Genomic DNA, 70,455 nt, shown 5'->3' on the forward strand with positions numbered 1-70,455 from the left:
TGGTTTTCACTTTAACTCTTTCATCTAACAAGAGGTGATGAAGACAGGCAGGTGTCTGGCTGTCATTGGCACTGCTGCGTCAGGTCTTCTCCCAACCGCCTACTCTACGAGGCCTCCTGTGCCCCTGGACTGCAAAGCGTTCCCAGCTGGTGAGCGCTGTCCTCCTCCACCTGGTTCTCCCTGAGATGCTTGCACTCGTGTTGTCAGAGGACAGAACTGCAGGAGACTGGGATAAGGAAAAGGAAAAGAAGACGCGTATCAGGAAAGAATTCCTTTTGTGAAACTACAAGTGCTCCACTCAAGGAATTGATGAGATAAAACAAGGTATTATGAAAAGCACGCCTTAGACAGAGGGGAAGACAAATGGCAAGCATTTCGGGAACAATGCAGAAGGTGCAGGATGAGTTTTATAACACTCCGAAGCCACCATGGTGCCCTAATTATAATGATAGCATGTGGAAGAGCATCTGCATGGGGACGTGGGGGTCGTGTCAGGGATCCCATTTCTCTCTCAGACACACTGTGTCTTCTGGGATCTTCGGGTTTCAACCTAGGAGAATTCTTCGTTCGTTTTTCGCCTTCCTAGGGTGCCGATGCTGCCCTGTGCGCCCCAGGAAGCCTGAAGTCATCTCCTACATACCAATACGGGCATCCAGCCCAACGTCATGTTCAAGAGCATGAGCTTAGAATCCAGAGGTCTATGATGTCATTCTGATGATTCCTGGCTGTCACCGTTAGTAGGGATTTTTGCAGGCACTGGTCATTGGCAGCGACCTGCACCTCTATACTGTGCAAAACTCTTGTCTCCCAACCCCAAAGCTGTGATGCTCGTTATGAAGACACTTGTGTGTAGAGTGAGGTGCAAAGGTGATTGCACCCCAAAATGTCAACATGAGATGGCTGCAAGTGAATGGGGACGTCTTACCAACGTCACGTGGATGGAGGCAGGTCCGGTTCTGTGGGCTGGATCTGTTGATTCTCACACTGCAACTGCTTGTCCGCACACCCTCTACCCCGCTGCGTGCCTCTGAAGGGCACTGTTCTTCAGGGATCAGATGGCACCTCGTGTAGATACCCAGGACCTACGGACCTCTCATGATAATCTGGAAAATTCATAAGAGGGAGCAACATAAGTCAATTAAGTGGGGATCCAATGATCGCGATCCCTTCCCCAACTCTAGGATGCACGCCTTTTTGAAACAGAGCTGATACCTGAATCACATCTATGATGAAGATGTCATGTTTATTTTCCTCCTTTCGCATTCTGCAATGTTTCCACGGTATGCTGCTTGGCATATGCTAGTGTCTTCCCACTTCAGAACAGGGGGAGCTACTGCTTTTGGGATCACGTCTGCCTTGGACACATGGATTTAACATTAGTCGTGTGTTTGTGATCGTCTGTGTGTGTGTAACAAAAATGGGGTTTTTCGTGTGATTGTGTTTTTCTGATTCGCAAAGCACACTGAATGAGCTTGCAGAGAACATGACATGCGTAGAAGGCTGTGCGGAGGGGGCAGCACCTTAAAGATGCTCAATCTGAAGACGGTGGTGCACGTGCTTCCAGCGCATTCCCTATGCATCCCTGTGCACGTGCGAGCACTACTGTGTTACACTGCAGTTGCTAACATGAGAGCATAATTGCACACATTTCCTAGTGAATGCCCATTTTCCTACGTCATTTTCATGAATCTCTTTATGCCAAACTTTTCCTGATATTTCCAAACTCTCATGGAATTTCCGACAGTATAGAAATGTGTTCTGCCGAAGATGCAACCGTTCTATCCGTCCTACTCTTCCTACCTTTCCACCCCAAGTGCTTTGTTCATATGTCCTAGTTTTCTCTATACTTCATCCAAATAAGTGTCACGACTCCTTTGTACACTTTAGCTCGTTCAGTATTGACTTCAAATTCTGTTTTCTGATGCAAAACTTCTTTCCTTCATAAATGCATATATGTGTGTCTTTGTTCATGCACACTGGTCGATGTAACAGGAAATGTGTCACGATGACGAAATACACGTACCTTGGGGACAGTCTGCACACGGTCTTCCTTGGACGAGGGTGCGTGGTCACACAGGTTGGTGCCCTCTGCTTTAGAGGACTCAAGGGTGCTGGGCTCTTAAGCCCAAGGGTCACCTGAGGACACACAACTACAGGGCGAAGGAATAACAGGTGACTCGGCCTCTTCAGTCTTCCCTCAGCTGGGCCTGCCAGCCCTTCTCAGGAAACAGGCGTGATCGACCGCCCTGCAGCGTGACCACCCACGCCCCAAAACCCGAGCACGCACTCTCTGTCACACACACTCACGCCCGCTCACAGCCACGTACACGCCGATGTTACAAACCCACGATGCCTGGTGTGGACGCCCACAATCCAGCTCACTGTCTGTACAGCTCCCCCTGTACTTGCTTCCAGGATGAACGCTATTTTGAGCTCCATCTAGTTCCTTGTTTCGAAAGTATACACGGAAAAATCTGAAATGATCTTCAAGATGACAAAAGAATGAGCGTAGTGAGCCTCAGTGATGCAATCACCCAGGAATTCTTGGTGCAGTCACGTGAGTCCGTGGGCTCCAGGAGTTTTATATATACAAATGTGTCTTTATAGATATAGTTCTGTGAATCTCTTTACAACGTATGCAGTAAATATATCTGGATACGATAATTAAAACACCTTAAGAGTTGCACAGCCTACTTGGATATTATTCATGACTCACATTTGGCTGCTCTTTTCCAGTGTGAAACCTTTTCAGAGAATACTTTCGACAGATACAAAACAGCAATCCCAGTGATTTTTCTGATGACAAAAGCCTTAACAGACCCAATCAGAAGGGAAGTGCGTTAAATCAAAACAGTAAAGGCTCCTCTCACCACATGCTTTGGCCCGTGGCCCAAACAGCTTCTATCAAGGGTCTGCATAGAGTCTTCCAGATAATTTACGTTCCTATCTTGTCCTAATGGGAAAGGAGCTCACTTCTCTCCTCTGGAGAGGCAGGCAGGTAGGTAAGTAGGCAGATGGATAAGTGGGTGGGTGGTAGACAGACGGACGGTGTATCGTCAGATGCACAGACACACAGAGGCAGAGATGCGCAGAAATGGACGCATAGGTCGGTAGAGACAGATAAAGGTAGGTGCGTATAGAGACAGAGACGGATCACATAGAGTAGAGAGAAGGCGGCTAGTTAGATGGACAGAATGATGAGGAATGGTGAGCAGGGGACAGGCAGATGACAGGTAGGGACAAACATACGTGGATACAGAGGCGGACATTTATAAATATACTTGTATAGAAAACTGAGGATTGAGAGATACACAGAAGGATAGAATGGACCGACCATGAATAGCTAGACAGACGCAGCTGAAAACAGAGATAGAGAAAGATAAAGACGGGGATGGCACTCGGGGTTAGATAAATAGATCGATGCATAGAGATGCATAAACATACATAGGCGATGATATGTAAATAGTAATCTTCTCTTGCCCACAGGAGCCTGCGGGAAAACTAGAACATGGACAACGGCAGGATAAGTTTGTAAACTGATGCCGGGTTCTCAGAGGGCGAGACAGGAACACGCATCCAGTATTTGAGTCCAACATCAAAGCAAACGCTGCCTGCAGAGTGAGCATATGCGGATGAAAAGCAGAGACATACTCTGCATAGAGACGCCACAATCTGCAACGTCAGAGTGAGTTTCAGGTCACCAGGAAATGACATTCGCAAGCAGAGTAGTGCCAGCCTTTGGACTGTCACTTTTCTTCTGTTGCATTTGTTCCTTAGCTGAGGAGTAAAAGAGCGAGGTGACAGTGAGCACTGACTTCTCCAGTCGACAACGTGATTTGGGGAGGATGACCTGGAAGCCCTGTCACTTGGGAGCTTCTGTGAACTCCTTTCCCCAGTGAGGCTTCATTTACCTCTTAGGAGAAAACGAAAGAGCACGATCCTCAGCAGGTCGTCTCAAAGTGGGGCCCCTTTCTGGACATGAGCCCCACACCGTTCTGTCATCGTCACCCGATGCCCCCTCTACCGTGACTAGAGGTGTGTCGGAGCTTCTGTGCGGCTACTGGGTTGGGTTTCAAACCTTCCTCAAGACGTGGGTTTCCATAAAAGGATGAGCTGGCAGATCCCTTTACTGTAAGAAAGGCACCGTTTACAAGACTGCTTTGTAAATAAGGAAAACACCTTCTTGCCTCTTCTCGCACCTTTCCTTTGCCAGAGTCACTCCCCAGCAACGTTCCCACGTTTTTCTCTGAAAGTGTGCAGGTTTCATAGGGTCGCAGGGCCTGTGTGGAATAACTGGGTGGGAGTGAATGAATGCCTTTGCATTTTTCTACTATTTTGTTCATTCATTTTACAAATAGAGGTCACGCCTACGCGGCTAGTGGGGTCGTTTTGTACTTCAGGTGTAACCGTCACCATTACAGACTGAAGAATCGTGATTTGCCTCAGTTTTTTTCACAGGAATAGAAGAAATTAGACTTGTCGCCTTCCATACGATGAGCCATGATCCTCGACAAAGTACCCACATTCAAATGACCAAAGTCAGCCACATCGCTAATGGTACAGGTGACAACCGTGGGGAAACCGAGGGGTAAGTTTGGAACTAGGGGGGACCTCTGCTTTGAAGCACTCATATGGCAGTGCCCTCACACAGCGGGTGTCACCTCAGAACCATGGCGGGAGGGCGCTGAGGCCTGATGCTTGCTCAGTCTCCTCAGGCCCCCTTTCCCCAGGAGCTGCCAGCCTCTCTGACAAGCAGGGGGCTTGAGCCCCGAAGTCCAGCCGAGGAGCTCTCACGCACACACGCCAGCACGCCGTGCACACACTCACGCACACGCGCAGGCTGACAGCAGACACCTACTAGTCTTGCTGTCTGTACGCTGCTCCCACGTCTCCGGTCCGGCAATGTCCTGTGAAGCGTTTCTGCCTCCAGGAAAGAATGCCGTGCCCCAGTTGCCATAGCAACCAGCAGGTCATCACAATGTCCTCCTCGCCCTTCCCACCAGGAAGTACTCACTCGTCCTCAGGGGCAGAGCGTTGGTCTCGAGCTCCCTCGGTCACACGCGCCCGAAGCGGGGACTCAATGAATGAGCTGTGGAGCCGGGATGGACATTCTCCGGGAGGGGGCACTCGGGGCAGGGAGGAAGGGGAGGGAAGGGACATCGGGTCCTCTTCTCCCTTCGGACACACAGACTCAGCATCCAGGTCCCCTGAAACACCCCCTTTCCCTGCCACAACACGCGAGGTCGAGGACCGTCGATCCCTTTCAGGGGACGTGTGGACGAGGAAGCACGTGGGCAAAAGGCACCTGCGCGCCAGTGGGCGGCTGGGCAGGACCGCAGCACCCTGGGTCCACACAGGGACCGGGACGCGTCAGTAGAGTCGTCAGCACACAATGGCCCTGTGACCTCGGATGACAGGCAGGCGGGGAGGAGCCTGTCCCATCTGGAACCCGCGTTCAGCTCAGCGTGTCCCGCTGAGACCGCACTGCCCATGCACACTATGCTCGGACGCAGGTCTCTTATCACCTGGCTACCGGGCACGCGCTTCCTCTCTCACCGTCGTCCTTCCAGCCAGAGGGACAGAGCTGTCCTCTGATGCAGCCCTTCCTCCTGATCATGAGCTGGCTGCAGGCGAACCTGCTGCGGCCAAGGCCGGGCAGCGATGCGCTGGAAACGGGCACTCGGGAGGGACCGCGCAGGCCTGATGCTTCCGTGCTGGACATACGCTCTGCGTGGCTGATGTCGAGCCACCAGCAGGAGGTCCCCGACCGCTGAGTTGGCAAGGGACACCCAGCGTGCTTTCAGTCTTCGGCACCGCAGATCCTCCTCAGATGTATGATTGGCAATAGTTCCTACCATGCGTTAGGGTATCTTTTCACCCTCTTCATAACGTCTTTTGATCCATAGACCACAGTGTGTGTTTGGGAACAACGTGTCGTGTCAGGTGTTTTGCGTAGAACGGTCGCTGCATGGGCATCGGGTGACTGTTCTTAAAGCACCTTACTAGGCAGGCAAACATGATTGCAAACTCAGGACCCCACATCTTGCTCAGCTGCTTCTGCAAAAGGCCTTTTGTGCCCACGTTCATCAGTTGCTGCATCCTGTCCTGCATGAAAATAAAGAGGGAAAACAGTTTTAGCAGGCGTGACAGATTTTGGTCATTTGTCATGGAGAAATACCCTCGCTGTGGAGTTTCGAAGGCCTTTGGACTGCAGAGGCGTTTGGAGCAGACCTATACAGTCCATGGAACCAGCAAGTGCAGGTCAGAGGAAGTCAGGCCAAGGCCCAGGGCGGTTTTCTGCAGACGTTTCTGCAGGCCTTTCGGGCTTCGGGTCACCGTAAACCAGGTCCTACTGGTGACACATGTGGGAGGAAGGACTGCCCACGCCCAGAAGGGCTGCTGCAGGAGCGTCAGGAACTCTGTGACTGCTGCGGGGCGGGAACATGACAGGGGGACCTGCAGGCCAAGAGCACGCTTTAGAGCCACGGGATGCTTAGCGGCTGCCACAGGTGGAATCCCAAGAGGTGAGCCCGGGGAGCGGTGGCGGCTCTGTCCCCGCGCTTCCTTCCCGCCGGCGCCAGGGCGCGCTGTGTTCCCGCGCTGCAGACCGCTCCTGGCCCTCCGGAGCGCGGAGCCACGCTGCAGGGATGGGCGAGCGACACGACCGCCAGCGGGCACTTCCTGGGCCCCACAGGCGTGGGGCTGGCGTGCCCTCCGGTCTGCGCTGGCAGCAGGAGGCGACAAGGACAGGACGCTAACCCCGCTGCCGAGGGCCCCGTGCACGGTCCCCTCCCCGCCCTACCGCACGCACGCGGCCCCGCGGCCACCCTCCCAGCGCCCACGCCCGCCGGGCACGGGTCCCAGACCCCGGGCGACGCCCACGACAGGACATCTCCTCAGAGGTCCGCAAGGCCCTCCTCGTGCACACACCCTCGTGTCTCCGGACTTCAGGGCCGGGTAGGCGCCTCACGGGAGGGACCCTGACCTGGCGCCTCATGGGACTCCGCGACCCCCCGCTGGCCACGCGGCTCTGAGGGCCCGGGGCCGCGTGGGAGCAGTTGGCCTCGCTGATTGGTGGGCGCTTGCAGGAGGCGGGCTGCGTGGAGCCACGCCCCCGAAGGCACGCCCCCTAGCGGACGGTCGCGAAGGCATGCCCCCTAGCAGACAGACCGTCCAGTGCCGCCCTGCCCTGGCATTTTGTGTGTGGTGTGTGGGGTGTGTGGAGTGTGTGGTGTGCATGGTGTATGTGGTGTGTGTGTGCGTTATGGGTGTGGTATGTGGGGTGTGTGGAATGTGGTGTGCATGGTGTATGTGGTGTGTGTGTGCGTTATGTGTGTGGTGTGTAGGGTGTGTGGAGTGTGTGGTGTGTTTGGAGTGTGTGGTGTGCATGGTGTATGTGGTGTGTGTGTGCGTTATGGGTGTGGTGTGTGGGGTGTGTGGAGTGTGCAGTGTGTGTGGAGTGTGTGGTGTGCATGGTGTATGTGGGGTGTGTGTTATGTGTGTGTGTGTTGGGTGTGTGGAGTGTGTGGTTTGTTTGGAGTGTGTGGTGTGCATGGTGTATGTGGTGTGTGTGTGTGTGTGTGCATTGTGTGTGTGTTGTGTGTGGTGTGTGGGGTGTCTGGTGTGTGTTTCTATGTGTGTGTGTGTCTATGTATGTGGTGTGTGTGTGGCACACGAGGAGACGTGCGCACAGTGTAGATAAGGAGGATGTCTGGGGATGTGGTGACATTTCGCGGGTGTCGTGGAGGCCGCGTGCGTCTCTCTGGAGCCCTGATTCTTGTGGGCACGTCCTGCACTGAGCGCAGACGGGAGGACAGGGCGTCTGGGCGGGCTCTGGTGTCGTCAGGCTGGGGACAGGAGGGGGAGGCTGACAAAGTAGCTGCGGCCTGAGCTGGTTGCTTTGGCCCGGAGTGCTGCCAGCACCACGACTCACTGGACTAATCTTTTCACTCTTACCTGGTTTGAAATTTTTCACAAGACCAGGTTAAAATGTACGTTGCTTGAGCCAAGTCATCACATGTCCCTCTAATCCTGCCTCAGCACGTGTGGACGGATCGACTCGTGCTTCCAAGGACTGTGTAGGTGGGTTGGGTGCAGCTGTGATGAAGGGATTCGAGGACCCTGGCAGAAAGGAGGTGCGGAGCAGTGTTCTCTGGGGACAGGGGAGTGATGACTGCAGAGTAGAAGACCTCTTCAGTCTCTGTCCCCAACAAAACCAACAACCCGAATACCAATCTCCTCCTCATCCCCCTAACATGGCGCGCCAGGGAAACCACGGCCCTCACAGTGATCCTGAGCGCTGAACACACTGCACGACCCCGACTGAGATCCTCTGTGGGCAGGACCGCGGGGCAGACCGACTCTAATGCAGAGAGCCGGGTTCGGCTCATGACAAGCCCACCCGGCACGTCACGATCGCGAGGCCGTTCTGACCATGCCACGCTTCCTGACTGACGCACACACACGCACGACAGGTGGGCGGGTTCTTCCATGCGACGAGAGAGACCAGGTCCCGCCCTGACGCCCGAGACTAGAACTGAGTGATGCCTGTGACTGACAGGCATGGTTCTGCCCTACTCCCCGCCCCTTTATCCCCTCCTGATCGCTCATTGGTTGCAGCTCCGATTGCCGGTTTCTGCCCTACCAGCTGGTACAGACCGCTGCTTCGCCAACTTCGATGTCTCACCTCCCGAGAGGATCCGAGCAGGCACCGGGGCCAGGATGGGCAGGGCGGCAGGAGAAAGCTGGAGAGACTGACAAGAACTCGGGAAGTCGTTGTCGTGCTGTAAGAAACCCTTATAAACCTTCAGCCCGAGACCTTCAGATTTCAGCCCGGGAAACCCCAGATCCCTTATCTCCAAGAGGCCTGGAATCTGCTAACCTGGAGGGACCTCACATCCCTTCACCCACAGGAACGCCAAGTCCCCTAATACGTAGAGCCCAAATACCCTAAGCCTGAGGAATCACAACTCCCCTCAGCCTAAGGTACCCCAAACCCCTCAGCCTGGGAAACCCTAAATACCACAGCCACAGAGAGACCAAATTTCCCCAACCTCAGAGATCCTACTCAGCCTGGAAACGTCCTTCAGCTACAAAGACCCCCAAATATCGTCAGTGTCAGAGAACCTAAAGCCCCCTAATGAGAGACCTCAAATTTCCTTAGCCTGAGAGACCCCGAGTTTCCTCATCCTCAAAAATGCCCAATCCTTTCATCCTGAGGGTTCCAAAATTCCCTTTACCTGATGAATCCCAAAGCCTCTCAACCTGAGCATCCCAAATCTCTTCGGCATGAAAGACCCAAAACCTTGTCCTGAAAAACCCCAAATACTATCAGCCTGAGAGACCCCAAATCCCCTCGACCTCAGAAACCCCCAGAACCTCAGCCTGAGAGACCCCAAATCTCACTGGCCTTGGAGACACCAAATCTCCTCAGCCTGAGGGATTGCTGCTCCTTAGAGATCCAGACTGCTTTACTCCCAGAGTTTTCCAGAATCTCCAGGTGGAGATCCCAGAATCCTTCCTATGAGAAATGTTCATTTCTTCTCTCTGGAGCAGAACTCTGCTGGTCAGTGTAACCCGAGTCCCACCAGTCAGGGGACCTCAAGGTCTCCATGGGACTCCCCTGGCCCTCACCTCTCAGGACTCCCCTCGAAGACACCTAAGCCTTGACCCTCAGGCACCTTTGCCACCCTTCCTCAGATGCGTCAAGCTGCAGGGGAACCGAAACAAAACAGCTTACATTAGGTGGTCTGTCGTGGAGACCCCCCCCATCCCGTCAATAGCCCCCAGACCTCCCCAGCACCCTCCAGTCCTTGCAGGGTCCTCACATCTTCCTGGTCTGGACACCCCGGCCAAGTGGAGAAGACAGAGCCTGGTTGTGGGCAATGGTCTGGGCTGTGGCCCCCTCTCAGCACCCTCTCTTTCCACAGGAGCCTTGGCCTTGCAGCCGGGAGACTCAGGGGCCCTTCCCAGCCTTGGAGGTGGAGCAGGGCCTGCCGGCTTGTCCCAGCACCATGAGCTCCAACAGGTCCCCAGAGGAGAACCCTGAGGGAGATGCAGGGAGAACAGGGCGGAAGCCCACAGTGCGAGGTAGGAAAAGTCAAGCTGGGCTCCAAGCAGGATTGGTAGGAAGGATGCAGAGAGGGGGACCTAGTGACAAGGAGCTGGTGTCTGGTGGGCTGCAGACTAGTGGCCTGCACCTCTGTGCAACCCTGGCTGTGAATGTGCATGCAATGGGGACAATTGGTCCTGTCTGGGACATGGGGGAGAAAAGGTCACTAGAATCGAACTCTCTGTGTCAGGGGAGAGCAAGGCAGATGCTGTGTTCTTTCAAACAGGACACAATCTGGGGAGGGAGGTAACGAACGTCTTTATCCTTGTTTCACAGAGACCACCCCAAGACCCCAGGCTGTGTTCTGCTTGTTACGATTACAGGGCAGAAAAAAGGCCCCACTCGATGTTGTGACGTGTGCAGTAAATCACTGATGAACTATGTTATTTTCTCTAGGCTAAGATGCTTTCAAAGACATTTCCATATAATTCTCCAAGGAAGAATGGGTAGAGATGGGAAAATGGGAGAAAATTCGCTATAGGAATGTGAAAAGGAACTATAATGCGCTGATTCATTTAGGTAACTGCAAGTGCTGGTTGCGGACCGGCCTGGGAAATATAAAACAGGTCTGTCCCCGTATTATTTTGGCTCTCTCTTAGGCAGCTGCATCTGTCTACAGTTCCCTTCTGCACGGAGACAAATCTGGAGGGGAAATTTTGTTCTTCTTCTCTTTCTTTTTTTTTTTTTCTTTTTTTTTTTTTTTTCAGTGCACGGCTGAGTGTCGGCACTAGTCATGCAGAGCTCACATCTTGACCTTGTTCAAGACTCTCCCAGCACGCGCTGAGCCACAACGGCTTTGTGGTGCTTTCCATTGCCACACCCTTTGTTCCTCCTCCCACCTCTTCCCTTTTTGGACAAAGATTTGGCTTCTTTCCAGGTCGCAGAGCCCCTCGACCAGCTTCCATATGTCACCGAAGGCAGGCCAAACTCCATGTGGATGACCCTGCGGATTCCGATGAAGAATGGACACCTAGGCAGAAAGGTGAGAGGCCAGGAGGAATTAGAGGTGACCTCCTGAAACCAGCCTGGGTTGATGTCTCAGCTTTATCTCAGGAGTTAACAAAGGAGACCATGTTCTCTCAAAAACATAAATGTTCAACCGTCAAGCAAGGTGCAAAACAGTATATACAGTAAGAGGCTGTTCATATAAAGGTTTTAAACCTGTAAAATATTTACATATTTTATTTACAGATACAGTAATAAGTGCTAAAAGTATAAAAATCTGAATGTGAGTAAGAAATACCAAACTCAGAAGTATTATCACAAGAGAAGGAGGAAGGGCTGGCGGGTGGCTTCACTGCGTCATAGTTAGCTTTTTTGTTTGTTGTATTTTTATGTTTGAATTTTGAAATAAAAAGTAGAGATAAAAACATCTGAAGCAGCTGTGGCAGAATGTTCAAATGGGACTGCATGGTGATGGATTTGTAGGTTTTCCCAGCATTATTCCCCACACTTTTCTATATGTTTAAAGTCTATCATTCTTTCAAGTAATAATAAAAAAAAAGACTGTTTTTGCTAAACATTTTTAATTAATCAGCGGACAATTAACTAAACCTGAATTGAAGTGTAAATCCACCAAAAAGCTTTCTAACCCTAATCTCCTAATAGTTCAGTTATTGGATCAAGTGTCTTGGAAGAAGACATGACTAACCCCATGGTTTGTCACACATCAATTTATTGTTTCTTACTGTGGTAAGAAATCACATAACAGAAACTTACCCTCCTAACAATTTTTGAGTGTGTGATATCGTTAACTATATACACAGTGATGTGCAAGAAACTGCTAGAACGTTTTCATCTTGCATGACTAAAACTATACCCATTGAGCAACAACACCCAATTACCTCCTGCCCCAGTTCTTGGCAACAATTCTACTTTGTTCCTAGGAATTCGATTACTTTAGATACCTCATGTAAGTGAACCATGCCATATTTGTCTTATAGTGACTGGCCTATTTAACTTAGCAAAATGTCTTCAAGATTTATCCGTGTGGTAGCATGTGACAGGGTTTCTTTATTTTATAAGGCTAAATAGTATTCCATTGTATTTATATACCACATTTTCTTTATCCGTTCATTTGTCGATGGATATTTAGGGTGCTTCCACCTCTTGGGGGGAATCTCTCTCTTCCTCTCCTTATAAAAGCACTAATCCCGTCATGAGGGCCGCACCCTCATGAACTCATCTAACCCTAATTACTTCCCTAAAGCTCCATCTCCAAATATTATCACACCAGGAATTAGGGTTTCAACATACGAATTTTGGAGGAAAAAAGTCCAGTCACAGCACCCAGTTTTTAACTGGGTTGTGTTTTTGTTGTTGAGTTGTAGGAGCTCCTTATGTATTCTAGGTATTAACTCCTTATCAGATATATGGATTGTAACTACTTTCTCTCATACTGTAGGTGGCCTTTTCACTCCATTGATTGTCTCCTTGGGTCCTCAGAAGATTTTAAGTTTTATGTAGTCCTCTGTCTACTTTTGCTTTTGTCACTTATGCTTTTGGTGTCATTTCCAAGAAATCACGGCCAAATTCAATTTCTTGAAGCTTTCCCCCATGTCTTCTTCTTGGGAGTTTTATACTTTTGGGTGTTACATTAAGGTCTTTAATCTATTTTGACGTGATTTTTTATGTAGTGGAAGATAAGGGTTCATCTCCATTCTTTTGCATGTGGCGATCCAGTTTTCCCAATACCATCTCTTGAAGAGACTGACCTGTCCTCCACTGTGTGGTTTCGTTCAGGGTTTTTATTTCATGAAAGTTAAGCTAATTCATTTTTTAAATATAAATGTAATAGATACTTTGTGAACACAAGATGAAGGGGAGATAAGGATTGGTTTGGTTTGGTTTCATTTGTCCCTCTCTGGTTCAGAATTCTCTGTCCCCAATGAGAATCTTCTGAGCTTAAAAATATTTACCAACTAAAACACTGATTTCTCATGACCTTTTAGTCAAACCTCATCGGGTGGCCTTCAGAGTGGAAAAGCGTAAACAACGGACGGTGAGTACCTGAAAAATCCTATTGTTAAGACAATCTTCCTCATGGAAGATCCAAACACACATGTGAGAAGGAGAGCGGGCCGAGTATCCTGGGACTGCTGCCTCCCTTGTCTGATCACTTTAGCACAGTGTCTGATATCATCATTTTAAGAGTTAATAAGAGCAACAATAACCACCACCACTTGTTTATTTTTGCAATATATCAGACGTTATTTTGAGCATTTTGTATGAATAAACTCACTCAAACACTCACAACAATCCTATGAAGTTGGTACTATAAGCATAAGCATTTTGTGGATGAGAAAACTGAGGTACAGAAATGTTTGCTTATATGCCTGAGATCACAGTGAGTAGTGGTTCAGTCTAATCCAGTACTCCTTCCTTCTCTAAAGTACTTACAAGCTCATTCGAACTTTCATGTTCTATAAAGTTCATGCTGCCTTATCCGGACACCTCTACATTATTCATCTGACTGGTTATTTCAACCTAATTCTTCTCTGCTGTGCTAAGTGAGAGATATGCTAAGACCCTCTAAGGGAAGCTTGCAAATACACAGTCAATTTCTTCTGTGCACGGTCCCAGATGAAGACGGAGATAGTTCCTACTCTCTCATAAGGGACCCATTCAGATGTGAGAAAGCTGCTCCTAGCCCTGAGAAGTTTGAGGTTTGACTGAGAATCAACAGATAGGAAAATGACTTAGCACTTCATGTATGCTACACTGTCCAGAAGAAATGTATCCTGGTACTGATTTTAAACGCTCCTCCCTGTAGGAAGAAGTAACTGCTCGTTCCTCCGGGCCCGAATTAAGCAGATCTCATGCTGATTCAAATCATTTATTGAGCCTGCTGCCTCTGTCTTGGGAGCTCTTTGAGAGCGCGGTCCAGACCTGATTTTTCTCAGGAGTCCCAGGCCCAGCTGAGAGCCCCTGACGGCCCCTGAATGTTTTCTAAACGATTCCAAATTTTACAAATTAGAATAGATGTAACAGGGTCAAGAAGTGCTGAAGATAATATCTTTGAATCAGATTTCAACTGTAGAGATGGTTGAGGAGGTAAATCGATGTCAGGACTATAAGAGAAATTACTCATCTCATGTTTGTACTGTGTTTAAGGCCTCACAAAACACTTGGTGAACATTATTACATTTCATGTTCACTATACCATTAAGAATTAGAATGGATGCCAATTTATGGATTGGGAAACTGAATAGAATTAGCTAATGGTACACCCTTACTTAAGCAGAATTGGTACAGGAATCAGTTAATTCAATCCCAAAGTTAAATATTCCTTCCAGGATATGGCAGTTTGCAACTCTTAGCATCACTTTCTTAGTTGTCTAGATACACTTATGCCAACTGTTTCTTCTCTTCCCAAACTCACTGTTCATTTTCCAGAGGTGTTTTGTACCCTCTGTGCTTTTCTACATTTCTCCTTCCATCATATGTCTACTAGTTCATAGAAGATCCCCTCTTTTTCTCTATAAGCCCCTACCTCCTTCCTTCACAGACCTTGTTGAGTCTCCAGCTTGTCTTCCAAAGTATTCTCCCTCCCTCACTCTCACTTATATTTAGAAAGTTGAAGGAAAAGAGCCTTCAGACATGAGTTCTAGTCCTGGGTTGACTACCCCCTCAGGCCTTTCCCTTTCTCTCTGGTATTCAGACACTCCAGGATTTTCCAGGGATTGTTGAACCATTAACTAAAGTCATATATGTGAAAACAGGTTGCAAGCCCTAAGGAACTCAAGAAATCTATGTTGTCTTTTAATATGTGACTCTCACATTAAAGGAAATGTCCAGGGCACCTTCAAGTATTGAATCTAGAGTGAAGAAATTGTCAGAAACAACAGATTTACTAAACACAAGTGACTCAGAGAAGGCCCAGAACCGAGTGTCCCCTCCTGCAGAAGCAAGTACCTCTGGACTGCCCTCTGGACAAAAATTGGGTAAGAGAAAATAATTTGGGGACTTTAGTTCCTCTAGGTCCTTTAGAAAGGTCGATGAGTATGGTCTAGATATGTGGGGTAGCCTTTCGATAGGCCTGGGCTTAACCTGGACTAAGCTGAGACCAGAAGTTAGATGTAGTATTGAATAACATGTAAGAACAAACACCAACTCTGAAGTCACACACTTGGGTTATAACCCATGCAGAATCATTAGCGCCTTGGGCAGACATTATAAATTCTCTGAGCTCCTTAATGCTAATCTGTATAATGAAGATAAACACATATAGCTCATATATGGCTTAAAAGCATTAAATTAAATATAAAAGACCTGATACATGCAAGGTGTCCAATAAATCCATCTGTGATAAGAGAGACCACGTTTTCTTATTGTATATCCACGCCTTTGTTCAAAGCCTAATATGTAATGCAGCCTCAACACATATTTTGTGAATAAATAAATGCATGAATTAACTGTCTTGTGAGTAGAAAGTTTGGGAGGTTAAACCTGATCCTGGGAATCCAGAAACGAAAATTGAATTATGCACCTGTAGTCAGTGTGGGTGTGGAGTCTTAGTCTCTCTGAAATAATAGGTAAGAGGTAGTGAAGGGGTGGGGAGCCAGAGTATGTAGAAGGATAGACGATAATTTGATGGTAGGAGATTTCACATTTTCTGATGAAACGGGTACAAACACTCCAGACTCCTAAGTTCACTCACCTACTCTTCTCCAACTTAGAACTCAGGAGTGAGGAAACTGAAGCGAAGACGTATAGCCTGCGAGAAAGAAAGGGTCGTACATACGAGGAGGTCGAAGAGCCTGAAGATGATGACTACTTATGTAAGTGACCCTTTTGGCCCACTCATGGAGAAGGCTATGTCCTGGTACAATAATGTCATCTTGTCGTTTGACCCCAAATCATTCGTTTACTCTGGTGGCTTGGAGTACAGGATTGAGGCTAAATTATGTAAGTGCTGGGCTCTTTCTGAAGCTCTTCATATCCAGGTACATGCACTATACTTTTCCTAATCCCTGCTGCTCTCGCCTCCAGTTTGTGAGCATTGCCAGAACATCTTCATCGACAGCTGTCCGGCTCATGGACCCCCTACATTTGTAAAAGACAGTGAAGTAGCCATGGGGCATCCCAACCGCTCAGACCTCACTTTGCCCCCTGGGCTGAGAATTGGACCGTCGGGCATCCCCGAGGCCGGGCTTGGAGTATGGAATGAGGCATCCGATCTGCCGTTGGGTCTGCACTTTGGCCCCTATGAGGGCCAGATCAAAGAAGATGTACAGTCAGCCAACACTGGCTACTCCTGGGAGGTGAGAAGGGCCTATCTTACCCCGTCTTCTGGCTTCCTACATCCCTTCTGTGCCTTTGGTGGCATCCCCTTCTACATGCTGGACATCCCCTTCTACATGCTAGCACATGGATAGTGACAACATGGTTAGCTCTGTGTACTTAGTGGTCTTTGCATGAACCTGGAACTACTATTTAAAGGTCAGACGGTGAGCGGGAGAAAAGTGGCACAGAGACAAAAAAGTGCATTCTCCCTATGGGGCCTCAGCTCTGACTGGACAAACCAACTCTGACGTGTAGATGAGGCCGAGGAGCGCAGCATGTGTCGCCATTGGCGGCTGAATCCATGCAGGCTCAAAATGCGTTGATGACAGTAGAATAAAATCATTCTTCTGATTATTACCCGCCCCTCAACCCCCAGAAAGACTAACTTATTTTTCTGAAACTCAGATCAGCAAGGGGAGAAACCGCTGTGAGTATGTGGATGGAAAGGACAAATCTCGGGCCAACTGGATGAGGTAAGGCCAATAGGTTTCGGGTTCCAGCAAGGACACTCATCTCTCTCAAGCTCGGCTTCTTTCCTCCTCAGCATGCCTCCCTCAATGCTTTTCACACTCTCTGCTCCCCTTACAATGTTCTTTCATATTATGAACATCTAGGAAGAAAGAGATAAAATATAAATATTAACATTTTTTTAATGAAAAAACTAAATCTCTATGATAGCCAAAATTGGGGCACCAGGGTAAACCCGGAGGAGCCTAGATTCATTGGGGACGCTGGATTCGTACTTTAATTTATCTAATCAGCATTTATTAAGCACTTACTATATTCTAGTTTAGAAAATGGAGTACATCACATGAACAGATCACACAACCCATGCCCTCGTGGAGGACTATCACGGGCAGATGTGAAACATTTGATTACAGGAGAAGTACACAAGGCCAAGACAAAATAAAACAAGGGACCTCTAATCAGTGAGGGCAGAAATCTTGGCAGCTTCAGTGAAATTAAACCTGAAGCCTGAGAAGTGAGCTGCAGGGTGGTCACGGGCCTCTGTGCTGCATGGACCAGCTCTTTCCATGAGGGGCTCTCATTTTATTAGAAGATAAGAATATGAAGATGCTGTTATTATTCTGTGTTATCATGCTAAGACAAAGGGACCTCTAAGTTTCTATGGGAACCCAGGGAGGCAGGTGAATGGCACCTAGGTAAACTATGGGAGATTAGAGAAAGGTCTCTCAAAAGAAGATAGACGTGGGCTGAGTATAGAATGACGTGTGCTAATGCAGAAGCAGAGTACGTGATTGATCACACACCAAATTCTGTGTTATATGTAGAAATTGATTTAGAGTTTAGAGAAGTGAGAAGTCAGTGTTTTATAGCCAAGCAAGGTGGAAGTAAGTCTGGAATGGGGCTTTGAAGAATGGTTAATTAGTCAAGGGGGGGGGGAAGCATTCCAGGCAGGATGAGCACCGTAAGCAGGACTTGGAGAAAGAGGCTTAGGTATGAACAGCAGGTTCCTGGAGGAGGGTAACGGCATGGGCCGTCACAGCATGGGGGCCCTGACCATCTGGTGACAAGCCCAACATGGCCCTGACGGGTAGTGGAGACTCGCTGCCTGTTATTTTCTGTCCCTTTGTCTGCCTCAACCCCAGGTACGTGAACTGCGCCCGGGACGATGAGGAGCAGAACCTGGTGGCCATTCAGTACCACGGGCAGATCTTCTATCAAACTTGTCAGGTCATCAAGCCGGGCTGTGAACTGCTGGTCTGGTATGGGGACGAATATGGCCAGGAGCTGGGTATCATCTGCGACAGGGAGCCGAAGGACGAGCTCACGGCAGAGAGAGGTGGGTACCACTATTATTCTTTAAAAGGACAGAAAAGAAAGAATTCTCCTTGGGAATTTTCATGGTTCAACTCGTAAGTAGAGTAAAATGCAGTCTAAAGTCAGAAAAATTCCAAATCAGGTGCTTCTGAAATTAAGGATTCATTTCATTTGCCTTTGACTCTTAGGGACGATTTATAATTTAACCTTTTTGCTTTGATTTTATTTGTTAACTACTTTATATGCGAAATATATAACAACATATAGTCCTGACAGGGTTAGAGAGAAAGAACAAGTCTCAAGCACCTACCAGCTCTTTCATCAAGGTAGTTTCTTCTGGCTCTTTTTAGTATTACTCAATTTCTTCCATATTTCTAAATAACATGCATATGTTGCTTTTCATTCAGTCATTCTTTCAATTAGTCGTCATGTGAATTCCTACTCTGTAACAGACAATGTCCCAGGAACAAGAAATACAGACAGAACAAGATGATCAGAATAAGTGCCCTTGAGCAGCTGACACGTGAATTAGGGAAACACGCAGACACACACAGGCATGTGCATATCAGACAGTGATTCGTGCTTTCAAGAAAACTAATCTGGAAAAGTGCCTAGAGATCATCATGAGGGGAAGGAGGGTGTGACAGGGGACGGTCATCAGGGAAGGGTCCTCTCAGGACATAACACTTGAGAGGTGCAGAGTTGTGGGCAAAAGACTCCAGGCAGGGGGAGCAGCTCGTGCAACAGCCCTGAGGCAGGAGAGAGTGAGGGTGTGGGTGGAATGGCTGAGACCACCAGGTGAAGGAAGCAGAGAAGGGAGCAGAGGTCAGAGAGACACAGAAGCCTGGACATGTAGTGCCCATGATTCCGGCCAAGACACCGGGGATTTTCCTGAGATGGAAAAGATGGGGATTTTTGGTTAATTTTCAGAAAAATATCTGCAGTGGGTAATCCCCTTAGAGGCAACATCAGTCTCCAGGTAAGAGAGGATGGTGCATTGGATAAAGGTGGGAGTCAGGAGGTAAGAAGTCTGATTAGGGATATATTTAAAAGAACTTCTTATTAAATTTGAAATGGGCTAAGACAGAATGAAATAACTCAAGTAGGAATATTTGGTGTGTCGCCCAAGGAAGGACATATTTTCATTTTATGATTCGTGGGCACTGAGAGAGAAGCAATCCGTAATCTAGTTTAGACAGCAGGAACCAGAGTCCTTTACTCAAGGGGGCCTGGACCACTCTGAATTCCACTTCCTGATGGAGACACAGGTACAGAAGAGTCCTCAATTAAATGTCTTTACAATGAGGAAACTCAAATTCAGATTTACTCACACATGCTCTTTAACCACTACTATACACTGCCTTCCACATTTGTGCATCTCCAGACGAAGTGGCTTCTGACTTAATAGATCCCTTTCCCCTCATAAGAAAAGTCATTAAGTATGAGTCCATCAGTATTAGTCCCTTTTCATGTTGCTATAACACAATACCTGAGACTGGGTAATTTATAAAGAACAGAGGTTTATTTGGCTTATGATTCTGGGACAGCTGCATCTGGCATGAACCTCAGGCTGCTTCTACACATGGTGGTAAGTGGCAGGCAGTTGGTGGGTACAAGCAGCAAGAGGAAGCAAGAGAGAGAGAGGGGAGGTGTCAGGGTCTTTTAAACAACCAGCTCTCGTGGAAAGTAGTAGAGTGGGAACTCAGTCACTACTGCCACCCCCCCAGGTACAGCATTAATCCATTCATGAGGGATCTGCCCCCATGACTCAAACAGCTCCCAACACTGCCATATTGGGGATCAGATTTTCACATGAGTTTTGGGGGGCAGCACGTCTGGACTCTATCACCATCTATGTAATCCAGAGTGTTATTATATCTCAGTAGAATAAAATAGCTGCAGATGCTCTATCAGGAAACGTGCCCAGGGATTAGGGGGGTAAGAGGATATGATATGACTCAGAAGACACTTGTAGTGTGTGGGGGAAAGTCACTGCTGTTCCTTCTGTATAAGGACTGAAGCTGCCTCTGATGGTACTGAACGTCCCAAGTTTGGCTGATACACAGACAAGGCCTTTGATGTGGGTTTTCGGGATTTCGGAGGAAGGTGTAGTGAACAAAAATGGAATGGAGAATAGACTGTAAAGGAGCACTCGGTGGGAGACAGCAGGCATTAACACATCAGGAATGATTAGTGGAGCAGGCCTTACCATACGACAGAGCAGATGGCCCAGACAGTGTTGTCTACACCTCCCCTGACTAAAAACTTCCTCTTTCAGCAGAACCGAAGCCAGAGATCCACCCATGTTCTTCAAGCCCTCTGGCCTTCTCCAATCAGAAAGGCATCAGGAAACATGTGAAACGCGATTACTCCTCTCAGACCTTCCCAGCGACATCTGCAAGAGAACATCTCCAGGCAGGCAATCTCTATCCAGTTGCTCAGAATCCGGAGCAGCAACGTTCTGATCCACACAGCTGGAAAGACGAGGGCGAAGGTCAAGAGGTCGAAGAAGGGTCCAACCCCTTATATAAAAGGGCAAAGCAGAGGAGGATTTCAAGCACATTTCGCAGCCTACCCAAAGGCCATGTGGGGAGTTCTAGAGAGAGTGAGATGGAACAAGAGTCTAGAACAGGCCAGAAAGTGAATCTAGAGGACACAGGCAAGTTATCTGTGGGGGTAAGAATCTCAAGAATTACAAAAGTCAAGGGTAGAGAGTGTGGGAGAAGCTTCAGTAAAAAGTCACCACACACAGAAACAAACACACACACCACACCACACATAAACACCCCACACACTACACACTCCAAACACACCACACACTCCACGCAACCCACACTCCACACACATAATGCACACACACACTCCCCATATACCATGCACACCACACACTCCACGCACACCACACACTCCACACACACCACACACATCACGCACACCACAGACACCACACATAAATACACGCACCACACACACTACACACCAAGCAGTCCATAACATACACAAACACACACATTTGAATTATTACAGCTTGGTTGGGCTGGAATCTGTCTTGAGTCATAAATTATAGCTGGTTATAGGTAGACACTTGTCTTGATTCTCACATCTTTCCATTGCCTCATAATTGAAAAAGTTATTGCACCTGTTTGGGCCAGTGTCCAGGTCGGCTCAGGAACTGCCACTGGCCACTGGGAGACTGAGGCTGGCTGAGCTGGGGCCCCAGCCTCAGTCCCAGGCATGCATGCTGCTGGCTGTGTAACTGGCTGTCATATCTCCATCCATCTTTTCCTCCTTGCAGTTTTTGGTTGAAGAAACTGGGCTGTTGACCTGCAGAGTGTCCTGAGGATGGATTAGCTGGGGGCGCCCTGGCGGTTAGGATTTAATTGTCCTGCCGCCTGGATTCCTATCAACGGTGAGATCTGCAGTTCGTAAGCTCCATGTTCTGTTATTTGAGAGTTAAAACACGCTGTGGTTATACATATGATTAAATAAAATTTTCATATGTAAAAAACCATGTTCTGTGTAAAGTATATGCTACAGTATAAGTATAGGTAATGTGCACAGTACAGATTTATATATCATGCATCACATAACAGTCATATATATTTACAAAACTTATAAAATTTATTGATATAATATATGATAAATAAAAGTTTATTTTAGTTTGATAAAAAACACAGAACATGAAATCTAGCATTAGTGGAATTGAGCATATTAGCAATGTGAAGCAATCACCACATCCACCCACGTAGGGACAATTGTTATCAGCCACAAAGAAGACCACAAACCCAGTAACAGCAGCTCCCCATTAACCCCTGCCCATGGACCCTCCTCCTGCAGCCCCTCTGCCCACGTCTCACCTGAGCACACAGAGACTCTGGCTCCTCCTCCTGCAGACCTCCTGGCCAAAGAGATCTTCCTCGTGTAATAATCCCCCCCGCACTGTCACAGTTCCCTTCCTCTATTGCAATCATCCCCTCCTCTGTTCCAATGGTCCCCCTCCCGAATGCCACAGTCCCCTCCGCCACTGCAGTCGTCCCCTCCCCTATTGGAAAGAGTCTCCCCCCCCTTGCAATAATCCTTTTAAATAAAGTCTCCCCTTACTAAGTCCAGATTTGCTTTTCAGTTGATCTCACCACCCCCACCTCATGCTGTTACCTGGCCCAGGTCCGGCTGTCTGCTCCCTTTCAAAAATAAACAACATGAAAGTCAAGGAGCCAGGTGTGAGGTCTCGCCAAGGCTCCACCTGGTTTGCACTCCCGTCCTTGCTGTCATCTCAGGGTCCTACTTCGGGGTGGAATCAGCACAGCTTGGTTGACGTCTTCCTTGGTTTCTCAGGGTCTGGATAGTACGTGCCTTGTGGCAAGTCTGTGGCTCCATGACATTAATTCTATGAAAACAACTTTACGTTCATGTAACTGATGTCATATTGCCTATAACCAAGGCTCCAAAGATTAACTAACCATGGGAAAAGAGGGAACTCAGAGAACTGCATGCCAAGAAAAAAAACCGGGTCCGTTTAAAATCTCTTAGAGCCCATGCACTTTTAGGCTCAAACATGGCTCCAGCCCTGCTCACCCAACAATAGGACCCGGGTCTTCTGAGGTCACAGACGAGGAAGTGGGTCCAACAAGACAACCCCACCCCCTCCCGAGCTTGCACCCCCCAATTCCACAGGCCGGCCCTGCACCGTCCTGGTCTCTCTCTGTTAGCAGCACCTGATCTACTGTTGACTTGCTCACTCCACTGCTCCTGCCAGAAAGCACTTTGGGTACATTTCCCACATCCACCCTACCGAGCAGGGAGGAACAGGAGTCCCGGCCCCCAGCTCTTCCACCTCCGCCTCACCAGCGCACACGGGGGCTCTACCCAGGGAGACGTGGACCCGGGTTGGTCGGCATGGAGGGTTTTCAAGGCTTTTGTGTTTGCTCACGTTCTCCTGGCAATGACTTTTTAAACTATGTGCCTTTTTGCATGTTTAAGAATTGGCATGCAATATTTTCACGGAGCAAGCAGCAAGGACACGATTTCTAGCATCTAAATGGACGTTGACATTGCAAACCAAACTGTCCCTTTCAAATTTGTCTGATGGAATCTGAACACAGTAAGGAATTTAAACCCAACACCATGCACTTAACAGTCCACAGAATCCCTGGTACACTGGTCGGCTGTTTCTGAGGGATGACAGGTGCACAGGCCACAGATCAGGGCCCCTGGATCATGACTCGGCCTATCCCTGGTGCATGCTGAGCTCTCTTATATGTTCTTTCATTTACTGTAATTGAATAAGCACCAGGAGCCCAACACCCACAAAAAAGCCACATGCCACCACCCCATCCACCGTGTCCCCCATCCAGGCAACCCCCATGCCCTCACTGGTGTTCCTTTCCTTTCCATGGGCTTTTTCTCATCTACATGCGTGGCTGCATCAGTCTCCTGGCACTGCTGTAACAAATGACTACAAACCGGTGCTTTAAAACAACAGGAATGTGTCCTCTCCCAGTTCCAGAGGCAGAAGTGTGAGATGCAGGTGTGGCAGGGCCGTGCTCCCTCCAGAGGCTCCAGGGAGGATCCTCCCTGCCTCTTCCACCTCCCGGTGGCTCCAGGCGTCCCTGGGCTTGTGGCCGCATCACTCCAGTCTCTGCCTCCGTCTTCACGTGGCTTCTCCTCTGTGTCTGTGTCTCCTCTTCTGTCTCTTGTGAGGACACCTGACATTGGAACAGAGCCCACCCTACTCCACTAGAACCTCATCTTAACTAATTCCATCTGTAGAGACCCTATGTCCAAATAAGGTTGCATTCTGAGGTTCTGGGGGGACGTGGGTTTTGGGGGACACTATCCATCCACCACGGTGGTGCTGCTGGGGGGCTTGGGGTTGGGAGTGAGAGAAGTTATCCAGACTCATGTTCTGAGCAGTGGGGAGAAGGAAGAGGGGGCGGAGGCAGAAAGGGGAGTCTGGGGCGTGCTCATTTCTCATGCCTGGTGACCTTCCCGACGGGGATGTTGGGTATGTGAGTCTGAGTTTGGAAGCAGCATCTGGGCTGCGACTGTGAAGCCGAGAGTCGTCAGCACATGGAGTGTGTAAAGTCATGAGACTGTGAGATCATCAGTCCCAGGTGCAGATGGAGGACACGGGGTGGGAGGATGGAGCCCGGAACTCCACGGGATAGTCTGAGAGGGGGACTTGTTGGACGGAGGCTGAGGAAGGCCTCAAGGTGGGAGAGACCCGAGCACGTGGGGCGCAGCTAAGAGCGGCTGTGGCAGGAGGGTGCTCGTGCCTGCGTGTGGCTGCCAGTCAGGCGGGAGTGGGGCGCGAGGGCCAAGGTCCAGCAGGGGAGACCACCGGGGCGCTGGAGGCACAAGGCCCACATGGATCGACGGGGGTTCACGTGTTTCCGAGTCCTCAGCCCACGGACGGCGATTAGCCCTGCTGCAGCTGAATGCGTCCTCCAGTTTCTGTCGAGGCCACCGTTCCGGCCTCCTCGGGCCCAGTGCAGTGGCCTCTTTCCTCCCTGTGTTCAAACTTCCTTTGGGGACTTAAAAGCACCTCTTTGCCCGCTGCTCTCCTTGCCCTCTTGGTTTGAGGATGGACAGAAAAGGGAGTGTTGGCCAAAAAATGTGGTAGACCACGGGACCTTCAGTGTGGCCTCTGTGACAGTGGTGTCCCACGCAGCCGTGTGCGTCCTTCCCCCTGAAACGCATTCTCTCAGCTTCAGGGAGTCAGACTGTGTCCGGTGGTCTGGGCAGGTGTTTGTGGCTCCATAAACGCACCCACGGGAGCGAGCGTGTAAGTGGCGTGTGTGTCCCGCACATATGTAACCAGGGAGTTTGTGAAAGTGTCCACACCCACAGTCAGCCCAAATAGGCCTCAGAGGCAGGCAGCTCCTGGCCCCAGTGACCACCTAGACACCAAGGTGCCCAGTTGGGATGACTAGACAGCATTTCCTAATGTGGGGTCCCAAGACAGAACTGTGAGGTACTGCAGAGCCAAACACACTTAGAAAGCTGCGCCATCCTGGGAAGAAACGCATGCCGGGTGGAGCTGGTCTTACTTGACCCAGAGGTTGCAAGACACGCCAAAGGCTGTTTCAGGGAGTGGGCCCTGAGTTCACTATGCCCGCTGCTCTGGGGTCCCCACCGCAAGCCTCAGGCCCTGCTTCCTTTCCTTTGAATCCCACCGCAACCCATGGGGGTGCAGGCTCCTCGTGGGCACATGCCTCCATGGGCCCTGTGGGTCGGGGCCACTGGCAGGGATGAGCCTGGCACAGTCTCAGACAGGAGCCACCAGGGTCACAGGCCCAGGGGAGCTGCAGGAAGACCCAGGGTTTGACACCATGAGGGTGCCGTGGGAGCCCAGGAGGCGAAACTCCACATATGACAGGCATGTCAGGGAAGACGCGGAATCTGTGGATTCGTGATCAGGTCCACAGAGAGGGCGCTTGGTCCGGGATGGTGTCCAGGGCCCTCGGTGAGCTGCGATTGGCCTTTCAGCGGAATCCGTGGGATACAGGGTGTGGGCTCCCATCTGGGAGGAGCCCGCATCACTAATCGGTGCAGGAGAATCGACCTCCAAGGAGCTGGCAGCCCATGTGGGGGGAGGATGGACTCGGCCACAGCCCGGTCCTGAGAAGAGCCCCAGGACAGGCTGGCAGGAGCAAGGGGCACTGGCTGGGTGCTCTAAGGGGCTCCTGCGGAAGGAGACCCCAGCACCTCTTCTTCCAGCCTAATGCACAGTGGACAGCAGCTCCTGGAGCTGCCACTCAGGGCTCCCCAGGAAAGAGCAGGGCGACCGCGCCCGCCCACTGGGGATCTCCTGGGGTTTGGCCAGGACACAGGAGGGAGGGACGGACGAGGGTCGGAGGGAGTTGCCTGCCAGGGGCGGCCCCGGCCGAGCTCAGCAGCTGAGGACAGCGCGTGTCCTGCCTGAGCTGGAGCAGAGGAGGGAGAGCTGAGACAGAGCAGCCGAGCCGGGCGAGCCCCTGAAGCCGCAGGTGACGTGTGACATTGGACCCGCTTCTGGCCGGTCCACTTCCCGAGTGTCTGGAATACCAGGAAGGTTTTGTAAAACAAATGCCATTGAGGGAAGGTTTTTGCAAAGTGAATCTGATTAGAAGGAAAGCGTTTGGAAAAGAAACCCCATTAAAAAGAGAGTTGTTGAAAACTGCGTCCAACTCAAAGAACGTGAATGGAGTCCTGTCGCGGGGCAAGGAAGGTGTAGTTAGAGGCAGGGGCCACCTGGGAGCCAGACCCCCAGGAGTGCAGCCCCCATCCCATGCTCCACGTCTGGCCACGTCCTCACTTAGCTTCTCAGAGGCACCGTGTCCCCGTGTGCTGTGTGGAGCGACGGCAGGGGCGACCGAGTTAACACGGGCGTGCTGAGAACAGGGACAGCGCGACTGCTCGAAGAGCCCCCTGGACGTCCCACGGGTGTCGTCTTTCCACTGACTGCGCGCGGTGTTGTCTGAGTCTCACGGTGGTCAGGCTCCAGCGGCAGACGTGGGTTTCGTCACAGTGCGTGCATCACACACCGGGAGTATCGGGGTCTCCCCTGTCCAGCGGCCCCAGCCCTGGGGTCGGGGAAGCAGGGGGAGGGGACACCAGGCTGCACTCAGGGGCTCTCCTTCTCCTCAGGCCATGGCGTCCCCCAGGTTCGAGGCATCGTGTCAGGCAGCGGCCCAGGATGGGGGAGGGTGCCCCGTGTGGGAAGAGGGGACAGGGCAGCTGCTGTTCGTGGACATCACCACCGGGCTCGGGCCGGTGCAGCCCACTCACGGGGGAGGTGCGGACCGTGGGCCTGAGTGAGTAGCGACTGGGGATCCCCGCAGGGAGGGGACTCGACCCCCTTTCCTGGTCATCAGGGTGGGGACCGTGTGTGAAGGCACGTCTGGTCCCCACACGCCTGGGGCCCTGGGTTGGGTGTGCCCTCCCATGTGGGTCACGGAGCTTCCCCTGACTTTGTCAGAAGAGAAAGCAGCCCACTAGTAGCCGCTGCAGCTGGTCACCGTGATGGCTGCAGGCAGGGCCGGCCGCCTCGGTAACGTCCTGGAGGAACGGTAGAGGCTGCTGTGGGGAGGGGATGCACAGGACGGCTGGCTCAGGAGGGGTCCCCTCTCAGTTGGGGAGCAGCTGACCCCCACCCAGGGAGAAGAGAAACACTTCCTCACCCCCCACGGCTCCTAACAGGCGCCACGGCAGGGTGGGGGTGGCACTGGCCAGTGGAGAGGCAGCCACGGGGGCCCCACCTGTCCCTCTGTGTTTCTCTAGGAAACCGCGTCGTCTGCGTGGCTCTGCGCCAGAAAGGGGCCTATGTGGGGGCAGCCGGCACCCGCCTCGGCTTCCTGGACTGGGAGACACAGTAGGTGCAGTGGGTGGCCTGGCTAGACAGGGACAAGCCCCACAACAGGTTCAACGACGGCAAGGTGGGCCCTGCCGGGAGGTGTGTGGCAGGTGGGCTTCTGGAAGGTCAGGTGTGGCCTTAGCCCACTGCGACCTGGGCCAGCTGGAGGCCAGTGGCAACCTGGGCAGTCCCACGCTCAGGGCAGGTGCCAGGGGCCAATCGGGCAGCTTTGGGCAACTGTTCCCCTTCATGGCAGGTGACCACTCGGACGTCCAGTGCATGCCGTGTGGTGCTGGGCGTCTCCAGACGAGAGTTGTCATTCCAGCGCGTTCTATCCAATTCCAAACCCCATCTTTTCACCCCATTATGCCTCCTGGGCTCCTGGCTATCTGCCCAGATGTGGCTTCGGCCAGCCCTGGAAATGTTAATCTCGTCGGCGTGTGGCATGGCCAAGGGCACCTTCCCTGAGGTGTCCACGTTCGTGAGAGTGCCCCGTGTGCCCTGGGTGTCCTGGGGTGGGATTCAGAGCCCCATGAGCACGGTCTGTGTCCTGGGGTGGGCTGCGGTGCTCGGGACTCCCAGGAGGGACCTCAGCCCCGAGGCGGAGGGGGCCGGGGAGGTCTCACACCTGGGGATGTGAGCGTGTGGGCACAGTTGAGCCGCCTGCAGACAATTTGCTGTAGAAAGCCTGGCTCTTTCCTGAGAAGACTGGGAGGAAACCTGCAGGTGGAGATGCTGGGCTGGGGCTGTGGCCGGGGGCACGGCTCAGCCTGCAAACAACCAGCAGTGACCAAACCGGCCAGGAGTGTGGTTCTCCCACCAGGTGGAAGGTGTGCGGAGTGTGCGCTGTGCACCACTGTGCGCCAGGTTCCCCAAGACCACCCAGGTCTGGGCACTCCCAGGCGGCTTGTGGAGTCAGCGTATTGTGGTGTGCTCGCAGCTAACATGGGGCTCAGGGCACCTGAGGACACGCAGCCGGGCCTCAGGGAGGACGGCAGGGTCAGGAGAAGCCACGTGCCACTGCCCTGTGCTCCCTGCCTCCCGCAAGGTCTGCAGAACACCCTCTTCCCAGCAATGAAGAGGCGGCCACACGCGTGTGGTGGTTCCTCCTGGGGAGCCCGTCAGGGACTCGGTGCCCAGGGTGTGTGTTGGGGACTGGTCACATGGGCGCCATCCACCCTGTATCTCCCAAACTTCAGGCGCCCAGAGAACGCCCGGGCACAAGATAAACCCATGGTTCGCACGGTGTGGGCACAGGGCCACTTACTGGTTAGGGAGACTTCATAGCAGTGTAAGAAGAGGCTCGGCAGCTGTAGGAGTGTCCCGGGCCACCGTGACAAGTGCTTATACACTGGGGGACTTAAAAAAACGGGAATGTATCCTCTGCCAGGTCTGGAGGCAGAAGTCTGAGATCCAGATATGGCAGGGCAGTGCTCCCTCCAGGGGCTCCAGGGGAGGATCCTTCCTGCCGCTTCAAGCTCCTGGTGGTTCCAGGTGTCCCTGGGCTTGTGGCTGCATCACTCCAGTCTCTGCCTCCGTCTTCATTTGGCTTTTCTTCTGTGTCTGTGTCTCTTCTGGTGTCTCTTAGGAGGACACTTGTCAGTGGATTTAGGGTCACCCTCCTCCAGGAAGACCTTGTCTTAATTACATCAGCACAGTCCCTATTTCCAAATAAGGTCCCATTCCCGGGTTCTGGGGTTCGGATGTGGATTTGTTTTTCAGGTCCCCCATTGTGCCACCGTAATGGTCCGGTTTTCTGACATTGGCAAAGGGTCCTTCCTGACCCCCTTCCTGAGGAGAGCAGTCCCAGGCCCATGATGTCCACCCTGCACAGAGCATCTTTCATTTCCTGGGGAGTGGCTGTAGTTTGGGGGTGGACAGGGCAGGGGGAAGGGTTCTGCTGGAGCCCTGGGGGCCACTCACTGACCTCCTGTCTTTCAGGCACCACGCCAGAGCCGTCCACCCCAAGACGGTGGGAGCGAGGGCAGGGCTCCGTGTACCTGCTCTGTGCTGACCACTCGGTGGTCAGACACCTGTGTGGGCTGGGCATCCCAAGTTGGCTGGACTGGTCCCTGGACCACAGCACCTTCTGCCACGTTGACAGCCTGGACTACTTCATGCCAGACCAGAGAGACAGAGATGGGCAGGCCCCGCAGAAGCTCAATGCCGGTGGCAGTGGGTGGGCCAAGGCTCAGTTGCTCCCCAAGGCCTGTCCTTGGGTCTGAGTGACCTGGGCTCAGAGCTTTAGGGCTGCACCTGCGTCTGCCTGCGAGGGTCACCTGGGGTCTAAATGTAGGGAAATCTTGTCCCTCAGGCATTCTCCAGTGTCCCATCCCCCACGCCCCAGGCCCACCTTAACATCAGAAGCAGCTTTTTCATGGTGTCTGTCTCACTTCTAAGTGCCCATGGGGAAGGATTATTTTATCGTTTTTTATCGAATTTTATAGGTTTTGTAAATATATATGACTGTTATGTGATGCATGATATATAAATCTGTACTGTGCACATTACCTATGCTTATACTGTAGCATATACTTTACAAAGAACATGGTTTTTTACATATGAGAATTTTATTTAATTATATGTATAACCACAGCGTGTTTTAACTCTCAAATAACAGAACATGGAGCTTACGAACTGCAGATCTCACCGTTGATAGGAATCCAGGCGGCAGGACAATTAAACCCTAACCACCAGGGCGCCCCCAGCTAATCCATCCTCAGGACACTCTGCAGGTCAACAGCCCAGTTTCTTCAACCAAAAACTGCAAGGAGGAAAAGATGGATGGAGACATAACAGAGAGTTACACAGCCAGCAGCATGCATGCCTGGGACTGAGGCCGGGGCCCCAGCTCAGCCAGCCTCAGTCTCCCAGTGGCCAGTGGCAGTTCCTGAGCCAACCTGGACACTGGCCCAAACAGGTGCAATAACTTTTTCAATTATGAGGCAATGGAGAGAAGTGAGAATCAAGACAAGTGTCTACTTATAACCAGCTATAATTTATGACTCAAGACAGAATCCAGCCCAACCAAGCTGTAATAATTAAAATGTGTGTGTTTGTGTATGTTAAGGGCTGCTTGGTGTGTAGTGTGTGTGGTGCGTGTGTTTCTGTGTGGTGTCTGTGGTGTGCGTGATGTGTGTGCTGTGTGTGGAGTGTGTGTTGTGCGTGGAGTGTGTGGTGTGCATGGTATATGTGGAGTGTGTGCGTGCGTTATGTGGGTGGTGTGTGGGTTGTGTGGAGTGTGTGGTGTGTTTGGAGTGTGTGGTGTGTGTGGAGTGTGTGTGTGCATTATGTGAGTCGTGTGTGGGGTGTGTGTAGTGTGTGGGGTGTGTGTTTATGTGTGGTGTGTGTGGAGTGTGTAGTGTGTGGTGTGTGTGTGTTTATTTATGGTGTGGTGTGTGTGTTTGTTTCTGTGTGTGGTGACGTTTTACTGAAGCCTCTCCCACACTCTCTACTCTTGACATTTGTAATTCTTGAGATTCTTACCCCCACAGATAACTTGCCTGTGTCCTCTGGATTCACTTTTTGGCCTGTTCTGGATTCTTGTTCCATCTCACTCTCTCTAGAACTCCCCACTTGGCCTTTGGGTGGGCTGGAAAATGTGCTTGAAATCCTCCTCTGCCTTGTTCTTTTATATAAGAGGTTGAAGCCTTCTTCGACCTCTTGACCTTCGCCCTCGTCTTTCCAGCTGTGTGGATCAGAACGTTGCTCCTCCGGATTCTGACCAACTGGATAGAGATTGCCTGGCTGGAGATGTTCTCTTGCAGATGTCGCTGGGAAGGTCTGAGAGGAGTAATCGCGTTTCACATGTTTCCTGATGCCTTTCTGATTGGAGAAGGCCAGAGGGCTTGAAGAACATGGGTGGATCTCTGGCTTCGGTTCTGCTGAAAGAGGAAGTTTTTGGTCAGGGGAGGTGTAGACAACACTGTCTGGGCCATCTGCTCTGTCGTATGGTAAGGCCTGCTCCACTAATCATTCCTCATGCGTTAATGCCTGCTGTCTCCCACTGAGTGCTCCTTTACAGTCTATTCTCCATTCCATTATTGTTCACTACACCTTCCTCCGAAATCCAGAAAACCCACATCAAAGGCCTTGTCTGTGTATCAGCCAAACTTGGGACGTTCAGTACCATCAGAGGCAGCTTCAGTCCTTATACAGAAGGAACAGCAGTGACTTTCCCCCACACACTACAAGTGTCTTCTGAGTCATATCATATCCTCTTCTCCCCCGATTCCCTGGGCACGTTTCCTGATAGAGCATCTGCAGCTATTTTATTCTACTGAGATATAATAACACTCTGGATTACTTAGATGGTGATAGAGTCCAGACGTGCTGTCCCCCCAAAACTCATGTGAAAATCTGATCCCCAATATGGCAGTGTTGGGAGCTGTTAGAGTCATGGGGGCAGATCCCCCATGAATGGATTAATGCTGTACCTGGGGGGTGGCAGTAGTGAGTGAGTTCTCACTCTACTAGTTTCCAGAAGAGCTGGTTGTTTAAAAGACCCTGACACCTCCCCTCTCTCTCTCTTGCTTCTTCTTGCTGCTTGTACCCGCCAACTGCCTGCCACTTTCCACCATGAGTAGAAGTAGCCTGAGGTTCATGCCAGATGCAGCTGTCCCAGAATCATAAGCCAAATAAACCTCTGTTCTTTATAAATTACCCAGTCTCAGGTATTGTGTTATAGCAACATGAAAAGGGACTAATACTGATGGACTCATACTTAGTGACTTTTCTTATGAGGGGAAAGGGATCTATTAAGTCAGGAGAGACTTCGTCTGGAGATGCACAAATGTGGAAGGCAGTGTAGAGTAGTGGTTAAAGAGCATGTGTGAACAAATCTGAATTTGAGTTTCCTCTTTGTAAAGACATTTAATTGAGGACTCTTCTGTACCTGTGTCTCCATCAGGAAGTGGAATTCAGAGTGGTCCAGGCCCCCTTGAGTAAAGGACTCTGGTTCCTGCTGTCTAAACTAGATTACGGATTGCTTCTCTCTCAGTGCCCACGAATCATAAAATGAAAATATGTCCTTCCTTGGGCGACACACCAAATATTCCTACTTGAGTTATTTCATTCTGTCTTAGCCCATTTCAAATTTAATAAGAAGTTCTTTTAAATATATCCCTAATCAGACTTCTTACCTCCTGACTCCCACCTTTATCCAATGCACCATCCTCTCTTACCTGGAGACTGATGTGGCCTCTAAGGGGATTACCCACTGCAGATATTTTTCTGAAAATTAACCAAAAATCCACAATCTTTTACATCTCAGGAAAATCCCCGGTGTCTTGGCCGGAATCATGGGCACTACATGTCCAGGCTTCTGTGTCTCTCTGACCTCTGCTCCCTTCTCTGCTTCCTTCACCTGGTGGTCTCAGCCATTCCACCCACACCCTCACTCTCTCCTGCCTCAGGGCTGTTGCACAAGCAGCTCCCTCTGCCTGGAGTCTTTTGCCCACAACTCTGCACCTCTCAAGTGTTATGTCCTGAGAGGACCCTTCCCTGATGACCGTCCCCTGTCACACCCTCCTTCCCCTCATGATGATCTCTAGGCACTTTTCCAGATTAGTTTTCTTGAAAGCACGAATCACTGTCTGATATGCACATGCCTGTGTGTGTCTGCGTGTTTCCCTAATTCACGTGTCAGCTGCTCAAGGGCACTTATTCTGATCATCTTGTTCTGTCTGTATTTCTTGTTCCTGGGACATTGTCTGTTACAGAGTAGGAATTCACATGACGACTAATTGAAAGAATGACTGAATGAAAAGCAACATATGCATGTTATTTAGAAATATGGAAGAAATTGAGTAATACTAAAAAGAGCCAGAAGAAACTACCTTGATGAAAGAGCTGGTAGGTGCTTGAGACTTGTTCTTTCTCTCTAACCCTGTCAGGACTATATGTTGTTATATATTTCGCATATAAAGTAGTTAACAAATAAAATCAAAGCAAAAAGGTTAAATTATAAATCGTCCCTAAGAGTCAAAGGCAAATGAAATGAATCCTTAATTTCAGAAGCACCTGATTTGGAATTTTTCTGACTTTAGACTGCATTTTACTCTACTTACGAGTTGAACCATGAAAATTCCCAAGGAGAATTCTTTCTTTTCTGTCCTTTTAAAGAATAATAGTGGTACCCACCTCTCTCTGCCGTGAGCTCGTCCTTCGGCTCCCTGTCGCAGATGATACCCAGCTCCTGGCCATATTCGTCCCCATACCAGACCAGCAGTTCACAGCCCGGCTTGATGACCTGACAAGTTTGATAGAAGATCTGCCCGTGGTACTGAATGGCCACCAGGTTCTGCTCCTCATCATCCCGGGCGCAGTTCACGTACCTGGGGTTGAGGCAGACAAAGGGACAGAAAATAACAGGCAGTGAGTCTCCACTACCCGACAGGGCCATGTTGGGCTTGTCACCAGATGGTCAGGGCCCCCATGCTGTGACGGCCCATGCCGTTACCCTCCTCCAGGAACCTGCTGTTCATACCTAAGCCTCTTTCTCCAAGTCCTGCTTACGGTCCTCATCCTGCCTGGAATGCTTTCCCCCCCTTGACTAATTAACCATTCTTCAAAGCCCCATTCCAGACTTACTTCCACCTTGCTTGGCTATAAAACACTGACTTCTCACTTCTCTAAACTCTAAATCAATTTCTACATATAACACAGAATTTGGTGTGTGATCAATCACGTACTCTGCTTCTGCATTAGCACACGTCATTCTATACTCAGCCCACGTCTATCTTCTTTTGAGAGACCTTTCTCTAATCTCCCATAGTTTACCTAGGTGCCATTCACCTGCCTCCCTGGGTTCCCATAGAAACTTAGAGGTCCCTTTATCTTAGCATGATAACACAGAATAATAACAGCATCTTCATATTCTTATCTTCTAATAAAATGAGAGCCCCTCATGGAAAGAGCTGGTCCATGCAGCACAGAGGCCCGTGACCACCCTGCAGCTCACTTCTCAGGCTTCAGGTTTAATTTCACTGAAGCTGCCAAGATTTCTGCCCTCACTGATTAGAGGTCCCTTGTTTTATTTTGTCTTGGCCTTGTGTACTTCTCCTGTAATCAAATGTTTCACATCTGCCCGTGATAGTCCTCCACGAGGGCATGGGTTGTGTGATCTGTTCATGTGATGTACTCCATTTTCTAAACTAGAATATAGTAAGTGCTTAATAAATGCTGATTAGATAAATTAAAGTACGAATCCAGCGTCCCCAATGAATCTAGGCTCCTCAGGGTTAACCCTGGTGCCCCAATTTTGGCTATCATAGAGATTTAGGTTTTTCATTAAAAAATGGTAATATTTATATTTTATCTCTTTCTTCCTAGATGTTCATAATATGAAAGAACATTGTAAGGGGAGCAGAGAGTGTGAAAAGCATTGAGGGAGGCATGCTGAGGAGGAAAGAAGCCGAGCTTGAGAGAGATGAGTGTCCTTGCTGGAACCCGAAACCTATTGGCCTTACCTCATCCAGTTGGCCCGAGATTTGTCCTTTCCATCCACATACTCATAGCGGTTTCTCCCCTTGCTGATCTGAGTTTCAGAAAAATAAGTTAGTCTTTCTGGGGGTTGAGGGGCGGGTAATAATCAGAAGAATGATTTTATTCTACTGTCATCAACGCATTTTGAGCCTGCATGGATTCAGCCGCCAATGGCGACACATGCTGCGCTCCTCGGCCTCATCTACACGTCAGAGTTGGTTTGTCCAGTCAGAGCTGAGGCCCCATAGGGAGAATGCACTTTTTTGTCTCTGTGCCACTTTTCTCCCGCTCACCGTCTGACCTTTAAATAGTAGTTCCAGGTTCATGCAAAGACCACTAAGTACACAGAGCTAACCATGTTGTCACTATCCATGTGCTAGCATGTAGAAGGGGATGTCCAGCATGTAGAAGGGGATGCCACCAAAGGCACAGAAGGGATGTAGGAAGCCAGAAGACGGGGTAAGATAGGCCCTTCTCACCTCCCAGGAGTAGCCAGTGTTGGCTGACTGTACATCTTCTTTGATCTGGCCCTCATAGGGGCCAAAGTGCAGACCCAACGGCAGATCGGATGCCTCATTCCATACTCCAAGCCCGGCCTCGGGGATGCCCGACGGTCCAATTCTCAGCCCAGGGGGCAAAGTGAGGTCTGAGCGGTTGGGATGCCCCATGGCTACTTCATTGTCTTTTACAAATGTAGGGGGTCCATGAGCCGGACAGCTATCGATGAAGATGTTCTGGCAATGCTCACAAACTGGAGGCGAGAGCAGCAGGGATTAGGAAAAGTATAGTGCATGTACCTGGATATGAAGAGCTTCAGAAAGAGCCCAGCACTTACATAATTTAGCCTCAATCCTGTACTCCAAGCCACCAGAGTAAACGAATGATTTGGGGTCAAACGACAAGATGACATTATTGTACCAGGACATAGCCTTCTCCATGAGTGGGCCAAAAGGGTCACTTACATAAGTAGTCATCATCTTCAGGCTCTTCGACCTCTTCGTATGTACGACCCTTTCTTTCTCGCAGGCTATACGTCTTCGCTTCAGTTTCCTCACTCCTGAGTTCTAAGTTGGAGAAGAGTAGGTGAGTGAACTTAGGAGTCTGGAGTGTTTGTACCCGTTTCATCAGAAAATGTGAAATCTCCTACCATCAAATTATCGTCTATCCTTCTACATACTCTGGCTCCCCACCCCTTCACTACCTCTTACCTATTATTTCAGAGAGACTAAGACTCCACACCCATACTGACTACAGGTGCATAATTCAATTTTCGTTTCTGGATTCCCAGGATCAGGTTTAACCTCCCAAACTTTCTACTCACAAGACAGTTAATTCATGCATTTATTTATTCACAAAATATGTGTTGAGGCTGCATTACATATTAGGCTTTGAACAAAGGCGTGGATATACAATAAGAAAACGTGGTCTCTCTTATCACAGATGGATTTATTGGACACCTTGCATGTATCAGGTCTTTTATATTTAATTTAATGCTTTTAAGCCATATATGAGCTATATGTGTTTATCTTCATTATACAGATTAGCATTAAGGAGCTCAGAGAATTTATAATGTCTGCCCAAGGCGCTAATGATTCTGCATGGGTTATAACCCAAGTGTGTGACTTCAGAGTTGGTGTTTGTTCTTACATGTTATTCAATACTACATCTAACTTCTGGTCTCAGCTTAGTCCAGGTTAAGCCCAGGCCTATCGAAAGGCTACCCCACATATCTAGACCATACTCATCGACCTTTCTAAAGGACCTAGAGGAACTAAAGTCCCCAAATTATTTTCTCTTACCCAATTTTTGTCCAGAGGGCAGTCCAGAGGTACTTGCTTCTGCAGGAGGGGACACTCGGTTCTGGGCCTTCTCTGAGTCACTTGTGTTTAGTAAATCTGTTGTTTCTGACAATTTCTTCACTCTAGATTCAATACTTGAAGGTGCCCTGGACATTTCCTTTAATGTGAGAGTCACATATTAAAAGACAACATAGATTTCTTGAGTTCCTTAGGGCTTGCAACCTGTTTTCACATATATGACTTTAGTTAATGGTTCAACAATCCCTGGAAAATCCTGGAGTGTCTGAATACCAGAGAGAAAGGGAAAGGCCTGAGGGGGTAGTCAACCCAGGACTAGAACTCATGTCTGAAGGCTCTTTTCCTTCAACTTTCTAAATATAAGTGAGAGTGAGGGAGGGAGAATACTTTGGAAGACAAGCTGGAGACTCAACAAGGTCTGTGAAGGAAGGAGGTAGGGGCTTATAGAGAAAAAGAGGGGATCTTCTATGAACTAGTAGACATATGATGGAAGGAGAAATGTAGAAAAGCACAGAGGGTACAAAACACATCTGGAAAATGAACAGTGAGTTTGGGAAGAGAAGAAACAGTTGGCATAAGTGTATCTAGACAACTAAGAAAGTGATGCTAAGAGTTGCAAACTGCCATATCCTGGAAGGAATATTTAACTTTGGGATTGAATTAACTGATTCCTGTACCAATTCTGCTTAAGTAAGGGTGTACCATTAGCTAATTCTATTCAGTTTCCCAATCTATAAATTGGCATCCATTCTAATTCTTAATGGTATAGTGAACATGAAATGTAATAATGTTCACCAAGTGTTTTGTGAGGCCTTAAACACAGTACAAACATGAGATGAGTAATTTCTCTTATAGTCCTGACATCGATTTACCTCCTCAACCATCTCTACAGTTGAAATCTGATTCAAAGATATTATCTTCAGCACTTCTTGACCCTGTTACATCTATTCTAATTTGTAAAATTTGGAATCGTTTAGAAAACATTCAGGGGCCGTCAGGGGCTCTCAGCTGGGCCTGGGACTCCTGAGAAAAATCAGGTCTGGACCGCGCTCTCAAAGAGCTCCCAAGACAGAGGCAGCAGGCTCAATAAATGATTTGAATCAGCATGAGATCTGCTTAATTCGGGCCCGGAGGAACGAGCAGTTACTTCTTCCTACAGGGAGGAGCGTTTAAAATCAGTACCAGGATACATTTCTTCTGGACAGTGTAGCATACATGAAGTGCTAAGTCATTTTCCTATCTGTTGATTCTCAGTCAAACCTCAAACTTCTCAGGGCTAGGAGCAGCTTTCTCACATCTGAATGGGTCCCTTATGAGAGAGTAGGAACTATCTCCGTCTTCATCTGGGACCGTGCACAGAAGAAATTGACTGTGTATTTGCAAGCTTCCCTTAGAGGGTCTTAGCATATCTCTCACTTAGCACAGCAGAGAAGAATTAGGTTGAAATAACCAGTCAGATGAATAATGTAGAGGTGTCCGGATAAGGCAGCATGAACTTGATAGAACATGAAAGTTCGAATGAGCTTGTAAGTACTTTAGAGAAGGAAGGAGTACTGGATTAGACTGAACCACTACTCACTGTGATCTCAGGCATATAAGCAAACATTTCTGTACCTCAGTTTTCTCATCCACAAAATGCTTATGCTTATAGTACCAACTTCATAGGATTGTTGTGAGTGTTTGAGTGAGTTTATTCATACAAAATGCTCAAAATAACGTCTGATATATTGCAAAAATAAACAAGTGGTGGTGGTTATTGTTGCTCTTATTAACTCTTAAAATGATGATATCAGACACTGTGCTAAAGTGATCAGACAAGGGAGGCAGCAGTCCCAGGATACTCTGCACGTTCTCCTTCTCGCATGTGTGTTTGGATCTTCCATGAGGAAGATTGTCTTAATAATAGGATTTTTCAGGTACTCACCGTCCGTTGTTTACGCTTTTCCACTCTGAAAGCCGCCCGATGAGGTTTGACTAAAAGGTCATGAGAAATCAGTGTTTTAGTTGGTAAATATTTTTAAGCTCAGAAGATTCTCATTAGGGACATAGAATTCTGAACCAGAGAGGGACAAATGAAACCAAACCAAACCAATCCTTATCTCCCCTTCATCTTGTGTTCACAAAGTATCTATTACATTTATTTTTAAAAAATGAATTAGCTTAACTTTCATGAAAAAAAAACCCTGAACGAAACCACACAGTGGAGGACAGGTCAGTCTCTTCAAGAGATGGTATTGGGAAAACTGGATCGCCACATGCAAAAGAATGGAGATGGACCCTTATCTTCCACTACATACAAATATCACGTCAAAATAGATTAAAGACCTTAATGTAACACCCAAAAGTATAAAACTCCCAAGAAGAAGACATGGGGGAAAGCTTCAAGAAATTGAATTTGGCCGTGATTTCTTGGAAATGACACCAAAAGCATAAGTGACAAAAGCAAAAGTAGACAGAGGACTACATAAAACTTAAAATCTTCTGAGGACCCAAGGAGACAATCAATGGAGTGAAAAGGCCACCTACAGTATGAGAGAAAGTAGTTACAATCCATATATCTGATAAGGAGTTAATACCTAGAATACATAATGAGCTCCTACAACTCAACAACAAAAACACAACCCAGTTAAAAACTGGGTGCTATGACTGGACTTTTTTCCTCCAAAATTCGTATGTTGAAACCCTAATTCCTGGTGTGATAATATTTGGAGATGGAGCTTTAGGGAAGTAATTAGGGTTAGATGAGTTCATGAGGGTGCGGCCCTCATGACGGGATTAGTGCTTTTATAAGGAGAGGAAGAGAGAGATTCCCCCCAAGAGGTGGAAGCACCCTAAATATCCATCGACAAATGAACGGATAAAGAAAATGTGGTATATAAATACAATGGAATACTATTTAGCCTTATAAAATAAAGAAACCCTGTCACATGCTACCACACGGATAAATCGTGAAGACATTTTGCTAAGTTAAATAAGCCAGTCACTTTAAGACAAATATGGCATGGTTCACTTACATGAGGTATCTAAAGTAATCGAATTCCTAGGAACAAAGTAGAATTGTTGCCAAGAACTGGGGCAGGAGGAAATGGGGTGTTGTTGCTCAATGGGTATAGTTTTAGTCATGCAAGATGAAAACGTTCTAGCAGTTTCTTGCACATCACTGTGTATATAGTTAACGATATCACACACTCAAAAATTGTTAGGAGGGTAAGTTTCTGTTATGTGATTTCTTACCACAATAAGAAACAATAAATTGATGTGTGACAAACCATGGGGTTAGTCATGTCTTCTTCCAAGACACTTGATCCAATAACTGAACTATTAGGAGATTAGGGTTAGAAAGCTTTTTGGTGGATTTACAGTTCAATTCAGGTTTAGTTAATTGTCCGCTGATTAATTAAAAATGTTTAGCAAAAACAGTCTTTTTTTTTTATTATTACTTGAAAGAATGATAGACTTTAAACATATAGAAAAGTATGGGGAATAGTGCTGGGAAAACCTACAAATCCATCACCATGCAGTCCCATTTGAACATTCTGCCACAGCTGCTTCAGATGTTTTTATCTCTACTTTTTATTTCAAAATTCAAACATAAAAATAAAACAAACAAAAAAGCTAACTATGACGCAGTGAAGCCACCCGCCAGCCCTTCCTCCTTCTCTTGTGATAATACTTCTGAGTTTGGTATTTCTTACTCACATTCAGATTTTTATACTTTTAGCACTTATTACTGTATCTGTAAATAAAATGTGTAAATATTTTACAGGTTTAAAACCTTTATATGAACAGCCTCTTACTGTATATACTGTTTTGCACCTTGCTTGACGGTTGAACATTTATGTTTTTGAGAGAACATGGTCTCCTTTGTTAACTCCTGAGATACAGCTGAGACATCAACCCAGGCTGGTTTCAGGAGGTCACCTCTAATTCCTCCTGGCCTCTCACCTTTCTGCCTAGGTGTCCATTCTTCATCGGAATCCGCAGGGTCATCCACATGGAGTTTGGCCTGCCTTCGGTGACACATGGAAGCTGGTCGAGGGGCTCTGCGACCTGGAAAGAAGCCAAATCTTTGTCCAAAAAGGGAAGAGGTGGGAGGAGGAACAAAGGGTGTGGCAATGGAAAGCACCACAAAGCCGTTGTGGCTCAGCGCGTGCTGGGAGAGTCTTGAACAAGGTCAAGATGTGAGCTCTGCATGACTAGTGCCGACACTCAGCCGTGCACTGAAAAAAAAAAAAAAAAGAAAAAAAAAAAAAGAAAGAGAAGAAGAACAAAATTTCCCCTCCAGATTTGTCTCCGTGCAGAAGGGAACTGTAGACAGATGCAGCTGCCTAAGAGAGAGCCAAAATAATACGGGGACAGACCTGTTTTATATTTCCCAGGCCGGTCCGCAACCAGCACTTGCAGTTACCTAAATGAATCAGCGCATTATAGTTCCTTTTCACATTCCTATAGCGAATTTTCTCCCATTTTCCCATCTCTACCCATTCTTCCTTGGAGAATTATATGGAAATGTCTTTGAAAGCATCTTAGCCTAGAGAAAATAACATAGTTCATCAGTGATTTACTGCACACGTCACAACATCGAGTGGGGCCTTTTTTCTGCCCTGTAATCGTAACAAGCAGAACACAGCCTGGGGTCTTGGGGTGGTCTCTGTGAAACAAGGATAAAGACGTTCGTTACCTCCCTCCCCAGATTGTGTCCTGTTTGAAAGAACACAGCATCTGCCTTGCTCTCCCCTGACACAGAGAGTTCGATTCTAGTGACCTTTTCTCCCCCATGTCCCAGACAGGACCAATTGTCCCCATTGCATGCACATTCACAGCCAGGGTTGCACAGAGGTGCAGGCCACTAGTCTGCAGCCCACCAGACACCAGCTCCTTGTCACTAGGTCCCCCTCTCTGCATCCTTCCTACCAATCCTGCTTGGAGCCCAGCTTGACTTTTCCTACCTCGCACTGTGGGCTTCCGCCCTGTTCTCCCTGCATCTCCCTCAGGGTTCTCCTCTGGGGACCTGTTGGAGCTCATGGTGCTGGGACAAGCCGGCAGGCCCTGCTCCACCTCCAAGGCTGGGAAGGGCCCCTGAGTCTCCCGGCTGCAAGGCCAAGGCTCCTGTGGAAAGAGAGGGTGCTGAGAGGGGGCCACAGCCCAGACCACTGCCCACAACCAGGCTCTGTCTTCTCCACTTGGCCGGGGTGTCCAGACCAGGAAGATGTGAGGACCCTGCAAGGACTGGAGGGTGCTGGGGAGGTCTGGGGGCTATTGACGGGATGGGGGGGGTCTCCACTGGCCACGACAGACCACCTAATGTAAGCTGTTTTGTTTCGGTTCCCCTGCAGCTTGACGCATCTGAGGAAGGGTGGCAAAGGTGCCTGAGGGTCAAGGCTTAGGTGTCTTCGAGGGGAGTCCTGAGATGTGAGGGCCAGGGGAGTCCCATGGAGACCTTGAGGTCCCCTGACTGGTGGGACTCGGGTTACACTGACCAGCAGAGTTCTGCTCCAGAGAGAAGAAATGAACATTTCTCATAGGAAGGATTCTGGGATCTCCACCTGGAGATTCTGGAAAACTCTGGGAGTAAAGCAGTCTGGATCTCTAAGGAGCAGCAATCCCTCAGGCTGAGGAGATTTGGTGTCTCCAAGGCCAGTGAGATTTGGGGTCTCTCAGGCTGAGGTTCTGGGGGTTTCTGAGGTCGAGGGGATTTGGGGTCTCTCAGGCTGATAGTATTTGGGGTTTTTCAGGACAAGGTTTTGGGTCTTTCATGCCGAAGAGATTTGGGATGCTCAGGTTGAGAGGCTTTGGGATTCATCAGGTAAAGGGAATTTTGGAACCCTCAGGATGAAAGGATTGGGCATTTTTGAGGATGAGGAAACTCGGGGTCTCTCAGGCTAAGGAAATTTGAGGTCTCTCATTAGGGGGCTTTAGGTTCTCTGACACTGACGATATTTGGGGGTCTTTGTAGCTGAAGGACGTTTCCAGGCTGAGTAGGATCTCTGAGGTTGGGGAAATTTGGTCTCTCTGTGGCTGTGGTATTTAGGGTTTCCCAGGCTGAGGGGTTTGGGGTACCTTAGGCTGAGGGGAGTTGTGATTCCTCAGGCTTAGGGTATTTGGGCTCTACGTATTAGGGGACTTGGCGTTCCTGTGGGTGAAGGGATGTGAGGTCCCTCCAGGTTAGCAGATTCCAGGCCTCTTGGAGATAAGGGATCTGGGGTTTCCCGGGCTGAAACCTGAAGGTCTCGGGCTGAAGGTTTATAAGGGTTTCTTACAGCACGACAACGACTTCCCGAGTTCTTGTCAGTCTCTCCAGCTTTCTCCTGCCGCCCTGCCCATCCTGGCCCCGGTGCCTGCTCGGATCCTCTCGGGAGGTGAGACATCGAAGTTGGCGAAGCAGCCGTCTGTGCCAGCTGGTAGGGCAGAAACCGGCAATCGGAGCTGCAACCAATGAGCGATCAGGAAGGTATAAAGGGGCGGGGAGTAGGGCAGAACCATGCCTGTCAGTCACAGGCATCACTCAGTTCTAGTCTCGGGCGTCAGGGCGGGACCTGGTCTTTCTCGTCGCATGGAAGAACCCGCCCACCTGTCGTGCGTGTGTGTGCGTCAGTCAGGAAGCGTGGCATGGTCAGAACGGCCTCGCGATCGTGACGTGCCGGGTGGGCTTGTCATGAGCCGAACCCGGCTCTCTGCACTAGAGTCGGTCTGCCCCGCGGTCCTGCCCACAGAGGATCTCAGTCGGGGTCGTGCAGTGTGTTCAGCACTCAGGATCACTGTGAGGGCCGTGGTTTCCCTGGCGCGCCATGTTAGGGGGATGGGGAGGAGATTGGTATTCGGGTTGTTGGTTTTGTTGGGGACAGAGACTGAAGAGGTCTTCTACTCTGCAGTCATCACTCCCCTGTCCCCAGAGAACACTGCTCCGCACCTCCTTTCTGCCAGGGTCCTCGAATCCCTTCATCACAGCTGCACCCAACCCACCTACACAGTCCTTGGAAGCACGAGTCAATCCGTCTACACGTGCTGAGGCAGGATTAGAGGGACATGTGATGACTTGGCTCAAGCAACGTACATTTTAACCTGGTCTTGTGAAAAATTTCAAAACAGGTAAGAGTGAAAAGATTAGTCCAGTGAGTCGTGGTGCTGGCAGCACTCCGGGCCAAAGCAACCAGCTCAGGCCGCAGCTACTTTGTCAGCCTCCCCCTCCTGTTCCCAGCCTGACGACGCCAGAGCCCGCCCAGACGCCCTGTCCTCCCGTCTGCGCTCAGTGCAGGACGTGCCCACAAGAATCAGGGCTCCAGAGAGACGCACGCGGCCTCCACGACACCCGCGAAATGTCACCACATCCCCAGACATCCTCCTTATCTACACTGTGCGCACGTCTCCTCGTGTGCCACACACACACCACATACATAGACACACACACACATAGAAACACACACCAGACACCCCACACACCACACACAACACACACACAATGCACACACACACACACACCACATACACCACGCACACCACACACTAGAAACAAACCACACACTCCACACACCCAACACACACACACATATAACACACACACACACACCACATACACCATGCACACCACACACTCCAAACACACCACACACTCCACACACCCCACACACCACACACATAATGCCAGGGCAGGACGGCACTGGATGGTCTGTCCGCTAGGGGGCATGCCTTCGCGACCGTCCGCTAGGGGGCGTGCCTTCGGCTCCACACGGCCCGCCTCCCGCAAGCGCCCACCAATCAGCGAGGCCAACTGCTCCCAGGCGGCCCCGGGCTCAGAGCCGCGTGGCCAGTGGGGGGTCGCAGAGTCCCATGAGGCGCCAGGTCGGGGTCCCTCCCGTGAGGCGCCTGCCCGGCCCTGAAGCCCGGAGACACGAGGGTGTGTGCACGGGGAGGGCCTTGCGGACCTCTGAGGAGATGTCCTGTCGTGGGCGTCGCCCGGGGTCTGGGACCGGTGCCCGGCGGGCGTGGGCGCTGGGAGGGTGGTGGCGGGGCCGCGTGCGTGCGGTCGGGCGTGGCGTGGAGGGGACCGTGCACGGGGGCCCTCGGCCACGGGGTCAGCGTCCTGTCCTGGTCGCCTCCTGCTGCCAGCGCAGACCGGAGGGCACGCCAGCCCCACGCCTGTGGGGCCCAGGAAGTGCCCGCTGGCGGTCGTGTCGCTCGCCCATCCCTGCAGCGTGGCTCCACGCTCCCGAGGGCCAGGAGCGGTCTGCAGCGCGGGAACACAGCGCGCCCTGGCGCCGGCGGGAAGGAAGCGCGGGGACAGAGCCACCACCGCTCCCCGGGCTCACCTCTTGGGATTCCACCTGTGGCAGCCGCTAAGCATCCCGTGGCTCTAAAGCGTGCTCTTGGCCTGCAGGTCCCCCTGTCATGTTCCCGCCCCGCAGCAGTCACAGAGTTCCGGACGCTCCTGCAGCAGCCCTTCTGGGCGTGGGCAGTCCTTCCTCCCACATGTGTCACCAGTAGGACCTGGTTTACGGTGACCCGAAGCCCGAAAGGCCTGCAGAAACGTCTGCAGAAAACCGCCCTGGGCCTTGGCCTGACTTCCTCTGACCTGCACTTGCTGGTTCCATGGACTGTATAGGTCTGCTCCAAACGCCTCTGCAGTCCAAAGGCCTTCGAAACTCCACAGCGAGGGTATTTCTCCATGACAAATGACCAAAATCTGTCACGCCTGCTAAAACTGTTTTCCCTCTTTATTTTCATGCAGGACAGGATGCAGCAACTGATGAACGTGGGCACAAAAGGCCTTTTGCAGAAGCAGCTGAGCAAGATGTGGGGTCCTGAGTTTGCAATCATGTTTGCCTGCCTAGTAAGGTGCTTTAAGAACAGTCACCCGATGCCCATGCAGCGACCGTTCTACGCAAAACACCTGACACGACACGTTGTTCCCAAACACACACTGTGGTCTATGGATCAAAAGACGTTATGAAGAGGGTGAAAAGATACCCTAACGCATGGTAGGAACTATTGCCAATCATACATCTGAGGAGGATCTGCGGTGCCGAAGACTGAAAGCACGCTGGGTGTCCCTTGCCAACTCAGCGGTCGGGGACCTCCTGCTGGTGGCTCGACATCAGCCACGCAGAGCGTATGTCCAGCACGGAAGCATCAGGCCTGCGCGGTCCCTCCCGAGTGCCCGTTTCCAGCGCATCGCTGCCCGGCCTTGGCCGCAGCAGGTTCGCCTGCAGCCAGCTCATGATCAGGAGGAAGGGCTGCATCAGAGGACAGCTCTGTCCCTCTGGCTGGAAGGACGACGGTGAGAGAGGAAGCGCGTGCCCGGTAGCCAGGTGATAAGAGACCTGCGTCCGAGCATAGTGTGCATGGGCAGTGCGGTCTCAGCGGGACACGCTGAGCTGAACGCGGGTTCCAGATGGGACAGGCTCCTCCCCGCCTGCCTGTCATCCGAGGTCACAGGGCCATTGTGTGCTGACGACTCTACTGACGCGTCCCGGTCCCTGTGTGGACCCAGGGTGCTGCGGTCCTGCCCAGCCGCCCACTGGCGCGCAGGTGCCTTTTGCCCACGTGCTTCCTCGTCCACACGTCCCCTGAAAGGGATCGACGGTCCTCGACCTCGCGTGTTGTGGCAGGGAAAGGGGGTGTTTCAGGGGACCTGGATGCTGAGTCTGTGTGTCCGAAGGGAGAAGAGGACCCGATGTCCCTTCCCTCCCCTTCCTCCCTGCCCCGAGTGCCCCCTCCCGGAGAATGTCCATCCCGGCTCCACAGCTCATTCATTGAGTCCCCGCTTCGGGCGCGTGTGACCGAGGGAGCTCGAGACCAACGCTCTGCCCCTGAGGACGAGTGAGTACTTCCTGGTGGGAAGGGCGAGGAGGACATTGTGATGACCTGCTGGTTGCTATGGCAACTGGGGCACGGCATTCTTTCCTGGAGGCAGAAACGCTTCACAGGACATTGCCGGACCGGAGACGTGGGAGCAGCGTACAGACAGCAAGACTAGTAGGTGTCTGCTGTCAGCCTGCGCGTGTGCGTGAGTGTGTGCACGGCGTGCTGGCGTGTGTGCGTGAGAGCTCCTCGGCTGGACTTCGGGGCTCAAGCCCCCTGCTTGTCAGAGAGGCTGGCAGCTCCTGGGGAAAGGGGGCCTGAGGAGACTGAGCAAGCATCAGGCCTCAGCGCCCTCCCGCCATGGTTCTGAGGTGACACCCGCTGTGTGAGGGCACTGCCATATGAGTGCTTCAAAGCAGAGGTCCCCCCTAGTTCCAAACTTACCCCTCGGTTTCCCCACGGTTGTCACCTGTACCATTAGCGATGTGGCTGACTTTGGTCATTTGAATGTGGGTACTTTGTCGAGGATCATGGCTCATCGTATGGAAGGCGACAAGTCTAATTTCTTCTATTCCTGTGAAAAAAACTGAGGCAAATCACGATTCTTCAGTCTGTAATGGTGACGGTTACACCTGAAGTACAAAACGACCCCACTCGCCGCGTAGGCGTGACCTCTATTTGTAAAATGAATGAACAAAATAGTAGAAAAATGCAAAGGCATTCATTCACTCCCACCCAGTTATTCCACACAGGCCCTGCGACCCTATGAAACCTGCACACTTTCAGAGAAAAACGTGGGAACGTTGCTGGGGAGTGACTCTGGCAAAGGAAAGGTGCGAGAAGAGGCAAGAAGGTGTTTTCCTTATTTACAAAGCAGTCTTGTAAACGGTGCCTTTCTTACAGTAAAGGGATCTGCCAGCTCATCCTTTTATGGAAACCCACGTCTTGAGGAAGGTTTGAAACCCAACCCAGTAGCCGCACAGAAGCTCCGACACACCTCTAGTCACGGTAGAGGGGGCATCGGGTGACGATGACAGAACGGTGTGGGGCTCATGTACAGAAAGGGGCCCCACTTTGAGACGACCTGCTGAGGATCGTGCTCTTTCGTTTTCTCCTAAGAGGTAAATGAAGCCTCACTGGGGAAAGGAGTTCACAGAAGCTCCCAAGTGACAGGGCTTCCAGGTCATCCTCCCCAAATCACGTTGTCGACTGGAGAAGTCAGTGCTCACTGTCACCTCGCTCTTTTACTCCTCAGCTAAGGAACAAATGCAACAGAAGAAAAGTGACAGTCCAAAGGCTGGCACTACTCTGCTTGCGAATGTCATTTCCTGGTGACCTGAAACTCACTCTGACGTTGCAGATTGTGGCGTCTCTATGCAGAGTATGTCTCTGCTTTTCATCCGCATATGCTCACTCTGCAGGCAGCGTTTGCTTTGATGTTGGACTCAAATACTGGATGCGTGTTCCTGTCTCGCCCTCTGAGAACCCGGCATCAGTTTACAAACTTATCCTGCCGTTGTCCATGTTCTAGTTTTCCCGCAGGCTCCTGTGGGCAAGAGAAGATTACTATTTACATATCATCGCCTATGTATGTTTATGCATCTCTATGCATCGATCTATTTATCTAACCCCGAGTGCCATCCCCGTCTTTATCTTTCTCTATCTCTGTTTTCAGCTGCGTCTGTCTAGCTATTCATGGTCGGTCCATTCTATCCTTCTGTGTATCTCTCAATCCTCAGTTTTCTATACAAGTATATTTATAAATGTCCGCCTCTGTATCCACGTATGTTTGTCCCTACCTGTCATCTGCCTGTCCCCTGCTCACCATTCCTCATCATTCTGTCCATCTAACTAGCCGCCTTCTCTCTACTCTATGTGATCCGTCTCTGTCTCTATACGCACCTACCTTTATCTGTCTCTACCGACCTATGCGTCCATTTCTGCGCATCTCTGCCTCTGTGTGTCTGTGCATCTGACGATACACCGTCCGTCTGTCTACCACCCACCCACTTATCCATCTGCCTACCTACCTACCTGCCTGCCTCTCCAGAGGAGAGAAGTGAGCTCCTTTCCCATTAGGACAAGATAGGAACGTAAATTATCTGGAAGACTCTATGCAGACCCTTGATAGAAGCTGTTTGGGCCACGGGCCAAAGCATGTGGTGAGAGGAGCCTTTACTGTTTTGATTTAACGCACTTCCCTTCTGATTGGGTCTGTTAAGGCTTTTGTCATCAGAAAAATCACCGGGATTGCTGTTTTGTATCTGTCGAAAGTATTCTCTGAAAAGGTTTCACACTGGAAAAGAGCAGCCAAATGTGAGTCATGAATAATATCCAAGTAGGCTGTGCAACTCTTAAGGTGTTTTAATTATCGTATCCAGATATATTTACTGCATACGTTGTAAAGAGATTCACAGAACTATATCTATAAAGACACATTTGTATATATAAAACTCCTGGAGCCCACGGACTCACGTGACTGCACCAAGAATTCCTGGGTGATTGCATCACTGAGGCTCACTACGCTCATTCTTTTGTCATCTTGAAGATCATTTCAGATTTTTCCGTGTATACTTTCGAAACAAGGAACTAGATGGAGCTCAAAATAGCGTTCATCCTGGAAGCAAGTACAGGGGGAGCTGTACAGACAGTGAGCTGGATTGTGGGCGTCCACACCAGGCATCGTGGGTTTGTAACATCGGCGTGTACGTGGCTGTGAGCGGGCGTGAGTGTGTGTGACAGAGAGTGCGTGCTCGGGTTTTGGGGCGTGGGTGGTCACGCTGCAGGGCGGTCGATCACGCCTGTTTCCTGAGAAGGGCTGGCAGGCCCAGCTGAGGGAAGACTGAAGAGGCCGAGTCACCTGTTATTCCTTCGCCCTGTAGTTGTGTGTCCTCAGGTGACCCTTGGGCTTAGGAGCCCAGCACCCTTGAGTCCTCTAAAGCAGAGGGCACCAACCTGTGTGACCACGCACCCTCGTCCAAGGAAGACCGTGTGCAGACTGTCCCCAAGGTACGTGTATTTCGTCATCGTGACACATTTCCTGTTACATCGACCAGTGTGCATGAACAAAGACACACATATATGCATTTATGAAGGAAAGAAGTTTTGCATCAGAAAACAGAATTTGAAGTCAATACTGAACGAGCTAAAGTGTACAAAGGAGTCGTGACACTTATTTGGATGAAGTATAGAGAAAACTAGGACATATGAACAAAGCACTTGGGGTGGAAAGGTAGGAAGAGTAGGACGGATAGAACGGTTGCATCTTCGGCAGAACACATTTCTATACTGTCGGAAATTCCATGAGAGTTTGGAAATATCAGGAAAAGTTTGGCATAAAGAGATTCATGAAAATGACGTAGGAAAATGGGCATTCACTAGGAAATGTGTGCAATTATGCTCTCATGTTAGCAACTGCAGTGTAACACAGTAGTGCTCGCACGTGCACAGGGATGCATAGGGAATGCGCTGGAAGCACGTGCACCACCGTCTTCAGATTGAGCATCTTTAAGGTGCTGCCCCCTCCGCACAGCCTTCTACGCATGTCATGTTCTCTGCAAGCTCATTCAGTGTGCTTTGCGAATCAGAAAAACACAATCACACGAAAAACCCCATTTTTGTTACACACACACAGACGATCACAAACACACGACTAATGTTAAATCCATGTGTCCAAGGCAGACGCGATCCCAAAAGCAGTAGCTCCCCCTGTTCTGAAGTGGGAAGACACTAGCATATGCCAAGCAGCATACCGTGGAAACATTGCAGAATGCAAAAGGAGGAAAATAAACATGACATCTTCATCATAGATGTGATTCAGGTATCAGCTCTGTTTCAAAAAGGCGTGCATCCTAGAGTTGGGGAAGGGATCGCGATCATTGGATCCCCACTTAATTGACTTATGTTGCTCCCTCTTATGAATTTTCCAGATTATCATGAGAGGTCCGTAGGTCCTGGGTATCTACACGAGGTGCCATCTGATCCCTGATGAACAGTGCCCTTCAGTGGCACACAGCGGGGTAGAGGGTGTGCAGACAAGCAGTTGCAGTGTGAGAATCAACAGATCCAGCCCACAGAACCGGACCTGCCTCCATCCACGTGACGTTGGTAAGACGTCCCCATTCACTTGCAGCCATCTCATGTTGACATTTTGGGGTGCAATCACCTTTGCACCTCACTCTACACACAAGTGTCTTCATAACGAGCATCACAGCTTTGGGGTTGGGAGACAAGAGTTTTGCACAGTATAGAGGTGCAGGTCGCTGCCAATGACCAGTGCCTGCAGCAATCCCTACTAACGGTGACAGCCAGGAATCATCAGGATGACCTCATAGACCTCTGGATTCTAAGCTCATGCTCTTGAGCATGACGTTGGGCTGGATGCCCGTATTGGTATGTAGGAGATGACTTCAGGCTTCCTGGGGCTCACAGGGCAGCATCGGCACCCTACGAAGGCGAAAAACGAACGAAGAATTCTCCTAGGTTGAAACCCGAAGATCCCAGAAGACACAGTGTGTCTGAGAGAGAAATGGGATCCCTGACACGACCCCCACGTCCCCATGCAGATGCTCTTCCACATGCTGTCATTATAATTAGGGCACCATGGTGGCTTCGGAGTGTTATAAAACTCATCCTGCACCTTCTGCATTGTTCCCGAAATGCTTGCCATTTGTCTTCCCCTCTGTCTAAGGCCTGCTTTTCATAATACCTTGTTTTATCTCATCAATTCCTTGAGTGGAGCACTTGTAGTTTCACAAAAGGAATTCTTTCCTGATACGCGTCTTCTTTTCCTTTTCCTTATCCCAGTCTCCTGCAGTTCTGTCCTCTGACAACACGAGTGCAAGCATCTCAGGGAGAACCAGGTGGAGGAGGACAGCGCTCACCAGCTGGGAATGCTTTGCAGTCCTGGGGCACAGGAGGCCTCGTAGAGTAGGGGGTTGGGAGAAGACCTGACGCAGCAGTGGCAATGACAGCCAGACACCTGCCTGTCTTCATCACCTCTTGTTAGATGAAAGAGTTAAAGTGTAACCACAGACATAACGGCCCTAATTACAGCTGAAATGGAAGCCATGGGCTCCTCGGCAGGGGCACAGTGCAAGGTCTGTGCCCAGTGCAAGGTCGGTGCCCAGTGCAAGGTCACTGCCCAGTGCAAGGTCAGTGCCCAGTGCAAAGTCAGTGCCCAGTACAAGGTCGATGCCCCAGCGGGAGAGGAATGGGGGTGCAGAAGTGTCCTGAAAGGGGTGCTGGAGAAGCTGGATGAGGGAACAAAACTGGGCCGAGGAAGAAAACCAGATGACCAGGAGACCAGTCCGCCCTCCCTGAAGGTAGTGCCACATCCGGCCAGTTCACCGCCTCGTAAAAAGTATGGCAAACGCAAAGGGGTCGCTCGGAGGAGTGCTGGGAAGAGAGAAGACCCAGGCTCACCGCCGGTTGGTGCAGAGAGTGAGGATGGCGTGTGCGGTGACAAGGCACGGGTGCACACGACCTGTGCCCCTGCTCCAGCAGAAACGCAAATAAAGGCATCACGGAGGTCCAGCGCGTGCCACGGTTTCTCCACACTGTCGGGACACGAGGGTGGGAAAGAGGGCAAGGCTAAGGCACAGGCCTGCACGGTTACATCCCGGTGTCCCACAGTCCTGGAAAGGGTGTATGTGCTAAACATGGACAGGGGGCCAAATCCTGGCCACCGGGTCTCATGCCAACTGTGCCCAAAGCTCTGAACGCAGAGGCACAGGACACCTGCCCAAATGCTCTGGCTAGTCGCTCCGCGTGCTCTGCCTTGTCAGGGAATACTGAGGACAGTGGAGAGGGGGCCTTGAAGCCAGGCGAGGAAGGGGCGGCAGCTCCCTCCGGGTCTTCTGTGCCCTCCGGGTCCCCTGCCGTGAGGATGCCTTACTCCCTCTGTCTGGCAGACCCAAGAAGGAAGCTGCAAGTGCTGGTTTCGTCGGAAGGGCTGCAAGAATGCCGACCTCCTGCTGACTCGACGGCCAGCAACCCCATCCTCACAGTTGAAATGGCTGGCGGTAAACGAGGGGGACAACGTGCCAGCATGGCTCTGGCACAGGAGCCGCCTCCAATTGAAAGAGGAATGATGGTGTGGTTTCAATTTCAAGACCACCCATTCTGGCCGGCCGTGGTGAAGAGTGTCAGCGCATCGGAGAAGACCGCACGGGTGCTCTTGATTGAGGCAGACCTGTGCCGGGAGAGCAGCGGCCTCCGAGTGCCCCTTCGAAGACTGTAGCACCTGGATTGCAGAGAGAAAGACAGACTCCTGCAGAGAGCCCGGAAAGTGCACGAGCAAGGGGTCAACTGGTGTTTCTCCCTCATCTCCCACTACACACGAGCCATTGGCCGGGATTCCTTCGTGAGCTCTTTCCTGGACTATTATGCCGCCGACGTCAGCTACCCACCCAGGAAAGCCATCCAAGAGGGCCCGCTGGAGACTGACTTTCCAAAGGTGAACTATGCCGACCTGGAGGACTCTGAGGACGAGAACCCCCTGGGCGGGAAGAGGCCCTGCAAGAGGATTCTCACCGACAGGATGAGGGCTGCTCGGCACCGGGACAACCGCGAGCTGGTAGACTTCATCTTGAAGAGAAGGGGGGCCGACCACCACCTCCTGGACATCTTGAAGGACAGGAAACAGTCCAGGTGGCTGACGTCATTTCTGAATGCACCTAGGCACGCGCTCTGCGCAGAAACGTACCTGGAGGATGAGGAACAGTTGGATGTGGTGACGAAACATCTACAAGAAATCTACACCCAAATGGACGACACCATGCGGACTCTCAGAGGGACGACAAAGTAAATTTTGTTCTGGAAGTTCTCCTGCCAGAAGCACTCATTTGTTCCATCGCAGCACTTGATGGGCTGGATTACCAGGGGGCAGAAGAGAAGGATCTACGAGGGTCGCCCGTGCACTACCTTGAGAAAGAACTGTTTGACAGAAACATCTTAAAGAAAAGGAGAAAGAGATCAGCAACCACGAGGACTGCTAACTAGGTCTCCTCCTGTGCCTCTATAGCGACAGACCCTTTTTCTTCTGTCTTATCGCCACATTCCCATACTCCTTCCAAAACGATTCTAAAAGGGAAGCAGAAAGTGAACGGGTCACCCGCACGTAGTCCACATGTGAGTGAATGAAATCCCCGTGTGCACTAAACCTTTGTCAGCCTTGTGCAAGGCACTCTTGACTCTGTTTCCCTGAAATTCCATCTACCACAGTAGCTCTCCCTCAACGGCCAAATGACTTCCTGAAACAGACAGACTTCCGGCTGTCTTCAAAAGTGAAGTCGACTGGATCCTCTCCCTAGAGCCATGTGCCCCATGCGCACGGCAGCTACCTCCCTGCATTCACAGTCCAGCCACTCTACACCTGTGAGCCAGGCTGACTGTGTAGGAGCCCAGCTACTCTCATATAAGTTAGAGGAAAGCAAGCACTTTGTTCTGGACCCTGGACCCCCAAAACGGAGTCATTTGTCTCAAACCAACCGAGCTTCATCTTTGCATTTATTCGTTGTCTAGCTCCAACAGGTTCCATCGGCACAAACGCAGACTGGCAAGTCATTCCAGGTAGCTGGAGCAGTAGATGGACCAAAACCAGGAATTTGAAAACAGGTTCTACAAACAGCCTCCATTTGGCTAAACATGACCCTCTCTGGAATATAATTAATTAGACACACTTAGTTGAAAGAGAACATGTGAAGCCCATGAATACTACCTTAAAACAAGGTGTGTTTTGAGAATAAATCTTGGGAATGCTAGCTTAGTTTTTAAACTTCATGTGAATATAAGCATTGAGGGCTTAACAGGAACCTGAGGACATTTCTAGTTTAGAGGAAGTCAGCTGCTCCCTTGAGACCATGCTGTGTGTTCACAGGCCCACGTGTTGCTGTCAAATTTGCAAATGACCTGTCTGGATTCACAATAAACCCATGGTGTCTATTACCTCAAACTTCTGCTTCATCACACTTGAGACTGTACCAGTTCGTACGGGGTGTGTGTACGAACATATATAAACACACTTCCAAAGAAACCATGTTTTGGATATTATGGTGGTTGCTGTTGTCAGGGTTTAGAGCCGATTGGAAATGTTCTTGTCATTCTAAATAAATATTCGCGTTCATGTTCAATTTGGTATAACTTTAGAACAACGTCTTTCAGGTCGTGTAATCGTCAGGCCCCACGGAACCCTCTCTAGACTCTGCCCGAGAGAGAGCAAGGCTACTGGGGCACACTGCCAAGCACAGTCCACATGACATCTTCCTGGTCCTGGGGACTAGTAGAAAACACAGCACTTCCATGCTCTGTGTGGACCTCATACACCGAGGCAGTACACATTGGTTACACTCTAACACTGAGACTCTCTCTGAGTCCAATCTGTGACCCAACCTCAGCTTTCTCGTGGACTCACGTTCCTCTCCACATTCTAACATTTTCTTTACGGCCTCATGCACCCACCACTCACCCATTCATTCACTCACAGTATCATAAGTCAGCAGAGCAAGTATGGTGTGGTTTCTGCCCTGAGGACAAACTTCAGATGCCCTAGAAGAGATGGAAATCTGGAGACCCAGGTGGCAATCTAATTCTTAAGATAACGAGATAGGCTGCCTCATCCTGTTAGTGAGAAATATTTATCAGCGTCATAGGCTGACGGCCTGAATTCGTCCCCAGAGTACCGGGTTAACCCATACTTGTGAGATCATGGATTTCTTTGATTTGGGTGAAGAGAAGTGGCCTGGTGTCTCTTGGATGTCGTTTATACCTGGGGCATCTATTCTGCTCCTTTTGAGTCAAGGTCACTGAAAGTTACCTGGGGCACGGGGTGGATTAGTGGGGACGTGGACTCTGAGATCCCTTCTAGCCTTGCTGGATCTCTAGCAGAGTTGTGTGTTTAATGGAAAAGCTCAACTTTCGCCTACCCTCACTGGCTAGGTGAAGGAGACCTCCTCTCCTCTACTCCTAAGGGCTGAACATCAGGCCCTGATGCTAAGTGTTGGTTGGCCCAGCTGCACAGAGATGCCATGCACAGCTTTCTCAGGTCTCTATATCCATGTACGGAACTGACAAAGAAACAGTGGAACCGTGAGACCTGAACAGGTAACAAGCATGAGCGTGTTGAATCCGTAAAATCCTCTTGCTGGCATTAGCAACGTCCCAGCCCTTTTTTACCGGGGAAGAATTTTTGTGTCCTTGGAGACCCTGCAAAGACCTCATGTAAGGAAATTACCTCGAAAGATGTTGCTGTCTTAATCCACATTCATCCTGGTAACTACATTGCAATGGGACTGATGACAAGTGTAGACTATGGCTAGGTGAGATCACAGCACATCACAACAAAGGAGGAAACGCAGTTTCTGTTTGGGTGGGAAATACCTTCTACTGAGATGGACTGCAGGACCTGGCTAATATATACTTGCAGGAACTGGGGTAATATGTGTGGGCATGGATTTTTGTGGATGTCGAGCCAGCAAGACAGGGGACAGCATATAAGTCAATATAGGGGAGGACTCATTCACATGGGAGCACAGAGCTGTGATTTAGTGTTCAGTGCTCCAGAGCTGGCCTCATATGCTGCTTGAGTGGCACCTTTATGCTTGGTCAAGAATACCCTACAGTAAATGACATGAAAATATGAGAACTGCTTGGCAGAGTTCTGACAAATTGGTGAGAAAGTCCAGGGGAATGGGGCATTATATATGAATTTTTATGTGACACCAAAGGTCTTACCTCTGAACTCTGTTTCCTGGGTGGGGGGAAGACACTATTAAAATAAGGAATGTGCTATTGAAGGAGGTGCTGGCATCTTTGAGAAGTTCAGTGTTGCTTTTCCTCTGAAAACAAATCTTGGAAAGAAGCGATGCTGCTGTGGAAGTTTCAATCGATGGAGATGATAGGATTCTCCAATAGCAGGGTCCAAATGTTGATGGAAAATCATCAGGGGTGGGGTGAGCACAACGACCGTACTGGGCAGCAATATTAGGATGTGGTCAGGCTTATGCGAGCAGCAGGGATCTGTGGCAATGTTATAGATAGTAGTGTTCCAGGGTCCAGATGCATGCACAGCTGAAGGGGTATGACTTGCCTTTATAAAATGACAAAAATGAGAGCTGGCAAGCAGAAGGCGGTTAGAAAGCTGCACTGGAAATCTGCAGTCTCCCATCAAATGCTCAGATATAAGTCAGTTCATAGGCCCAGAACCTGCTGGTGAAAGTAGCAGTCGGAAACACTCAGGCACGCATTCCCACAAAACCTGTGGCTATTTACCAGGGTAAATGTGCACTGTGGAAATGAGGATACCCACATTTTCACAACAAAAAAAATTGTTTAATATGAATTTCTCTGCTTAGAAAGAAGCTTATGAAGTCCAGGTAATAATGGAGTTCTGTCTCTGTTTTATCTCCACTCTCTTAGCAAGTCCCAACCCTCCCCTGGCTGAGGGGACATGAGTCAGAAAGCCAGGCTGTCTTGTTACAATGTCTTGTTACAATCTTTTTCTCATTTATCTCATTAACAGTGGCTGCACGTGGTGGCACATTTGTAGATGCTAATCGGATGGTTTTAACCTGTCTCCCGGGTAAGGCGGTCGTGTGGTCATCCTCTGAGATGCCCCTGCCCTCTCCCCCACCTGTCCCTGCCATTTGCCCTGCACCACAGTCCCGGGGGATGCCACCTGGGAGGCCCTGTTGACCAGGAACTATGTGATTCAGTCTCTTCTGGCCCAGCTCTATCTGAACCCTGTCATCTGCAAAGATACTGTTAAAAATAATTCATGTTTTCTTCTTCTTTATATGGAAATTATGCTACTCCTTACCTCCTAGGTTGGCTATCAGGACTAATAGAGAAAATGCCCTTAAATCTCTTTGCACAATGCTTGGTCCGAGTCCTCCAAGAAGGAGGCACCGGACGGATTCGACATCCAAGACATTTATTAGAGGAAATGCCTGGAAGGGAAAGAGGAGCGGGAACCCGAAGAGGGTGGAAGAGCTGGCAGGCTGTGATGCAGATGGGACCCCAGGTGCAGGAGAGAGGGAAAGAAGAGCGAGGGGGAAGCCCCTGAGACTACGGTGCAGTTCCCAGGCGAGCTCAGCAAGGCTGTCGGGGAGTCCTCAGGCCAGAGTCGGCTGTTGGAGGAGTCCTGTGTGTCCCAGGAAGCCGCCGGCCTTACTCCCCCATAAACGCATCAATAGACCTCACAGCGCAGCAGCCGGGGCCTTCAGTCAGGGGCCCCTGTAGTCAGGAATCAGAGAGGTGCTTCCCCACGCCTGCCAGCGAGGCTGTATGTTCTGCTCCTGGCAAATGATGTCTACTGTTGTTCTTTCTAAGCTCCCAAGGATATCCCACAAGGAAAGAGGGCTGCAGTCTAGGGAAGATGCTGCTGACTAGCTATTTGGCCCTACTGTTAGCCTCTTTGTACCTCCACGTGCTCATCTGTATGATGCGAGAGCACTAGGAAGCAGTATCTGCATATGTCACGACTGACAGCAAATGCCAGGGTCTAAAGGATGTGAAACATCATGTTATGGGTAAACAACCCACAAAAGCACAGAAAGAAAACAATCCAGAGCTACCTACACCAGCGGGACAACAACCCAGTTCACTGAGGGCTAAGGCTAGCAAGTGAACTGATGGCTCTGGGCTTGGCAGGTCCCCAAGGGACTCCTAGCTGGAAAGAGGGTCGAGGTGTGACGAGGAGAGACAGGCAACAAACTAAGGCCTGGAACACCCAGCAGGGCTTGCAGGTCAGAAAGAGCAAGTCCCACCTTCTTTGGACCGTTAAGCTCAGCTCATTATATGTCAGAGGCAAGTTGGTGGACTTCTGGTGGAAAAGGGCAAGGATATGGCCTGAGCTGGTCAGCTTTGTATACTCCAGGTAGTTACAAGAATGATACTCTAGACCTAGTGGAGGAAACAATAGGAAACGGAATCTATGAGGTACAAAAGGGGACTCTGAGCAATCAGCCGTTTCCAATAAGGTGGAAATGAACCAAATGCTGAGCACCCACCCCAGAAAGTTTTGGGACATGACACAGAAGAGCAAGAGAAGGAAGACAAACTGGATAACATAAGATCTGCAGAAGATGCCTGCATCATTTCACACAGAAGATGACTGGGGACCACACCTATTTGCTGCACAGAACTGGTACCGGAGCTGAGAAGAAACAAATGCAGAGTCATAAGGAACTGGGGAAGGGTGTGACATGTAGGGACTGAAGACACTCTATACTGCTACTGTCCGACAGCAGGAAGGGGACTTGACCAACAGAGAAACTAGACCAACAGCTACAGATTTAATTTATTTTTTTATTTTTATTTTATTTTTTTCTTAATTTTATTTTGCCGATATACAATTGGTTGATTATTGTGGCCCATTACCGAAACCTCCCTCCCTCCTCCCTCTTCCCCCTCCCACCCAACAATGTCCTTTCTGTTGGCTTGTCGAATCAACTTCAAGGAACTGTAGTTGTTATGTCTTCTTCCCCCCACCCCGTTTTTTTTGTGTGTGTGTGTGTGTGTGTGTGTGTGTGTCTTTGAATTTATTTATTTATTTTTAGCTCCCACCAATAAGTGAAAACTTGTGGTATTTCTCTTTCTGTGCCTGACTTGTTTCACTTAATACAATTCTCTCAAGGTCCATCCATGTTGTTGCAAATGGCAGTATTTCATTCGTTTTTATAGCTGAGTAGAATTCCATTGTGTAGATGTACCACATTTTCCATATCCACTCATCCGATTATGAACATTTGGGCTGGTTCCAACTCTTGGCTATTGTAAAAATTGCTGCAGTGAACATTGGGGAACAGGTAAACCTTCGACTTGATGATTTCCATTCCTCTGGGTATATTACCAGCAGTTTGATAGCTGGGTCATATGGCAAATCTATCTGCAATTGTTTGAGGAACCTCCATACCATTTTCCATAGAAGCTGCACCATTTTGCAGTCCCACCAACAATGTATGAGAGTTCCTTTTTCTCCGCAACCTCACCAGCATTTATCGTTCAGAGTCTTTTGGATTTTAGCCATCCTAACTGGGGTGAGATGGCATCTCAGGGTGGTTTTGATTTGCATTTCCCAGATGCTGAGTGATGTTGAGCATTTTTTCATATGTCTGTTGGCCATTTGTATATCTTCCTTAGAGAAATGCCTACTTAGCTCTTTTGCCCATTTTTTAATTGGGTTGCCTGTTTTTTTCTTGTAAAGTTGTTTGAGTTTCTTGTATATTCTGGATATTAACCCTTTGTCAGATGTATATTTTGCAAATATTTTCTCCCACTCTGTTGGTTGTCTTTTACCTCTGTTAATTGTTTCTTTTGCTGTGCAGAAGATCTTAAGTTTGATGTAATCCCATTTGTTTATTTTTCCTTTGGTTGCCCATACTTTTGGGGTTGTATTCATGAAGTCTGTGGCCAGTACTATTTCCTGAAGTCTCTCCTATTTTTTCTTTAAGAAGTTTTATTGTTTCAGGGTGTATATTTAATTCTTTAATCCATTTTGAGTTGACTTTAGTGTATGGTGAAAGGTATGGGTCTAGTTTCATTCTCCTGCATATTGATATCCAGTTCTCCCAGCACCATTTGCTAAAGAGGCAGCCTCTTCCCCAGTGTATAGGCTTGGTGCCTTTGTCAAAGATCAGATGGCTGTAGGTGTGTGGGTTGATTTCTGAATTCTCTATTCTATTCCATTGGTCAGTGTGTCTGTTTTATGCCAGTACCATGCTGTTTTGGTTATTATAGCTCTGTAGCATAGTTTAAAGTCAGGTAGTGTTATGCCTCCAGCTTTATCTATTTTGCTCAGCATTGCTTTGGATATGCATGGTCTTTTGTTATTCCATATAAATGTCTGGATAGTTCTTTCCATTTCTGATAAAAATGTCATTGGAATTTTGATGGGGATTGCATTGAATTTGTATATCACTTTGGGTAGTATGGACATTTTCACTATGTTGATTCTTCCAATCCAAGAGCATAGGATATCTTTCCATCTTCTTGTTTCCTCTCTAATTTCTCTCAGCAGTGCTTTGTAGTTCTCATTATAGAGATTTTTCACATCCTTGGTTAACTCAATTCCTAAGTTTTTGTTTTTGTTTTTGGTGGCTATTGTAATTGTGCAGGCTTTCTTGATTTCTCTTTCTGCATGTTCACTATTGGAGAATAGAGATGCTACTGATTTTTGTGTGTTGATTTTGTATCCTGCTACTGTGCTGAAATCATTTATCAACTCCAAGAGTTTTTTTGTAGAGGCTTTAGGCTGTTCAACATATAGGATCATGTCATCTGCAAAGAGGGATAGTTTGACTTCATCTTTTCCAATCTGGATTCCCTTTATTTCCTTCTCTTCTCTGATTGCTCTGGCTAGTACTTCCAACACTGTGTTGAATAGGAGTGGTGAGAGTGGGCATCCTCACCTAGTTCCTGTTCTTAAAGGGATAAATTGCAGCTTATCCCCATTCAGGTTGATATTGGCAGTGGGTTTATCATATATGGCTTTAATTATGTTGAGAGACTTTCCGTCTATACCTAACTTATAGAGGGTCTTTGTCATGAATGAGTGTTGAATTTTATCACGTGCTTTTTCAGCATCTATAGAGATGATCATATGGTCCTGGTGTTTGATTTTATTAATATGGTGTATCACATTGATTGATTTGCGTATGTTGAACCAACCTTGCATCCCTGGGATGAATCCTACTTGATCGTGGTGAATAATTTTACGTATGTGTTGCTGTATTCTGTTTGCTAGTATTTTAGTGAGGATTTTTCATCTATATTCATCAAGGATATCGGCCTGTAGTTTTCTTTTTTGGTTACATCTTTACCTGGTTTTGGTATCAAGATGATGTTTGCTTCATAGAATGAGTTTGGGTTCTTTGCGTCTGTTTCAATGTTTTGGAATAGTTTGTAAAGAATCAGTGTCAGAGGGCCGAGCCTGTGGTGCACTCGGGTGGGTGCGGCGCTGGGAGCGCGGCGATGCTCCCAGCGGCCGCAGGTTCGGATCCTATATAGGAATGGCCGGTGCACTCACTAGCTGAGTGCCGGTCTCGAAAAAGAAAAAAAAAAAAAAAAAAGAATCAGTGTCAGTTCGTCTTTGAATGTTTGGTAAAATTCTCCTGTGAATCCATCTGGTCATGGGCATTTCTTTGTTGGGATCCTTGTGATAACAGCTTCAATCTCCTTTATTGTTATTGGTGTGTTCAGATTTTCTACATCTTCTTGGCTCAGGTTTGGGAGCTTGTGTGTGTCCAGAAATTTATCCATTTCCTCCACATTTTCAAATTTGTTGGCAAATAGTTGTTTATAGATGTCTCGAATGATTCCTTGTATATCAGATGTATCAGTAGTAATATCACCTTTTTCATTTCTAATTTTTGTTATTTGAATCTTCTCTCTTCTTTTTTTTGTTAGCCATGCTAATGGTTTGTCAATTTTATTTATCTTTTCAAAAAACCAACCTTTTGATTCATTGATCTTTTGTATTGTGTTTTGGGTTTCAATTTCATTAAGTTCTGCTCTGATCTTAATGATTTCTTTCCGTCTGCTAAATTTAGGTTTGGATTGTTCTTGTTTTTCTAGATCTTTAAGGTGAAGTGTTAGGTTGTTCACTTGCCATCTTTCCATTCTTCTGAGGTGAGCATTTAACGCAATACATTTCCCCCTTAATACTGCTTTTGCAGTATCCCACAGGTTTTGGTATGATGTATCATTATTTTCATTAGTTTCAATAAATTTTTTGATTTCCTGCTTGATTTCTTCTTGGACCCATATGTCATTAAGTAGAATGCTGTTTAACTTCCATGTATTTTTATAGTTTCCAGAGTTTCGTTTGTTATTAATTTCTAGTTTTAATCCATTATTGTCTGAGAAAATACATGCGATAATTCCAATTTTTTTGAATTTGTTGAGACTTGATTTGTGACCTAATATGTGATCTATCCTGGAGAATCATAAATGTGCTGATGAGAAGAATGAATATTCTGAGGTTGTTGGATGGAATGCTCTGTAGATATCTGCCAAGTCTAATTGGTCTAGAGTATTGTTTAGATCTTTTTTTCTCTGCTGATTCTTTGCCTAGATGATCTGTCCAATATTGACAGTGGGGTGTTCAGGTCCCCTGCTATTATGGTATTAGTGTCTATTTCCTTCTTTGGTCTAATAGATTTTGTTTTATCAATCTGGCTGCTCCAACATTGGGTGCATACAGATTTATTATTGTTATGTCTTCTTGATTGATCAGTACTTTTATCATTATGTAGTGTCCCTCATTGTCTCTTTTTATGTCTTTTAGTTTAAAGTCTACTTTGTCAGATATAAGAATAGCTACTCCAGCTCGTTTTTCATTTCTGTGTGCATGGTAAATCTTTTTCCATCCTTTCACTCTTAGTCTATGTGAGTCTTTATGGGTGAGGTGGGTCTCTTGAAGGCAGCATATAGTTGGGTCCTCCTTTTTAGTCCAGTCAGCCAGTCTGTGTCTTTTGATTGAGGAATTTAAGCCTTTTACATTAAGAGTTGTTATTGAAAAGTGTTGATTTATTCCTAGCATTTTGTTGATTGTTGGTTGGTTGTCTTAGGTGTCTTTTTTTCCTAGCTTTCTGATTTCCTGTTTGTTTTCTGTGTTTGTTGGTTCCTTAGCTTGTAGATAGTGTTTTGGTTTCTTTGTTTCCTCTTCATGAATGCCATTTTTATTATTCTAGTGGGTTTTGATTTTTCTTGGGTTTTTATGGCAGTGGTAGTTATTTTTCAGGAACCAAACCCAGTACTCCCTCGAGAATTTCTTGTAAGGGTGGTCGTGTGGTGGTGAACTCCCGCCGTTTTTGATTATCTGAGAAATATACTCTTTGCCCTTCATTTCGGAAGTATAGCCTTGCAGGGCAGAGTTTTTTTGGCTGACAATCTCTGTCTTTTAGTATTTTGAATATATCATCCCATTCCTTTCTGGCTTTTAGGGTTTGTGATGAAAAGTCTGATGTTAGCCTGATTGGGGCTCCCTTATAGATGATTTGACGCTTCTCCCATGCAGCTTTTAAGATTCTCTCTTTGTCTTTGAGTTTTGCCAGTTTGACTGTAACATGACTTGGAGAAGACCTTTTTGGGTTGAATACGTTTGGAGATTGTTGAGCTTCCTGGATCTGAATATCTGTGATTTTTCCTATACCTGGGAAGTTTCTGCCACTATTTTGTTGAATATGTTGTCAATGCAATCTCCTTTTTCCTCCCCTTCTGGAATACCCACGACTTGGATATTTGAGCACTTAAGGTTGTCTGATATCCCTCTCAGATTTTCTTCAATGCCTTTGATTCTTTTTTCTTTTTTTTTCTGTCTGCTTGTGTTATTTCAAATAGCCCATCCTCATGTTCAGATATTCTCTCTTCAACTTCCACAATCCTGCTGGTTAAACTCTCCATTGTGTTTTTTTATTTTGCTGAATAACCTCTTCAGTTCGGCAAGTTCTGCTACATTTTTTTCAGGGCATTGATTTTCTTGTACATTTCTTCTTTCAGGTCCTGTATACTTTTCCTCATTTCATCATGAAGTCTAGCTGAGTTTTCTTGTATCTCATTCAGTTTCCTTAGAATTATCACTAGAAATTCCTTGTCAGTCATTTCAAGGGCTTCTTGTTCTATAGGATCTAATCTCCGTCTCTCCTCTCTTTTTGTCTCTCTCTCTCTCTGTCTCTCTCTCTTGCTCTCTGTCTATATCCCTCCTCTCTCTCTTTCTCTCTCTTTCTCTCTCTCTGTCTCTCCTCTCTGTCTCTCTGACTTACTCTGTCTGTCTCTCTCTGTCTCTCTTCTTTCTCTCTCTCTCTCTCTGTTTCTATTTCTCTCCCTGTCTATCTCTCACTCTGTCTCTCTTTCTCTATTTCTCCATATCTCTCTTTGTCGCTGTCTCTGCCTCTTCTCTCTATTTCTCTCTCTCTGTCTCTCCTCTCTGTCTCTCACCTCTTGCTCTGTGCCTCTCTTTCTGTGTCTCTATATCTGTCACTCTGTCTCTCTTTCTCTCTGTCTCTCTATGTTTTGCTTTCTCTCTCTCTCTTTCTCTCTTTCTGTCTCTCCTCTTCTCTGTCTTTTTCTGTCTCTCCTCTCTCTCTTTGTCTCTCTCTGTCTCTGTCTCTCAGTCTCTATCTCTGTCTCTCCTCTCTCTCTTTCTCTCTCAGTCTCTCCTCATTCTCTATGCCTTTCTCTGTCTCTCTCTCTGTCTCTTTTTCTCTGTCTCTCTCTCTGTCTCGCTGTTTCACTCTCTGTGTCCCTCTCTGTCACTCTGTCTCTCTCTCTGTTTCTCTCTCTCTCTGTCTCTCTGTAACTCTGTGTGTGTATCCCTCCTCCCGCTCTCTTTCTCTCTCTTTCTCTCTTTTGGTATGTCTCTCTGTCTTTCATTCTGTTTCAAACTCTGTATCTCTCAGAATCTCTATCTCTCTCTCTGTCGCTTCCATCACTTGTTCTCTGACTCTGTGTCTCTTTCTGTCTCTCTCTGTCTCTCTCTGTCTTTCTCTGTCTCTCTCTTGTTCTCTCTCCCTGTCTCACACTGTCTCTCTCTCACTCTGTCTCTCTGTCACTCTTTCTATCTCTCCTCTCTCTCACTCTTTCTCTCTCTCTCCCTCTGTCTTTCCCTGTCTCTACCAGTCTCTTTTTGTCTCTGTCTCTGTTCTCTCTTTGTCTCAATCTGTCTCTGTCTCTCGGTCTCTCTCTCTGTCTCTCTTCCCTATCTTTCTCTATCTCTCCTCACTCTCTCTGCATTTCACTCTCTCTATATATATATATCTCTCTTTCTCTCCTCTATCCTTGTCTCTCTCTCTGTCTCTTTCTCTCTGGCACTGTCTCTCAGTCTCCCTCTCTGTGTCTCTACCCTCTCTCTGTGTCATTCTCTCTCTCTCTCACTCTCTTTGTCTCTCTCTGTCTCTGTTTTGCTCTTTCTCTGTCTCTCCTCTCTCTTTCTATCTCTCTGTCTCTTTCTGTCTCTCTCTGTCTCTCTCTATCTGTCTCTCTCTCTTTCTTTCTCTCTCTCTCTTTCTATCTCTCCTCTCTCTGTCTTACTTTGTCTCTCTCAGTTTCTGTCTATCTGTCTCTCTTCTATTTTTCTCTCTGTCTCTCCTCTCTCTTTATCTCTCTCTCTGACTCTTCTCTGTCTCTCTCTGGCTCGCTGGCTCTGTCTCTCTCTCTCCCTCTGTGTGTCTCTCCTCTCTCTCTCTGTCTCCTTGTCTCTCCCTCTCCTCTTTTTGTCTGTCTCTGTCTCTTTCTCTGTCTATCTCTCTGACTCTCCTCTCTCTCTTTCTCTCTCTGTCCCTTCTCAGTCTCTCTGTCTTTTTCTGTCTCACTCTATGCCTCTATTCTGTCTCTCTATCACTATTTATCTATCTCTGTATCTCCCCATCTCTATGTCTTTCTCTGTCTCTCTCTCAGTCTCTCTTTGTCTCTCTGTCTCTCTCTCTGTCTCTCATTCCCTGTCTCTCTCTCACTCTGTCTCTCTGTCTCTCCTCTCTCTTTTTCTCTCTCTGTATTGCCTCTCTCTTTATCTCTCTCTCTCTGTCTCTTATGTCTCTCTCTGTCTCTCTGTCTCCATCTATCTGTCTCCCTCTGTGTGTCTCTCTTAGCTCTCTGTCTTTTTCTTTCTCTCCCTGTCTCTCTTTGTCTCTGTCTCTGTACCTCCTCTCTCTCTCTGTCTCTCCATCTGTCTCTCTCTGTCTCTCCTCTCTCTATTTCTTTTTTTGTCTCACCTCACTCTCTCTGTCTTTCCCTGTCTCTCTTTCTCAGTCTCCCTCTCTCACTCACTCTGTCTCACTCTCTATCTCTCTCAGTATCTCTGTCTCTCTCTGGTTCTTCCTTCTCTCTCTGTCTCAGTATGTCTCTCTTTCTGTCTCTCTGTCTCTCTCTGTCTCAGTCTCTCTGTCTCTTTATGTGTGGGTATCTCTTCTAGCCCTTTATCTCAATTTATGTCTCTCCTCTCTCTCTCTCTGTCTCCCTGTCTGTGTCTCTCTGTCTCTGTCTCTCTGTCTGTCTCTCTCTCTGTCTAACTCTATGTCTCTCTCAGGCTCTCAGTCTCTGTCTCTCTCTATGTTACTCTTTCTCTCTATGTCTCTCGGTCTCTCTGTCTCTCTGTCTCTCCATTCTCTCTATGTCTCTTTCTATCTCACTCTCTCTGTCTCTCTGTCTCTCTCTCTGTCACTGTCTCTCCTCTCTCTCTCTTTCTCTCTCTCTGTCTTTCCTCTCTATCTGGGTCTTAGACTGTCTCTCTGTCTCTCTCTTTGTCTCTGTCTCAGTCTCTGTCTCTCTCTGTATCTCCACTCTCTCTGTCTTTCTCTGTCTCTCTTTCTCTCTGTTTCTGTCTCTGCCCTCTCTCTATCTCATTCTCCATATCTCTTTATTTCTCTACTCTCTGCCTTTCTCTGTGTCTCTGTCTCTGTTTCTCTCTCACTGTGACTCTTTCTGTCTCACTCAGTCTCTCTCCGTCTCTGTCTCCCTGTCTCTCTCTGTTTCACTTTCTCTGTATCTCTCTCTTTCTTTCTCTCTCCTATCTCTTTGTCTATATCTGTCTCTCTTTCTCTCTGTCTATCCTCTTTCTTTCTCTCTCTCTCTTTCCCTTCTGTCTCTCTCTGTCCCTGTATCTCTCTGTGTCTCTCCTCTCTCTTTCTCTCTCTCTCTGTGTCTCCTCTCTCTCATTCTCACTTTGTCTCTCGCTCTGTCTCTGTCTCTTTGTCTCTCTTGCTCTCTGTCTCTATCTCTCCTCTCTCTCTCTGTCTTGCCTCTCTTTCTATGGCTCTCTGGATCTATCTCTGTCTCACTCTGTCTCTCTGTCCATCTCTGTGTCTCACTCTTTCTGTCTCTTTCTGTCATTCTCTGTTTCTCTGTCTCTGTCTGTTTCTCTTTCTCTCTCTCTCACTTTATCTCTCTTTCTGTCTCTCCTCTCTATCTCTACCTCTGTCTCTCTCTCTTTGTCTCTCTCTGTCTCTGTCTCTCTGTCTCTCCTCACTCTCTGTCTTTCTCCATCCATCTCTCTCTGTCTCTTGCTCTGTCTCTCTCTGTTTCTCTTCTCTATCTCTGCGTCTCTCTCTGTATGTGTATCTCTCGTCTCTCTCTTCTTCTCACTCTTTCTGTCTCTCCTCTCTCTCTCTGAGTCTCTCTTTCTGTCTCTGTCTCACACTCTGTCTCTCTCAGTCTCTCTGTCTGTCAGTATATCTCTGTCTCTCTCTCTGTTTCTCCTTCTCTCTCTGTCTCTCTCTCTGTCTCTCCTCACTCCCTCTGTCTTTTTCTATCACACTCTCTACCTCTCTTTCTCTCTCACTCTATCACTATTTATCTCTCTCTGACTCTCCTCTCTCTATCTTTCTTTCTCTGTCTCTCTCTTTGTCTCTCTCTGTCTCTCTGCCTCTCTCTCTCTGTCTCTCCTTCCCTGTCTCTCTCTCACTGTCTCTCTGTCTAACTTTTCTCTGTCTCTCTCTCTCCTCTCTCTTTTACTCTCTCTGTCTCTCCTCTCACTTTATCTCTCTCCCTGTCTCTTTTGTCTCTCTGTCTCTGTCTCTCTGTCTCCCTCTGTGTGTCTCTCCTCGCTCTGAGTTTTTCTCTTTCTCTCCCTGTCTCTCTTTGTCTCTGTCTCTGTCCCTCCTCTCTCTCTCTGTATCTGTCTCTCCTTCTCTCTGTCTCTCTCTCCTCTCTCTATTTCTCTTTTTGTCTAAACTCACTCTCTCTATCTTTCCCTGTCTCTCTTTCTCGGTCTCTCTCTCGATATCTGTTTTATTCTCTTTATCTCACGCTGTCTCCCTGTTTCCCTGTCTTTCTCTCTATTACTCTCTCTCTCTATCTCTCTGTCTCTCTGTGTGTGTATCTCTCCTCTCTCTCCTCTTTTTCTGACAGTTTCTCTCTCTGTATCTCACTCTGTCTGACTCTCTGTCTCTCTCAGTATCTCTGTCTCTCTCTCTCTGTCTCTTCCTTCTCTCTCTCTGTCTCACTATGTCCCTCTTTCAGTCTCTCTATCTCTCTGTCTCTGTCTCTCTGTCTCTCTCTGTGTGCATAGCTCTTCTCTCCCATTTTTGGTATTTCTGTCGCTCTGCTCTCTCTCTGTCTCCCTGTCTGTGTCTCTCTGTCTCTGTCTCTGTCTGTCTCTCTGTCTGTCTCACTCTCTGTCTCTCTCAGGCTCTCAGTCTCTGTCTCTCTCTCTGTTACTCTTTCTCTCTCTGTCTCTCTGTCTTTCTGACTCTCTGTCTCTCCCTTCTCTCTCTGTCTCTTTCTATCTCACACACTCTGTCTCTCTATCTTCCTCTCTGTCACTGTGTCTCCTCTCTGTCTCTTTCTCTCTCTCTGTTTTTCCTCTCTATCTGTGTCTTAGAATGTCTCTCTTGGTCTCTCTCTTTGTCTCTCTCTCAGTCTCTGTATCTCTCTGTCTCTCCACTCTCTCTGTCTTTCTCTGTCTCTCTTTCTCTCTGTTTCTCTCTCTGCTCTCTCTCTATCACTCTCTCCCTGTCTCTTTCTTTCTCTCCTCTCTCTGTCTTTCTCTGTGTCTCTCTGTCTCTGTTTCTCTCTCACTCTGTCTCTTTCTGTCTCTCTAAGCCTCTCTGCCTCTGACTCCCTGTGTTTTACTGTTTCACTTTCTGTCTATATCTCTCTCCCTCTTTCTCTCTCATTTTTCTCTATATTTCTCTGTCTCCCTTCCTAAATGTCTCTGTCTCTCCTCTCTCTCTCAAACTCTCTCCGTGTCTCTTTCAGTCTCGCCTCCCTCTGTCTTTCTCTGTCTCTCCCTGTCTCGGTTTCTCTCTGTCTCTTTCTTTCTTTCTCTCTCTGTCTGTCCCTTTAGTCTCTCTTGGTCCCTGTCTCTGTCTCTATCTCACCTCTCTCTGTCTCTGTCTCTCTGTCTCTCCTCTCTCTCTTTCTCTCTGTCTCACCTCATTCTCTATGTCTTTCTCTGTCTCTCTCTTTGTCTCTCTTTCACTGTCTCTCTCTGTCTCTCTGTGTCACTCCATCAGTCTCTCTCTTCCTCTCTCTCTGTCTCTATCTCTCTCTGTCTCTGTCTCTCTCCTCTCTCTCTTTGCCTCTCTTTCTGTCTCTCTGTCACTCTTTCTCTCTCTCTGTCCCTGTTTCTCTCTCACTGTCTCTCTGGCTCTGTCTCTTTGTCTATGTCTGTTTCTGTCTCTATGTCTGTATCTCTCTCTGTCTCACTCTGTCACTCTCTATCTCTGTCTCTCTCTGTTTCTTATTCTCTGTCACTCTCTCTTTCTGGAACCCCTCTCTGTCTTTCTCTGTCTCTCTCTGTGTCTCGCCTCTCTTCTCTTTCTCTCTCCCTCTTTATCTCCTCTCTCTCTTTCTCTCTTTATTCTTTGTCTCTTTGTCTCTGTCCTTCCTCTCTCTCCTCTCTCTCTCTTTCTGTTTCTGTCTCTCTCTATCTCTCTCTGTTTCTCATTCCCTCTATCTCTCTTTCTCTCTCTATCTGTCTCTCTCTCTTCCTCTCTCTCTGTCTCTGTTTTTCTTTCTCTCTCTTTTTCTCTCTCTTTCGTCTCTCATTTCTATCTGTCTTTTTCAGTGTCTCTCTGTCTCCCATTCCCTCTGTCTCTGTCTCTCCTCTCTCTTTCTCTATGTGTGTCTATTTCTGTCTCGCTGTCTCTCTCTGTCTCTCTCTCTCTCTCTCTGTGTTTCTCCTCTCTCTCTCTTTCTCTCTCTCTGTATCTCCTCTCGCTCTTCCTCTCTCTGTCTCTCCTCTCTCTATACTTCTCAGTCTCACTCTCTGTCTTTCTTGGTCTCTCTGTTTCTCTCTGTCTTTCTCTGTCTATCTCTTGGTCTCTCTGTCTCTCTCTGTCTCTCTCTCTCACTCTGTCTCTCTGTCTCTCCTTCTCTCTGTCTCTTTCTGTCCTCTCTCTCACTCT

At 48.7% G+C, this 70,455-nt stretch overlaps 2 protein-coding genes and 1 pseudogene across 2 annotated transcripts; 2 read left to right on the top strand and 1 right to left on the bottom strand.

The window, feature by feature from the left end:
- Positions 1-10,013: 10,013 nt before the first annotated feature.
- On the top strand, positions 10,014-14,052 carry LOC134368629 (histone-lysine N-methyltransferase PRDM7-like; annotated as a pseudogene).
- An 848-nt stretch (positions 14,053-14,900) lies between these two features.
- LOC134368630 (histone-lysine N-methyltransferase PRDM9-like) lies at positions 14,901-24,940 on the top strand. The gene is made up of 7 exons (XM_063085052.1): positions 14,901-15,054; positions 15,790-15,891; positions 16,103-16,374; positions 16,802-16,869; positions 18,007-18,200; positions 20,460-20,672; positions 24,471-24,940. Exons 1-7 carry the CDS (start codon positions 14,901-14,903, stop codon positions 24,938-24,940), a joined length of 1,473 nt encoding a protein of 490 aa, XP_062941122.1.
- A 5,325-nt stretch (positions 24,941-30,265) lies between these two features.
- Positions 30,266-43,297, bottom strand: LOC134368631 (histone-lysine N-methyltransferase PRDM9-like). Its single transcript, XM_063085053.1, has 10 exons — positions 43,145-43,297; positions 41,764-41,923; positions 40,760-40,881; positions 36,797-36,953; positions 35,960-36,061; positions 35,477-35,748; positions 34,982-35,049; positions 33,654-33,847; positions 31,181-31,393; positions 30,266-30,276 (listed from the first exon to the last, which is right to left on the bottom strand). Exons 1-10 carry the CDS (start codon positions 43,295-43,297, stop codon positions 30,266-30,268), a joined length of 1,452 nt encoding a protein of 483 aa, XP_062941123.1.
- Between the last annotated feature and the right edge of the window lie 27,158 nt (positions 43,298-70,455).

The sequence above is a fragment of the Cynocephalus volans genome, chromosome X, assembly GCF_027409185.1.
Source record: "Cynocephalus volans isolate mCynVol1 chromosome X, mCynVol1.pri, whole genome shotgun sequence".
Lineage (NCBI taxonomy): Eukaryota > Metazoa > Chordata > Mammalia > Dermoptera > Cynocephalidae > Cynocephalus > Cynocephalus volans.

Bases quoted from the DNA above. Each gene is read 5' to 3' on its own strand.
- LOC134368630 (XM_063085052.1), top strand. From the start codon at position 14,901: ATGTCCAGGGCACCTTCAAGTATTGAATCTAGAGTGAAGAAATTGTCA. The intron at 15,892-16,102 runs GTAAGTGACCCT...TCTCGCCTCCAG, and splicing joins TGAAGATGATGACTACTTAT to TTTGTGAGCATTGCCAGAAC. The intron at 18,201-20,459 runs GTGGGTACCACT...CTCTTTCAGCAG, and splicing joins CGAGCTCACGGCAGAGAGAG to AACCGAAGCCAGAGATCCAC.
- LOC134368631 (XM_063085053.1), bottom strand. From the start codon at position 43,297: ATGGTTCTGCCCTACTCCCCGCCCCTTTATACCTTCCTGATCGCTCAT. The intron at 41,924-43,144 runs GCCAGGATGGGC...CTCTTTCCACAG, and splicing joins GGATCCGAGCAGGCACCGGG to GAGCCTTGGCCTTGCAGCCG. The intron at 40,882-41,763 runs GTAGGAAAAGTC...TTTTGGACAAAG, and splicing joins GCGGAAGCCCACAGTGCGAG to ATTTGGCTTCTTTCCAGGTC.